The 72089-nt window shown below is 39.8% G+C and overlaps 1 protein-coding gene across 1 annotated transcript; it reads right to left on the bottom strand.

Moving 5' to 3' along the window:
- Window positions 1-26598: 26598 nt before the first annotated feature.
- LOC122664671 (transmembrane protein 33 homolog) lies at window positions 26599-60974 on the bottom strand. Its single transcript, XM_043860605.1, has 9 exons — window positions 60654-60974; window positions 59125-59239; window positions 58858-58958; window positions 50160-50285; window positions 49939-50059; window positions 49726-49810; window positions 27723-27836; window positions 27570-27609; window positions 26599-27040 (listed from the first exon to the last, which is right to left on the bottom strand). Exons 1-9 carry the CDS (start codon window positions 60825-60827, stop codon window positions 26888-26890), a joined length of 1029 nt encoding a protein of 342 aa, XP_043716540.1. The 5' UTR covers window positions 60828-60974; the 3' UTR covers window positions 26599-26887.
- Window positions 60975-72089: the final 11115 nt, after the last annotated feature.

Genomic DNA, 72089 nt, shown 5'->3' with positions numbered 1-72089 from the left:
CCAGTAAACCCTAAAACCCTAAAAAATTCATAAAACCCAATAAACCATTAAACCTAAAACCCAATAAACCATTAACCCTAAATCCCAATAAATCCTAAAACCCTAAGACACATTAAACCATAAAGCCAATAAAGCCAATAAACCCATGAAACCTAATAAACCAAAAAACACTAAACCCAATAAACCCTAAAACCCATTAAACCACAAACCTTAAATCCCAATAAAACATAGATACTGAAACCCAATAAATCATAAACCCTGGTACACATTGATGAGTCATAGAAATATCCCCCAATCAAATGGCGACACGTGGACTATGCCGAACCCAAGGATCGAGCCGGCTCTCTTATGCTCACTCAATTTTTTATAGGCTCATCATTGGACGAATCGAATGACGGAGATTTTCACACGCAACACATATTGACCCAATAAACCCAATAAACCCATAAAACCCAATAAATCCAATAAACCCATGAAACCTAATAAACCATAAAACATTAAACCACATAAACCCAATAAATCCTAAAACCCTAAAACACATTCAACCATAAACCCTTAAACCCAAAAATCATAGACACTACAACCCAATAAACCATAAACCCTCAAACCCAATAAACCCAATAAACCCAATAAAATCAATAAACCTAATAAATTCTAAAACCCTAAAACACATTAAACCATAAACCCTTAAACCCAATAAACCATAGACATTGAAACCCAATAAAACATAAATCCTGAAACACATATTGATCCAATAAACCCAGAAACACAAATTGATCCAATAAACCCAATAAACCATAAACCCTAAAACCCAAAATACCCTAAAACACATTAAACCATGAACCCTGAAACCCAATAAATCATAATCCCTGAAACCCGATAAACCCAATAAACCCAATAAACCCTAAAACATATTAAACCAATAACCCTGAAAACACATATTGACCCAATAAACCCAGAAAACCGTTAAACCCAATAAGCCATTAACCCTAAAATCCAATAAATGTATTTTCACAATATTGGTACACAAGGCTATACATTATTTTCTCGTACAAAATAACTTCTTAATCAATTTCATTATTAATGATGTGAGGGTGATAGACTTGATTGTTGACGAGTCAATCGGATTATTACAGACAAATAAATCCGGATGTTGTAATTCAATTTTTGAATCGATCAAAAGTAATTCATATTAACTTGGTGTAGACAACTGCTTTTAAATAATAGACTGTTGATCATCATTTATTCATCAATATTGTAGATCTGTTCCTCCAGCTATCTAGTCCTGGTCCCCCCTGACCCCCCCTTTATAAAGCTAAGTTATAATGCATCTTTCAAGGATGGTCAAGGGGAAATCGGGTGTATTTTAAGCAACAGTACATGTGAGCCTTGCCTAGCCTTCTTAGCTCTAGTTGCTATCTCCTCCGCCCTCCAAGGGGAAGCTCTCACTATAAGGATGGGCTTGCTGCATGGTATATCCGAGGGTATGGAATTCTTACTAGTTGAATCGGATTGCAAAGAATTGGTGGGATATTTACAGCAGGGTATCCCTCCTCCTATAGAGATCTTCTCCATAGTTAAGGACATCATTTCCTACTTATCTTCTTATTTTAGGTCATGTTCCTTCTCTTTCATCTTCAGGGAGACTAACAGCGTGGGTGACTCCCTGGCCAGGAAGGCCCTGTCTTGTTCGTGTGAGACAATGTGGCCTCTTTCCACTCCATGGCTTTCGGAGGCTTGTAATTCGGATGCTATGTGCTCTACACGTTTAAATAAATAGTTTTGCTCTTTACCAAAAATATATATATATTGTAGATCTGTTCATAAAACCCTGTAATTCTCAAAATGCAGACCCGAATCCAACATCATTCCATTGCCAAATGGACAGCATTTCAGTACATAAAAGACAATATTGCAAACCTGTACATAAGACAACCGTACTCTTAAACGAATCCAAACATAACTACATCAAATCCAACATCATGTATTGATATTAAATTATACATCATTAAATATCAATATATCATTTGATGAAACACCCAACCTAGACATCAAATTGTTCCAATTCAAATCCATCAAATATGGTACAAGTTACTGTTCCAGATACATTAAATAAAATAATATACAACATTTTGTGTTACCACCCCATTAAAATGTCAATACATGAGTCAACAGATATATCATCAACATCTCTCAATCTTCTCTACTACCCCTTCAACATGACTCAATTCTTTTTCTTCAGCTCAACCGCACTGAAGGCATCTAACACTTTTTTTAACATTCTTGTTTGATTTTTTGAGCCATTAATCGCTGCTCTAAAATGTCTTTTCATAAACTCATTTGAAGCCGAAGGACCTTCAGACGTGGATGTCTCCGCGCAATCAACTGAACTACACTTACGTTGGGTAGAAGGAACTTCATACTTGGAGGTTTCATCTTTTATCCAAGCGAACATTCCACGCCCATTATCTGCAACCTGTAGTTTAATTCAAATAATGTTAGAAAAAACACAAAACAACTTAAAATCAACTTTATTTGTTATAAAAGACATACAAATGTATAAGTTGGTATAGTATTCATACCGATTTTGATTTGAGGTAACACCAGAACACTCGACCTTTGCTTCTTTCAATTTTTGAAGTTCTAACCTTACATTGTCCATTTCCACATTCACATAATCTAAATTGATCTACCCGCAATAAGAATTGGCATCCTTGTGTACATTTGTAAAATTCTCTACCCCTATTTTTTTCTGACTTACAAACTTCAATCTTACAACTCTTACCGCATAATTCACAAATAGCAACATTATTCATAGTATTAGTAGAAGCCATCTGGTGAATTTATTAAAACAAAAAAGATGAATTATTTCAAGCAAAATCAATGAGATTCAATATTTAATTTTAATCAAAACAAGCTGTTCCAGATATAAATACCTCTTTACCTATTTTGTGCTTTCTTTAATATATTCCCAGAACACATACAAAATAGATGAAGGATCAAATTCCTTGCTGATCATAAATTGATACATTACATATGCACAATTTCAGGTCTACATAAAATTCGTCACTCTATGTAAAGGTGACACATAACAACTATTATACTGAAAAATGAAATTCATCACTCTATGTAAAGGAGACACAGAGCAATTGGATTATACTGAAAAATTAGCATTTATTCCATCAACAGAACTTTGTATCCGCAAATATACGACCTACGAAATGTCAGCATAGCTCAAGCCATATGGAGAAATTTTCTAAATGCAACTTCTTAAGCATTACCAAACAAAAAATTTTAAGTAGAAGCAGAATAGAAATAAGATGCATTGATTCCATGATTAGAATTTGTAAGCCATAATTAAAATTTTTAAGCCATAAACTTCCCCTAAAACTTTCAGCTTCTCAATACCAATAATATTACACAACAAATAAATGCATGGTGCAAATCTGGGCTGGATGAGGCCTTAATGGGTGGAATTATCCATGGGAACTGATGAGGGAGAAACTGATGTTGTTTGAACCTCCAGGGTGTTTGGGGGCATGGCTAATGGAATTTGAAGGAACTGTGTAAGGGAGGTGCATTACCTCTTCATGATCACCCAGGGATGACGGTGTGAAGCAAAGTTTTGTATGGTTCTGTCTATGTTAAAGCATATAATTGCGCTAAGGTGGAGAAGTCTCATAACCATAGAACAGGTGAGCAGTTATGTTCTACAATCAAAACATAAATTTCAACTAATAAGATTGAGTTATGTGTAGATGAATACAAGGCTAATTCAAGTTTTTTTGTTACAATTGTTTCTTCTTACTGATATATATCTGAAAATTAATTATCTTGGGTTTGGGTTGTAGTGGGATTAGCAGCTAAAGTTGTACATGGCATTATAAGAGCTCCAACTGAACCAACAATTCAATTCCTAACTACTTGCCAAGTGAAACAGATTTGTCAACAGTTCTGCTCCAACTGAACCAACAGTTCAATCTCAAGTTGAACAGTTCTGATAATGGATCTATTATCTACTACATGCCATGGTTTCAATCTGTTTACGTTCATTACAACCCACATTTCCCTGGACCTAAAATTGGCATTGATTGAACAGTATTTTGTTCAACAACCATACTTTCCCATTCCCCATCTTTCCACAACCCATTATTGCACCTGCATATTTCCCCACTCCACTTTCTTATGGATCAGAAATTGTGCCCTCATACCTCTGGGATCCTTCAATTGTAGTTGAGGATGGGGCTAATGGCAATAGCTATGGTGGAGTTCTACCAATACATGACTTTTATTTGTCTGCCCAGAGACAACTCCTGACCATCACCCGATGTCTACTTCTACGTATTGGTGGAGTTCTACCAATACATAATTTGAAAGCTCTGACTGCTTCTAAGTATAGTAATCGATCAGAAATGAAGCATCAAAGTCTCTGTGACTGAATCATGCCCCTTCCTGGTACCAAATGCAGTGTTTAAAGGGAGATTTATGTAATCCAAAGTCTATAGGTGCTGGGGGGGACAACACAATAATGAAGAAAGGATATCAAAATACAATAATGCAAACCATTCGAGAGTAGCTGCAACCTAATAGTAACATAAATTATCATCACATCCAAACTTTAAGAAACGACGGATGTGGTTTTCCAAACAAGAGAGAAGACTCAAGATCCAACATTACTACATTCATACTCCTCAATGCTATCAACACACAAGAATAGACCTTTATCATTTGTAGATTGTATTTAATAAAATTAAACTGTTTAAGACTTCAACACCCTTCTTACATTCTTGACACCAAAAACTAAAGAACCAGAAAACCTACCCTTTCCAGACCAAAAACAACTTCAGTTATATGAACAATGATTTCAATAGAGGAAGAAAGATTGACAGGAGTGGGATAGAAGTCTAACCTTCAGATACCGAGATTTTACCGGTGATCAACTGAATAAGGATCGTCGGATGATGGATCGCCGGGAAACCTACCCTTTTCAGACCAAAAACACAGATCACGACCTTCGTTCCTCCAAATATTTTTTTTTTCCTTTTCAATATTAAGATAAAAATTCATCAGTCGATCAACTCCTAAACATATCAAACTCTTCAACTTCAGATTTATAATGCATAAAATGAGAAAATGAGAGAAAGAAACAGAGAACTAACGCTCGAAACCTTAGTTATATGAACAATGATTTCAATAGAGGAAGAAAGATCGACAGGAGTGGGATAGACGTCTAACCTTCACAATATACCGAGATTTTGCCGGTGATCAACTAAATAAGGATCGCCGGAAGATGGATTGCCGAAAAACCTACTCTTTCCAGACCAAAAACACAGATCGCGACCTTCGTTCCTCCAAAATTCTTTTTTTTTTTTTTTTTCTTTTTCAATATAATTCCCTCCGGTGTTTCCGGTAAAGGGTAATTTTTTTTTTAATTGTAACTGGTTAAGGTAACTGTAAAATGCCGGTTCCCCTGTCAGTCGTTTGAACGGTTACGATTCACAGGGTAAATCTCAACGGCTGAGATTCACCCTTCGCGTTTAGTGGTGCGCTTAAGGTACTTTATCGGTCGAGCTGCAACTTTTTTCCCATTTGGTAAAATATTGCAATTTAGATCAAGTTTTTCTTAAGCCACGGTGAATGGATGGATTTCAAATGCACGTGTGAGGGTATCAGGAAAGTATGTTGCGGAACATACTAAAATCCTATAAAGGTTTCAGGAAAGTATGTTGGGTAACATACTAAAATCCTATAGAGGTTTGTCAACCCTAGAATGGTGTGGTACGGACCTTCGTGTAGTGAAAAAAAACTTTCTTCTTTTAATTTTACTAAAGCTTCAAAATTGGCAAAACTAAAAGAAAATATTACATTTTTTAATTAGGGTAAAAATCACCTTCACTCGTGATAAACATAGAACTTCAAAAAATAATAATAATAATAATAAAAATGTGTGCTAGGATTACAAAACAAGAAAGAAAACAAAAGAAAAATGACAGTTTTTTCCTCCACACATAGAGGATGGTTCACCCACCATTATAGGATTCATAAACCCCTCCCAGGGTTTTAGTTATTTTTCAAAATACCCTCCTAATACCCATTCCCGCCCTCTCCCGCCCCTCCATGAATGGGATCCCCTTCACTATGAGTGGAGGAAAACTCGGTGCAAAGAAAAATAAGTAGCTTTAAGAGAGGGATTTTTAGACAGGCATGATATGAAGAGGGTTTTCTAGGCGGGTCTCAGTTCTACAACATTGCACTTCAGATGGAGATGTAATTTTATGGACATGTAGATCCAAAATCTCCTACACTCATGTCAAGTTTCATTTCAATCAGAGTTAATCAAATAGTAAAATCAAAGTATTGAAAAAAAATTAAAGACCACGGAGAGAGACCATGCAAAAAATAGATGGTTTACAATAATCAGGCATACATGGAAATATATGGGGGTATTTGATTGAAGGGAAAAAGAACTTTGTCTGGGAGTGTGGCCTACGCCAGCACTCCCATGAGTCTATCTCTCTCCTCTCCATATGAAAAGACACATCTGCCCTTTTGTTTTGAGGAGGAGAGAGATAGACACATCAGAGTGATGGCATAGGGTAGGCCACACTCCTGGACAGAAAACTGTTTCCCTTGATTGATTATGAGTTTGAAGTTTAACACATGATCAATCCAAACTCTTCCTTGAGTATCTAACGGTTCGAATTGCTCCACATGGTAGAATTTGATGGCTCACTTAGGAAGCCTCTCCTTTCAGATCTTCTTGTTAATCTAGAGCTATTGACTTAATTAAATTCCCAATTTCCATCTTATTGACAATGTCTTAAAAGCATTTCTACATAAGGGTCCTTGTCAACCTCATGATTTAAATTTGTTATAGAAGAAAATTTGATACATTCTTATATAATTACAAATTATTAGATTAAATCAAAAAGAAAAAGCAAAGTAACTTTTGAGTGACCCACCCATATTGTGTGACATACACAAATGATGTTGGTATTTTAACGTTGAATAGAATGGACATGGTTTGGACTTTGGATTATCACATGTCAAATTTCATAGCCTAATTGAATTATATACGTTTGGGGGTCTAATGATCTACAAGATTTTGGCTTTGATTGGATCATTACATGGCAATATTCGGGCCACCCAAGGAAGCCTTCCTATGTGGGTCACCTGGGAAACATAGTTTAGTATGGTAATTCTAATTATATTTGGGTAAAGGGTCTCTGAGCCTACAGCATAGGTGAATCACCCGATTCGAATCAGAATCGGCATTATTCCCCATTTCCATTTCCCAATAATTCACCATCTCATGATTTGGATCAATTTATACCATCTAAGGACACAATTTGAATCCACGATTTGACCAATTGTAAATACCTCATTTTGTCACTCCAAAAGGTGCTCATGATCATGACTAATACTTATTTAAAGACAAAGGGAAAGTTCTATTCTAAGGTTTTTGAAGATTCTTTACAATCTCAAAGACATTGGAGATCGTTCAAGTAAAATGACTAAAATACCATATAGGATGCAAGGGTGGAAACACACATTGAAGGATGAAATCCATCTCAAAGAAATCTAATTCCATAAGTATATATGGACTAAATAGTTTTTTGACTTTGCAAGGAAACATGTGTATTCCCTAGTGTCTAATACTCTCCTATCTTGAACTTGCTGAACTAATTTCCAACCGCTCAACTGTAAATTTCTTGCACCAGAACAAGCACTGGTTTAAGACGTTACGCCCCTAAGCCCTTTTTTTTTTATCATAAACAGGACTACTATCCCCCCCCCCCTTATGTATGATGTACAGACATTCTGTTCTCTTTAATGTATAGTTTTCGTTTTCTCATCAAAAAAAAAAATACCATTTTTTTATAAACAAGGTTAAAATATAATTTATTAATCTTAGAATCCACCCAAACTTCCAAGTAAATGATTTTTTATGCTTATTTCATCATATTTAAATTTGGTTTGGAAATGAGCTTATTTGTATTTTAATTTGAAAAAGATTCCATTTTAACCATGTGGGATCCGTATTGAAAATAATTTCCGTTGACCAAAACAGTTCTCAAATAATATGATTAGGCATAAAATAATAATAATATGATATGATATAACAGTAAACAGATTCTGGGGTCAAACCTATCCTTATCAGATCCTAGAACACTTGACTGTGTTATAGGATTCAGGGGTCATACCATTGTATATTTGGTTCACCTCTTCTGTTACGAACCCAGACCAAGTGGCATGGGTTTTTGGTACAGAAAACCCTTAAAGTCATTTTTATTCCCATATAGATATAATTGGTGTTGTTTGGTCACAACCTATTTCAGGCAGTCCCATACGCATTGGATTGGCTTGTCTCATCCCAATCTGAGTGGGTCATTTTGCTGTATAATAGCTTTAAGGTTACACATGTTGAGAATCCACCCTTTGATCAGCTAGTGAATCTATGGCTTGTTTCATAGGGAAAGGGAACAGGAGTGTCCACTGTAGGGGGCATGGGTTGTGTCTGCTATGACTTGAGATACTTTTTTTGGTGGAGGGGGTTGGTTTGGGTAGAATTGAATTGGGTTTGTGAGTCTTCTCACTATTAATAACTTGTTTGTGAGTTATTGGATTTGTTAGGGATTTACTTATGTCATATGTTCAAAGGTCAATATACATCTCACCTATTAAATGACCCTGGTGTCACATTTTAACTTGCATCCACATCAGTATAATGGGCAAACTTGCACAATACTTGCAACAGTTAACATGAAAGCTGAGATGGAATTTCTGATCCTGTGTAATCAGTGTTACAATGACAATGTTCTTGCTTTAATTGAGAATAATAAGTATTGATAGTTGTAATTTGAATAGGATTAATCTTAGGTTTTATATTTGGAATAGGACTAGTCTTAGGTTAATTTCCTAGTTAAGTACCTTATGTTATTTTAGGATAGATCTATCCCTTTCTTAGTACATCTATATTTCATGTAAGGTCTCTTGACCAGTATATATTGATGGTTCTAAAACATGCACAATCAATGAAATCATCATATAGTTTAACATGGTATCAGAACCAAAATCGCTCCACCAAACTTCTTTGATCCATCAATATTTTCTATTTTTCTTCTTCAATGTGGCATTACCCGCTGCTACATCTTGTTCCCCCCTCTGCCTGCTGTTGTTCCTTGATCCTACGCCATGGCCACCTCCCCACTGGCGTCTCCCACTTCCCCAACTACACCGCCCACCCCTCCTCTCGGATCCATCCACACCACCACCTCTTTCTGTCCCTCCTCCCATCACCATTCTACCGCCTCTTTCCTCAAATTCCTCGTCAGCACCATCCCTACCATCTCTCAACCATGCCCACCATTATCTTTCCCTCAAACTTAACCATAAAAACTATCTTTTTTGGCGCGCTCAACTAATTCCCCCTGTCAAAGTGCCCCGTGGATCCACTTGCAGCCAGTCACTGGCGTCAACAGGATGCTATGCTTATAAGCCAGCTGATTCCATCTCTTATTGAGGAAACTATTCCTCTCATCATCGAGAAACAAACCAGCAATGCTATTTGGGACACTTTGGTTGCTGCCTATGAGTCCCCCGTCCATCACTAAGATTCTATCATGGCATCTTTCTCTTCAGGAATTGGTTCACAAGACAGATGACTACATCACGCAGTTTTTACAATAGGCAAAATCCATAATTAACCGCTCAACACTAAGAATTTCAATCTCCACATCTTTCGTGCTTTGCATTCTGATCTCCGAGACATTATTCCTACTCTTGTCACTCTCTCTGAACTAGACTCCATGGTTTACTTCTCAACCACAAGTTCCTCAAGCAGTCTTCTCTTCAGAAGCTGACTATACTGATGCATCATCTCCAAGCGATTCTCCTTCTGTTCATATGGCTCAATCTGGTCACTCACCTAGTTCTTCCACACAGCCCAACAATCAACCTGCCCCCCTCTGGCCGTACTCCGTCTCGTGGTGGCCGCGGAGACCGAGGTCGTGGTGGTCTGCTCAAGGCTCGTTCATGGTGTTCTATCTGTCAACACAACAATTAAAGCAATTCTACATGTTACTATCGTTAGCAGCCTCCCTCCCCTATACACCACCATACCCGCCCCCATCCCCCTACCTTCATTTATACCCGTCACCACCTCCCTCTTACCCGCCATCCGTACACCACACATGCCCCGCCCTCTCCCATTTCCCCACCCCTCCATCTTTTACCTCCTCTGCCTGGTGCCCTAATACAGGTGCCTTTCACCATGTTATCCTGAACCTTCAGGGGTTTTCTAAGTATGACAATTATCGCGGCACGGACAAGTTACATGTTAGTAATGGTAAGGGTTCTCTATTTCTCATATTAGTTCCACTATCCTAACCCCCCCCCCTCCCCTCTTCATACTTTTCAATTAACTAATATCTTGTATGTTCCTTCTCCCACAAAAGCTTTCTTATCGGTTCAAAAGTTTGCTCCTTTTTTTCTTAAGGTCAGCAAGTATATAAATAAAATGAAAATGAGTTACAAATTTAATGTCCAGTCCAGGCATACCCAAACGAATACAAAAAACAAAAAAAAATTGCTCTTAATAATAAATTTTTTTCGAATTCCACCCCTCTTATTTTGTTGTTAAGGATCAATGTACCAAGAATATCCTCCTTTCCTGTCCAAGTAACAATGGTCTCCACTATTTTTTCTCTGTCAGTCACTTCTCCATCTACTCAGCATGTTGAATGTACTTCTCTTGATGGATGGCATCATCGATATGGTCACCCGCATGAATAGGTACTCTGTCATATCATTCATTTGAATAATTTTCTGTATCACTCTACTTGACTGAGTCATATGTGTTCTACTTGTCAACTTAGCAAGGCTAGTAGGTTATGTTTATGGAAAACTCATACCCGCAGTTTGTTTCCTTTAGATTTGATTTTTAGTGATGTTTGGGGTCTTGCCCCCTCTTTTTCTGTTGATGGAGATAAGTATTTTATTATTTTCTTGGACAATTACAGTAAGCTTATTTGGTACTTTCCCATTGTTAATCGTTCTGATGTTTTCTCTACCTTTCAAAATTTTAAATTGTTGGTTAAACGTTAATTTTCTCGTCAAATTAAAGCTATTCAAATTGACTGAGTTGGGGAGTATTATACTTTACTCACTTTTTTTTCCCAAATTTGGTATTACACATCATCTCTCAAGTCCTCAAACCCCATGAGCAACAGGGGGCTATTGAACATCGTCATCGTCACATTGTGAAAATTGGGTTTTCTCTGTTAGCTTATGGGTTGGTGCCAAAAAATATTGCCACTTTGCCTTTGAGATAGCTATTTATTTGGTTAACCGGATGTCATCACGAACGATTAATAATCATAGTCCTTTTTAATTAGTTAATCACCACCCGCCGGATTATTTTTTTTTAAAAGTTTTTTGTTGTTTTTGTTTTCCTCTTCTTCCGTCCATATCATGCACACAAGATGGATTTCCCGCACCTCTCCTTATGTTTTCTTAGGATATAGTTCCTCCCATGTCGGTTATTGTTGCTTGGACTTGACGACGAAGCACATTTATATCGCCCACCATGCCCATTTTGATGAATCTTCCTTTCCTTTCTCTATACCATCATTTCTTGGTTCTCCCCCTTTCTCCCCACCACCTTCTATTCCCTGGGCTGCAGCCCACTCGTCTATCAATTAGCCCTCACAGCCATCTACTGGTCCTCCCCAACCCCTTACTCCCTTCCCTATCCCCATTACCAATGTCTCCCACTTGTTGTCTCTCTCTTCTCCCTCTCTCCCCTCCTAACCCCCTCCTTCCTCCCTACAGTACATGATCCCTATCTAATATATATATATATTTATAATACTACTCATCCCCTACCTTACACCTTTTCCCCCTAATCGGTGTACCGTCAACCTTCCCCCTCTTCTCCGCCCCTCTTCCCTACCCCCTATAAGCCTCCCCCCTTGGCCCTCTAACCTTGAAAACCCCTTCCCCAGGCCCACACTACCCAACCGATCTCATCCCCCACCCCTCACAGAACCCACCTATTCTTCATAGGTTGCTAAGGACCCTACTTGGAGGTCCACAATGATAGATGAATTTAGTGCCTTTATAAAGAATGGCACATGGAGTCCTCTTCTCATCACCCCACTATGAACTTGGTCAGCTCTAAGTGGGTTTGTCGAGTCAAATGTGAGAGACGGGTCTTTGAAATGGTTCAAGACTTATCTAGTGGCCAAGGTTTTCATTAGCAGCATGGTATCGATTATTCTAGCACTTTCATCCTTGAGGTAAAACCTACCATCATCAGGATGACCCTTTCTCTTGTGGTATCATAGGGCTAGCCTATTCGCCAATTGGATGTCCATAATGCATTCTTACCTGAGCATTTATAGGAGGAGGTCTATATGGTACAACCACAAGGGTTTGAGGATCCTAATTTGCATAATCATGTCTACCATTTGCATTGCTCATTTTATAGTTTGAAGCAAGCCCCATGGGTCTAGTATCATAGGTTATCACGATTTTTCCTTTCTATTGGGTTTCATGGTTCTCAGACGGATCCCTCTTTATTTATTTACAGCCAAGGTACCACAACAACTTATGTTCTTATATATGTGGATGACATTTTGGTTACAAACAGTCAACTTGGCCATATAGATCTATACTTTTTCGTTTGACCTTTGTATTCTCCATTAAAAATCTTGGGTCTCTCAGTTTTTTCCTCGGTGTTGAGGCTCTTCCTCATCGACAAGGGTTGTTACTTTGCCAGTCACGCTACATTCATGATCTCTTGCAATGAGTGGCAATGATTGATTGTAAACTTGTACTTACTCCAATTGCTACTACTATTAAAGCATCTACTTCAGGGGGTGCACCCTTTTCTGATACCAACAAGTTAAGATCCATTGGTGGTGCTCTTCAATATATAATCTTAACTAGGCCTAATGTGGCTTTTTTGGTGAAACGCGTATATCAATTTATGCATGTTCCTACCAAAGATCATTGGATTTTAGTTAAACGTATTTTGTGATACATGCAGCATACTAAGACTCATGGCTTGCTTCTTCAATGGTCCCCTGGTCTTAGTTTATATGTGTTCTCTGACGCTGATTAGGCTAGAAGTACTGATGAGCGCAAAGCTACTAGTGGTTATGTTTTATTTCTTGGTCCCAATCTTATTTTATGGTCATCACGCAAGCAAAAGACTGTTGCGCGCTCCTCTACTGAATCTGAATATAAGGCTATGGCGATACTTCTACAGAACTTACCTAGCTTCAGTCTTTATTTGGTGAACTTGATCTTTGATTTCCTCATCCACCTACTCTTTGATGTGATAGCATTGGTGTTACATATCTTTTGGCTAATCTTTTTTTTTTTTTTTTTTCACGCGAGCACCAAGCATGTGGAATCGATTTCCACTTTATTCATGATAAGATTGCTAAGCGTGAGTTGATTGTTCAGTTTATTTCTACCAAAGATCAAATTGATATCATGACTAAAGATCTCTCCACCGCAAGTTTTGAGTTTGTATGGGATAAGCTGAAGATTCGTTCTTCCTCACCTTCAACTTGAGGAGGTGTATTGACAGTTGTAATTTGAATAGGAATAATCTTGTGTTTTGTATTTTGAATAGGACTAGTCTTGGGTTAGTTTCCTAGTTACCTTATGTTATCTTAGGAAAGATCTTTCCCTTTCCTAGTACATCTATATGTCATGTAAGGTCTCTTAACCATGTAAGTATATAGTCATAGTTCTAAACCATGCACAATCAATGAAATCATAACATAGTTTAGCAATAAGAATTTCTTAACCAATCAAGCCTTTCAACTAAAGATTATACAAATGATTAAAGGTACTCAACAAAATGGTTATGATAATCCTTATTACTCCATGATAAGTGCAGAGATGTTTGCAAGCATGAAGCCATCTGCTACAGATACTAATTCAACAACCAAAAGTTGACATGGGACCGTTCCTTCATATGGTCTTATAAAGAAGAAGAAAAGAGGTAATGAAAATCACACTGATTTCAAGGTCAATAACCTTCTCTCTTAAGAGGAAGCGCATATATGAAACCCTCATTGCAACCCATTTGTTACTTATTCTTTAAGCCTCACAGCTTTGATTTGATATATATCTACTGTAAAGCATGTAGAAGTAAACCAGTTGGGTTGGCTCCTTCTCTAATGTAGCTGGTCGGTACTGCATCAAAAATTCTGTTTTAGAGAAGATCGCTTAGTGTTACTAAATTTAAGAATTTTATATGTAATAGTTTAGAACTTTTTTAGAGAAAATTTCCTACATCTACGAGATACGAAAAAGAATTACAAAACAAGTAGGTTTACAAGACAAAGTAAAACCTATTTGTTTTGTAATTAATATTCTTCTCTCCTAGATCTAGGTAAATTGTAGGAAACAACCTCTTCATGCAACGGAGGTAAGGCGATGTACATTACGATCCTCCCCAGACCCCACAATGGAAAGAACCTCTTGCACTGAGTACGCCCTTTTGTAGATTTAGGCCTTTTGGGGGGGGGACGAGGGGATGGATTAGATAAGTACTTAATTAGTTTTAAAAACTTTGGTTGTGAAGAAATGAAAAGAAAAAAAAATAAGACAAAAACCATGATGACACAATGATTGATTTATGTGTCTATCTCTCTCCTCAAATAAAAAATACTAAATTTTTTCTTTCTTTTCTATCCATTTCTTGCCAACCAAACATAGCCTAATAGTAGTATAAAAAATAATAAAAATTTAAACCAAATACCTGTGGATTAAAAAATTAAGAAAATGTTTCATAACACCACAAAGTCTATTTGCCTAATGTCAATATGCAAACTTATTTAATGCTTAACAAGTATACCACCAACCTTATCTTAGACTGCACTCTTAATTCTTAAAAATAAACTCCTTTAGGTTTTCTACAACAACTAGGACTATGCCGATGTTATTTTAATGTCTTTCTAACCACTTCTTTCTTTTTTTTATTTAAACTAACAACACCCCAATATAGGTTTAACAAAAGCACTTTAAACGGTACCCTCAGGTATAACCTGATGCGAATGGTGAATGCAATTTAGTATATAAAGTTAAATATAATTTGATAAAAATAGTAGAAGTTTGATTTTACTACTAAAGGTTGCAAAACAAATTTTTCTATAACAAGTAAATCAGAAATCCGTGAATATCCCTCCCCTTGATGTGGATAAATTCTACGACAAGCAGTACCATCACAAGAAGAGAGGAACCAGGCTTGTAGTACCTTGAATGAACCTATTCTAGTTCAACTGAACCAGGATCAATTGATTCAAGTCAGATCAATCAAGTTTGGGTATTTTTCTGTTTCACCCAAAACCAGTCCTAATTAATCTAGTCCAAGTCTTCGTCAAAGAAGAGTCAAAAGTAATAATGTATGTGTGCAAAATTTGAGAAGCATTATCTAGTTAATTACAACTAAAGATATTATTTAAGTCGATAAGTTAGTCCATTGATGTTTGTGTAAGTCCTTAAAAATGTGTCAATTCATTAAATGGTCAAAGAGTTTAGGAAAAAGTATCAATTAGAATCTAAAAGCCTCCTAACCACTTTATAAAAGGACTGCTTGTAAACATTTTGAAGTTAAAAAGGTGATTGAAATTTCTGATTTTATGAAACTAGTTGTGAGATAAAGTTGAGCCTAGTCAGAAGCTAGGTTGCTTAGTGAGATGCCTTATTTTGATTGGTAAGATGCTAACTTGGGCCTTGGTGAGAATCCTCGGTCATATCCCTCTTATCTCTTTCTTTTTAGCTTCTTCTTTGTTCACCAATTTTCTGAGTTTATTCACTTATTTGTTTCTTAAGATATGCTGGTAGTTTTTCTTTTGTTTGATGGATTATTGAAGGTGTTTGGTTGTTTATCATACCAAAATTGCTCTGGTTCGAAATCCATGTTTAGAATTTTAAAAAGTGCTCAATTCTGGTTGTGTTCTCATCTCCATTTGATCTTATCTTTTGAAGTTCAGATTCTATTGCCAAGATTGAACCACAATCCCATTACTTTGGTATCAGAGCCATGGCCAATGACAATTCTAATACTCCAAACCAGACCCTAGACTCCATGGACCAAGTAATTGGCATGTTGAAGCAGTTGATTAATTGTATGACCATGATGGAACAACATTTTGATTTCATATCTCCACGAAATGATAGACAACCAATTCTATCAAAAAACAATAGCATCCATCAATTCATGAATTGACCAGCATTTAGAAACACTCATTCGCAACCCACTTTTGAGAAGCATACGCAATCCATATTTTGATCAGAGACACACCATAGTGATGCCAAGATAATACTCACAAAGTGAAGATGGAGTTGAAGGAGTACAAGGGCAAACATGACCCCAGGTATTCTATGATTGGATGTGTTATTTAGATGATTGATTTGATTGATTTGAGCTTTCTGAATTTAGGTAGTTGAACTTGGCCCGCTTCAAGCTTGTGGGAACAATACAAGAGTGGTGATGCAACTGTGAGACGAAGCTAGAACAACGAAGGAGAGAATCCACCATGTGAGAGGAGATGCATGAAGAGGTAAAGGATTAATATCTTTCTTAGACCTTCTAAAGGCTCATACAATCTACATCAAGGCTCACTTTTGATGGAAGAATACATGGACCAATTCGGCACTTTTGTTTCTCACACCGGCTTAGACAAAGAGGAAGACCAATTTGTTTTCCATTTTAAATTAGGGCTGACACCTAAACTACGAGACAAAATTGGGGTGACAAGTATACAAGCCATATAAGACTATTTTGAGAAATCCCTACAAATTGAACACCTATTAAAAACTTATATCCAGAATTTAATCCTCAATTAGAGAGGGCAAACAAAGCATTCTATCCACTAGACCTATAGGTTCTATAGGTCGAGTTCTACTTTCAACCATAGAGAAGGGGAAACCTCTTATAACTAATGGAGGACATACTAAAAGTTACAACTATAATTGTGAGGATCCGCCACGAGATCGAGGGGCTTTCGCATCCCGTCTCCCTGAGGTGTCTGGATGGGGTCATTTGTTCCTCGTGGAAACGGTCCTCCCTTCAAGAATCAAAAAAGAAGAGTCACGCAATTATTGGGATCATACAACTGTAAGTACCGTGGTCCTAGGGACGAGGTTTCCTCAGTCTTATGGCGACGAGGATTGGCTTCGATGAATAACGGCATATCGTTCTGACATATCATCATGGGGATTGGGATCATATTTCAGAAAAAATGGAGTCGCCACCTAGGATTAGGGCCTAGGACCCAATGGGTGTAGCCCCATCCGGGATTAGCGGAAAGGGCTACGTGATTCCGTATGGTCTGGTTAGAGATTCAGGATAAGTAGTCAGGTTACGAGAGTGGGAAGGTGTTAGGCCACCTCGCCCGGATAAACCGGTCTTTCTACTAGATGTTTATTTTTGAATATTCTCCCTTAATGATATATCCCATACCAACATGCAAGGCTAAGTTATGATGCACTAATCATGACAAATAAAGCAAAATCATTTACTATGTGCACTAAAGCGAGTTACTTTAATTGTCTACATTATGCCAAAATTAATAAAAATGAAAGAGACAGATATCTGTCGAGAAATACAAGAAATAAATAAAAATGTACCAAATACGAAATATGTGATGTCCCACGGCTCAGGTGGAGACGGATGATCGGTTTGCCTCTCTCTTGTCGGACAGAGTAAAGATTATATGAGATGGATTTCGTTACTCAGACTTCGGGCAGAGCAACGGCTATATAAGGGATTCTCGTTATCTATATACAGACAAAATAACGGCTATAAAAGGAGGCTTTTGTTATCCGTGTGCGAACAGAATAACATCTTGACTAGGAGGTGAGTGCTCTTCACTCAAGCGGGTGATCGATGGATCTACCCACAACTCGGAATACTACTCAAAACCTACTCACAAAGGCTTGAAAGAGGGCAAACATCGGACCAGGAGGGTCTCCCTAGGCCTGGAATCCATGAAATGAGGGGGGGGACCCTCCTGTTTATAGGGTTGGATAGGTCCTCCATGGCACCACGGAGGACAACCACGGCACCGTGGGGGACTTTTCCACTACGTCATGGATGATGTCATCCTGCTGACGTCAAAAACCTCTACGACGGCGTGGCTCCGTACACCATTGTCGTAGGGGACCTCCACGGTGCCATGGGACACTATCCACGGACACTATCCACGGTGTTGTGGACAGTGTAGTCCCCCCTCATTTCACCTTTTGGGCCCAAATGGGCCATTTTTGGGGTTCAGGGTGTATCTGGGCCCATGGGTTTGGTTTTTTTGGGTTTTTTTTTCCCTTTTGACTCTTCAAAAAATTTTCTGTCGGGGGGCTACCTGCCCCTAGACCCAATTGCCCGCTAACCGACTAGCGGGACCATCGTGGTTGGGGAATGTGAGCAGTACCTCCTTCAGCATTTGGTAAAAGGGTCTTATAAGTCATTTTAGGGATGTTAGGGTGATTTGGCTTAGATGTAGGGACAAGAGTCCTTCTTGAGAGAGATATCGATGTCTGTCCGTGTCCTGTTGTCATCATCGTCGGGGGGATGACAAAATTCAATGTCTACAACAACATATGAAATAGAGTCGCCACCTAGGATTAGGGCCTAAGACCCGATTAGTGTAACCCTATAGAATGCTACATGATTTTGTATGGTCTGCTTAGAGATTGTAGATAAGTGATCAAGTTACGAGAGTGGAAAGGTGGTAGGCACCCACCTCGTCCGGTTAAACTGGTCTTCATACTAGATGTTTGATTTTGAACATTCTCCCATAATAACATGCCCTATACCAACATGCATGGCTAAATCATGATGCATAAACTATTCAAAAGAAACTAAACTATATTATGCTAAGTATTATGTACACTACACGGGAACACTTAAGAGTTTACATTGTGCCAAAATTAAAGGTTAATGTTAGGAATGTATATCTGCACGATAAACTAATGCTATTATAAAGAATGCAAGATGGAAGATGTCCTCCGGCTCAAGTGGAGAAAAATGATCAACTTATCCCCTGTCGGACAGAGTAACGGCTTGCAAAGGTTGATTTTTTATGCTCGAACTTCAAAAAGAGTAACAGCATCGTGAAAGACTCATGATCCAAATGCTCGGTCTTCGGATAGAACCATCGCACTACATGGGCTTCATAGGGTTCAAGATGAAAATGTATGATAATAGGCTTAAGTAGTGGATCCTGACGATTCGGGCTATGGATAGGGTAGTGGGGCCAAAGGTTTCAAAGCTGGGAGTGGGATGGATCCTGGGACAAGAGAAACTAGGCTCCAGATGTGAAAATAAGTGAAATTAAGCTCTGAGGCATGCCTTTAAAGAAAAATCTGGGTTAGTGCAAATGAGGGAGGGGACTGCAGCGCCTCTGTGTCACGAAAGAGGGGCACTCTCTTCCACAGCGCCGCAAAAGCCTGGCCATAGGCTCCCGCAGTTGCTCTCAAGGTTGGGTAATTATTTGTTCTTCAGAGAGATTTTACGGTCTCGCATAGTTTAAAGACCCATACATCATGATTTAGTCATGTATGGGTAATTTACACACGCTCTTAAGTTTGGGTAATTTACACTTAAGAGTTTACATTGTGCCGAAATATATGGCTAAATCGTTTTATTCTTTGGAAAGGATTCACGGTCTCGCCACAAAAGCCTGGCCATATTTGAGCTTTGCCTAAATCTCAGTTCAAAGACAGTGCCCCCCCCCCCTCCTTACACCCATACTTAGCCTATATTCCTACCACTAGCTTACCACTCCCTTCACCTCTTGAGTACCACAATCCTATTTGAGACTTCAAGATCAAGACTTGGATACACCAATCCGATAATCTCGGCTTGACAACGAAGTGTTCGCTTACAAAGAGACAAGAGAAGCCCCTTACAATCAACGATACTTGCTCAACATATGCATGTCCTGAGTTACAAAGGAGAAACCTCCACACCTTTGTTTTGATATTTTTTCTATCAGGTAAGTCCTTTTTCATTCTTACGCATTCCTTGATTTACATGGTTTTCACCTTTTTATTCCGTTTTGCATCTCCGGAGGAGAGTAATCCCATCTTCCTAGATGGTGATGACACATACTCTCGTGTTCTTTGTATGACCTTTATGTTGATTCTTACCTCCATTGCATGCATGTTTCCATGATCCCCATCCCCTTTAGTCTAAGACTCCGACATGCATACATTTGTATTAATCTCTTATCATGCACATGTTTCCTTACCTTGTTTTCAAATTATATGCCGCCCCATGCATGTACATTGACTTATCATCCCCATTTTCATACCCTTATCTTATCCATATTTAGATTAGAGTCAATCATGCTTAGATCCCATAGGTCTTTAAGTCCTTTATTTTATTTCTATATATTAACCCTTACCTTGCAGCCGAACCTTTGAGTATGTGTTTCTCTACTTCCCTTGTACTTTATTTTCTTGTAATTTCGCTTATATTTTATATTCCCCCAAAGCATGTTCTGCCACCATTTATGCCTAGCAATAGAAAGACTGGCAAGTCCGGACAGATTGGGTGCCTAATACATTTTCCAGACCGTAACTTGACCCGTACCCAGACCAATGGACCAATTGTCCCCAATGGGCATCGTATGAGAGTCATTACATTTACATCTTGGGTCGTAGACCATCCTCTAGGTGGCAAATCCTCTACATACAATTCACCCCCTCTCTCCTCTCTCTTTTCCCCAAAGAGGGATGAGGTGGAGGACACGTGGCGATCCCCCCACCATGTCATTGTCCTCACATCGAGAAATACAGATTTTTTATTCCTCAATTTGATGATATGTTGGACATGTTGAAGAGAGCGACAATATTTTCCAAACTAGATCTCAAAAGTGGCTACCACCAAATTCAAATTTTCCTAAAGACAAATGAAGACTGTTTTCAAAATAAATGATGGATTGTATGAGTGGACGATCATGCCATTTGACCTTTTTAATGCCTTTAGCACCTTCATGAGAGTTAAGACGCAGGTATTGCGTTCCTTTATCACAAGTTTCGTGTTGTCTGTTTTGATGACATTTTGATTTATAGCAAGAAAAAAGAGGACAATCTTGATCACTTGAGGTGTGTGATGCGTGCAAGTACTATGAGCTGAACAGCTCTACATCAACCTCAAAGAGTATTCTTTCATATTGCCCAAGGTTGTCTTCCTTGATTTTATCATATCATCAAAGGACGTCGAAGTTGATATGGAGAAGGTCCAAAGTATCTTTGATTGGCTTATACCAAATATGCTAACCAAAGTTCTGAGTTTTTACTACCTCGTATCTTTCTACCAACGATTCATTAGAGGAGTTTGCTTTATCATGGCGCCCATCACTAAGTATGAAGCAGAACAAGGGCAAGTTTAAGTGAACTCTATCTACTACCAAGCCTTAAAACTCATTAAGTGAAAGATGATAGAGGCTCCAATAGTGCACCTTCCCGATTTTGATCAAATATTTAAGGTTGCCACAGATGCTTCTCACATTATCATTGGTGTGTACTTATGTAAGGAGTCCACCCCATCACTGTCTATATAAAAAATTTGAACAATGCTAAGTGGTACTCTACCAATGACCTTGAGCTATATGTTGTAGTACCGATCTTAAAAGTCTTCTCCGATCATAAGATACTCAAACACTTGCACTCTCAAAGGACAATGAATAATCTACACACCAAGTGGGTGGCGTACCTCCAAGAGTTTATATTTACTTTGAAAAAATCCGAAAAGGAGAACATAGTGGCTAATGCGTTGAACATAAAAGTACTGACTTTAAATACCTTTTTCAGCACCTTCTCAGCCCAAGGCATGGGTATAGATCATGTCAAAGAGGAGTACCTTTCAAATTCAGATTTTGCTACTATTTTTCAGACCTTATAGCAAGGGGGTACAAATGTGCAAAATATTCATTGCATGAAGGATAACTCTTCTTGGGAACATATTTATGCATTCCCAATACATCCTTATAGCATTACCTTATTTGGGAGCCACATAGAGGTAGACTCAAAGGACACTTTGGCAAAGATAAAACCCTTTCTCATGTAGTTGATCTCTATTTTGGCTACATCTTCAAAGGGATGTTCAACACATAATAAAAAGCGAAGCAGAACATAGGATTATACTCCCCGCTAGCCGTTCCTCATGCTCCGTGTGATAAAGGGTGCACCTAGTGCACAAGGCTCCCACCATTGCGGGGTCTGGGGAGGGTCATAATGTACTCAACCTTATCCCCGCTTCACAGAGAAACTGTTTCCCAACACGAACCTACGACAACTTGGTCGCAATGGAGTAACCTCACCGTTGTATCGAGGTCCTCATGACTGTATGATGAGTTATACTATATCAAAGTAAGATTTAATGAACTGAAAGCAACCATAGGATAAAACCTCAGTGTTCCTAGTTTAGGTAAAAATAAGGCAAAAAATAGAAGATGTAATAACTCACAAACAAACCAACCAATAAGGCTAAAAATCTGGTGGAAGGATGGCTTAAATTTGTTGAACTTATGATTATATTATCATTAAAACCACTGGTTAGATGGTGGTATGAAGGTGGACAAAAAATATAACTTGAGAAAAACAAAAAATAGTAACTCTTTAAAACATGAATAACTTCCAGTTTCCAGATCTGATGAACATGCACTATTGGACAAGTGAAGCCCATAGTTGTCATTTCATCACATACGCGATAAGGATGTTTTAAGGACCTAGACGTTCACCGCCTTATTGTATCAAACGCCTTGATTTTTTTGTTATTATATAAGATTAAATGTCTTTTCTAATATTTTGATTAAATTTGTGTAGACTGTTTATATACAGTTTGATACATAGGATCATAGTTTCGTATTAAAAAATAATAATAATAAGGGAGAAGAAGATTTTATCGTGGGATGAAGGAACTAAAGTCAAAACCCTTCTTTACTATTGTTTCCTTGGTTAGTTGGTTATTTATCCAAATTATTTGGTTTTAATTAATATAATAATGAAACTTATAAACAAAGGGCTATGGAAGGAAAAGAGAAAATAAAGTATATCTGGTGGGTGATATTTATCCGAGAGAGTTATTTGAGGTGGTATGGTCATGTTCAACGGAGGCCTAGGTACACCCCAATAAGGAGGAGTGATATGATCCCGATTGTAGGAGTTGAAAGAGCTAGGGGCAAGCCTGAAATGACCATATATAGGAGAAATTGTGAGGAAAGACATGCATAGTCTAAGTCTTGTACCAAGTATGACCTCGGATAGAGTCTATTGGAGGGCAAAGATCCATATAGCAGACCCCATTTAGCTAAGATTCTCCTGACTTACTGGATTGTACCTCTATCCTCGTACTTTCATCTGTCTTTCTTTCTTCCTTTTTCTTTTAGTTTCCATCTTTCATTTGTCATCTCCTCATTACCTTCCCCCCTTTTTTGTTAAATAGTCTTCTTTTTTCTTGTTTGTTTTGGATCCATGTTGTTGTTATTATATATATATATATATATATTATAGACTTACAGTACATCAAAGGGAACTTTAGGGTGAACAGTTATGTCCATGAACCATGCCACATGGTTTATGTTTCTTTAGATTTGAGAAGTGGGAATGAAACTGTATCCATATTTTAAAATCGTTCATGCACGCTTAGGTTGCCTAGGCGCCGCCTAGCGGTCACCTTATCACCTAGACACTTAGGAAGTTGGGTTCTTGTGCTTGGATTGTACTTTAGAGGGAATATGGAACAGGCTTGAAATAATGGTTGCTGGAAGAGGCCAAGTTTCGGAGGTCTTTTTTGAATAAATTGGGACTAGGGGGTTTGTTGATCATGGAGCTAGACGTGATTAGATGTTGCTTAACAAGGATATTCTCCTTCTGGACAGATGACTGGTTCCATTTTTTTGGGAAGTGGAGATGCTTGATTTATTGATTGGTTGGGTCTGATCATGATCTTGAGGTAGAAGAAATCCTAAACAAAATGGACGGATTGCTGAGGAAGAAGAGGTGCAGTTATTAGTGCCAGATGACTAATACAAAGCATGAGGAAACTTTCAGCACTAAAGCAATGAAAGCACTTGGTACTGTTTGTCCATATGATATATAGATAAAAGAACCCTGAAAGGCAGCATCTCCCTTGCGCCCAGACTCGAGGGTACAAATTACTATCCTACCCCCATGAAAGGCGTAAATCCCATCCCTATTGATGCTTCCACAGACACTCCCATTGGCCCCTCTATTGGCACAGGGATCACGTTGCCTTTCAAGGAACCCTCTCCCTATATATTTGTAGGGAAAAAGAACTATGTTTGGGAGTGTGACTCCTATGGCCAAACATAGGATGGAGCAAAATGACCACTTTGCCCTCTATGAGTCAGAAATCTACTTTCGTGCGCGCTTCCATTCGCCCCCATACTGGCACATAGGAGCATGACCCCTACACACATGTGGGGGCCAGAGAAGTACACACAAAAGCATCAACAAGATGGGCATTTCTGCCTTTCATGGGGTAGGGTGGTCATTCCCCCCCCCCCCACTTTGTGCTTTGGTGTAGGAGCCACGCTCCCCCCACTGAGTTATTTTTTCCCATGGGAGAGGGTTCTCTGAGCAAGCGTCACAAAGAAATCCACCTATGAGGTGTAGTAAAATGCTATCGTACAGTGGAGGGTAGAAGGACATTTTATGTGAGGCAGAGAGAAAGACACAGAGATGCTAGTGTACTCTATGTCAGCGACTCGGAAAACCTTTTTCTATAAATCTAAGGTAACTATTCTCAGGCGCTAGATGAAGTTTGTCCATTGGGAACAGGTATGTAGGAATCGATATCGGATATAGTTTCGGTCCTAGCTGATACCAATCTGGATTGGACAGATCTACCCGTTTTTTTTTTTTTTTCAAAAATTATTTTTTTAAGTTTATTACCCTTGGTCTGTACCGATCCACAGAGATAAGATCAGCCAAGAATTGGTGTTGGCCTTTGCCAATACTGATACGAATCAGCCGATCTGGTACTGATTCCTCAAACCACTGTGAGAAGAATGTAGATTCAAGAATTACCATTGACAGAGACAGATCGAGCATGGTACTTTATTTAGTGGATGTGGTAAACTTGGTCTCATGATCAAAACAGAAATCTAAGCAGACAGTGATGTTTAATGTAGTTTTCTATGAATTATTTTTTCCTTTTTGACTTTAAATTTGTAGATCTCCAAAAGAAGATTTAACTGACACTGTATGATATGAGCAAGATTTCCATTTTCTCTCGATAGCTAGCTAGGATTTTCAAAAAATTTGATCATACAACTTGAAATTTGTTGTTCTAGGTGATTCGTAGAGACATGCTGACCAATAATCTTTGCACATAACTTTGTTTTAAGATATTCTAGAAATGAATCCAATCCAACTTTAGACCAAAGACTATAAAAATCAATTAATGACAACAAAGATATTGAAATTAAATTCTTGAAAAGTATTTGCTGCAACTACTTGCTTAATTACACATATCAAGACCAAAAATCTAAGGTCGATAGCAGAACCAGAGGTCGTTCTACTTCACAATTTTCTTTCAAGATCCAAAACCATTTAGGAGTATGAATTGGAACGCAATTGGATGTATTCCCCAGAACTGAATATCATAAACCATAACATACTGCAACACGGAAGTTAAAACGCATTACTGTTGTTAAAGCTATGGAAACTGTGTATGTTCTGCATACCCTGAATTTGAGCTAGGAATGCCTTTTACTGTATTCTTCTTAAGCCCATACTCACCACAACCCCCCTCCCCATTTGGGTTACAGGTCTAACAAAACGACCATTTCCCATGTAAGGAAATGATGACAATTCACAAAGTATATACAACTGCAAAAGAAACCGTATTAAAGGGTCTCATGGGCGTTCAAGCCCTCTTTAAAATCCATGAAACAAGGTGAAACAAGGTCCCGTTGTCCAGGATTTTCATGGAGTTGGGACCAAGGAACTGACAGAACGTTTTAGTTTTGAGTTAAACTATCAAAAAGACACCAAATCAGGTACTACAATAAGAAGGAAAACATTGGATTACAGAAACTTAAAGGCAAACCGTTTGGAATTTGATTGAGTGAAATGAATACCAATTACCAACCAAAACAGACAACTGATCATCTGGACCACGACTGCTACTGTTCACGACGACAAAACCATGCAATCATGCTGGTGGGGGTAATGAAGGATCAGCTACTCGTGCCTTACCATTACTGTTTCCTCCGCATGCAACAACCTTAGTTCCTACTTCAACATCGCGACCCACGCACCATCTACACCTCCTCAACCACCCCAAACAGCTTTTGTGCCTGATATTTTCAAGTGGATGAACTTCCCCTCTCAGGTAAACCCGACCCAATATGCAAGATATAACTGCCAAAATTGTAATAACACATATCACAGAAAAAAATGGCCCAACAGATCCCGAATTATGCCAAGTACTGTTTGATACTGCCTCTGGATACATCAATGGTTGCTGCTCCCCTTGCTGATCAGGCATCGATGGAGTTTCCATGGTCATCTTAGAAGCAATTATAGCCCCAATCAAGGGGTTCATATATGCACACATTCATCAATATATCCATAAAACTAAACTTAAGTGGTACACTTCTTTAAGCAAATCATGTGGGTACGAGTGGGAGACAACAGAGAAAAAGAGGCAAAAGCAACTATCAACTTTAAGAAAAGTGTTCAGCTGACTTTTTAATTAAGATAGTTGCATGATCTATCAAAACTTTTAATAAAAAAGATTCCATCAATTAAAGTGAATCTCATATTCCCATGTGGCCTGTTTGATCATTTTCTTCATCATTCCTCATCTCACTTCCCTGTTGTGTTTTTACCTGAGCCACCATCTCTTGGCAAAAGAGAGTGGTGTATTCAAGAATGGAGCATACTGGTTGACAAGTGGATGCACAGTCCTGCCAATCTTAGCCCACACGCTCTGCTGGTAGCTAGCAGTCACAGGAGCCTTATACTTGAGCTTCAAGAGCTGCCAGAGAGAGGTCCAAGAGGCAAAATAATGAGGAACCATTAAGCAATAAATTGGAATTTTAATCGATGCTTGAAACATGGATTGAAAAGTCTAGATGTGAACTGTAGTGGAAAAGAATCTCTCAAGTCTGTGCTGTAGGCAGAGAGAATACTTCAAAGTAAAGCTAAACTAACCTAACCTCTACAACTGCCATGTAGAACACAAAAACAGTCTGCTCTGAGTGACCTAAATCAGAAGGCCACACATGCAAGGTCCCATGGCTCCCAAAGCAGCATTTATTAGATGTAAAAGTAATCAGATAAATCCTGTTTCATCAGCTCTTTGGAAATTATTTTTTACCTCTATTGCACGGAGCCCTCATTGTTGACCAATGACCTATAAAGTTGGATGTCTAGCCACATTCTCATGTGAACCATATGGCAGTTAAAAAGTAACAACCATGTAAATTTCTTTAACTGGTTGAAACCTAACATGTACAGGAGATGCTACAAGCGGAAAATAATTACTGGGAAGGAACAAAACAAACCTGCCAGTACATAAATGTTTGTACTATGTTACGTTGCCACCTGCATCCACCAAATTAACTTTATTGTCAATGTTCAAAGTTTGAACAGAAAAACATTTGAAGCAAGGGGGGTGGGGGGAGGGGGAGGGAAAAGACTAGGATTGAACAACTGACGAGAACAGTGAAACGATTAGGAGGAAACCCAGTGCAATCTCAGCATGTGCAGTCAGTATGTTGAGGGTAGTTGTGTTCGTCTCAACCCATAAACAAGGATCCTCCATATACTTCCTGTTCATAAGAGAGGATTAGACAAGTTAGCAGAGAACTTCTGTGAGTAACAAAAAGAAGATGATCACAGGCAGAAGATCCTAGCCTAATATTTAACTGAAGCAGAAAAAAGACCTGCTTGACAAATGTGTAGTCTATGATCAAAAGCAATAATACAAGGGAGTGGATAACTTAATCCGTGACAAAAACATAGGGTAATAAATTAGATATCTGAACCGGGGAGGCTGGAATGGATGCTGTATCAGCCACTGACTATATAAAATTCTCTTTAAACCATCTCTTCTCCATAAACAAGAAATTCAAAACAACATTATGACCCTCTGCAGACCCTGCAGTGGCGGGAGCCTCATGCACTGGGTACGCCTTTTTTAGCAAGAGAGTGTGAGATGCAAAAGCCCCATGGAGCCTGTTCTTGGAGTGAGACCCATGATCCATGGAGATCTTTATTTCTTTATTTATTTTTGGCTCTGGCTTTCTTTATGCAATATTTGTATAACTCCAGTCAGATATGAGTGACAAACTGATTATTCCTGTAACTTCTCTGTAGTCTGTATATCTTAGAAAAGAAGAAAACAAGAGGAAGGGGGGAAAAAGAAGAAAATCACTGCTCCAGGCCAGAGAAAAAGTGATTGGCATAAGAGATCTTAATTGATCTGAGCAGAATTAACTATAAAACCAACCCCATGAGAAATAACACAGAACAATTAACTCAAGAAAAAGAGAAACAAAAATTAAATAATAATTTATCCCAAAATCCATTTCAGCAACTAAGGAACTAAACAGTTTATCAACAAATTTTAAGGTGGTAAACAAGTAAACTTTTACAACAATAAAGTTAACTCTTCAAAGGTGATGTTTGTTTTATGTTACCTTCAGTTAGGGTAACCTAGTTAACTCTTAGTCATTAAACTTCATCTGTGAATTTTGGAGTAATAAAAGTGACGGAGAAAGATGGGAGATTTCTTGTTCCTTATTTTAGCTCACAATTTAGTGACTTACACATCTGCAAGGTGGCATTGCATCACATCAGCAATTACATTGCACACGGCCACATCAAAATAACACTTAGTCCTTTCTCTTCCATCCATTTTCTTGTTAAAATGGAAGCAAATCGATGGCTAACTGTTTAACAAGTGATGTTCCAGTCCAGGTTTCATAGCAAAACCCAAATACTCTTTACCAACAAAGGTAGCTGGCATCTTGAAAATCCATTGGCATGAAATTCATAGAACAAAGAATCATATCTGAAAAACAGCCTGAATTTGTTCTACTACTCACTTGGAAGAGAGGTCAGAGGTTTGAGCATTGTTGCAAAGAAAATAAAGAATGACAAGGAGAAAATTTTAAAGGATTTCCTAAAGCCCAAAACCTACAGTTCATATGCTGATGTGGCAAAAAGAACTCCTTGAGACACTATGAGAGATGAAACTTCCAGACTTCTACTCTCCAGTAAATAAAGGTCCTGGGTGAGATACAACCATGAGAGGAGGGAGATAGAGATTGGACACGAATATAGGTCTTTCTGCTTCTGGGCAACATTATACAGCCCCAGATGGATAGAGGGAAGAATCAGCTCCCACACTAGAAATGCTCTAAGAATCAGATGTTTTTCTACACACAATTTGTTAAGAAGGTTTTCTTCTCAAGTGCACGGAGAATGGATAGAAGACCAAATGTGAAACACTTGCCAACAAACAACAGAGCCTAATCTAACAAAAGAATCTATTATGATGCCTATCCAATAAGAAAGAAAAGGGTAATCTATTTTCAATTCCATATAACCAACCACCATAAAAACTATGCCTGTAATAGAAAAGTCTAACCTAGACTGATCCATAGGTTGTGATCGCATCATTGGTGCAAAATCCATAGAAAAGAAAAGTATTAACAAAGAAAGGGTAATAAACTGGAAAGTGAACTAAAAGAAATTAGCTCCTTTGGAATTATGGAAGTAAAAAAGATATCATAGGATGCCTGAAAATTTCATAGAAGTTTAAAACCTGTTTGTGCTCTACTCTCTTCACTGGTCAACCAATTGGAAGCAGTTCTGAGGCTTATACTCCCCCACCCTGACAGGTATGCAGTTCCTCATTGCTATCTAGCATCTGGCCCCAGTGATGCATGTTTGTACTTGAGACGTCATTGTTTTATACTTTTTACTAAATAACAATGTTCTCAGACCTGAACTGGATGGACTGGACTGGCCAGTTGAACCTGGTTGACTTGTCATCTGCCAAAGGAAATGGGTTGAAATGAACCTCTGGCCTACCTAAAAAATTTGTTGTTTTTAAAAACATTCATTTAATTGGGACAGTTCAGCCATCAAAGCAGCAGAGTACATTGAGCAATTGGATGAATTTCTGGGTCTGAATTTTCCAGTGAGAAACCCTAATGCCTGTCACTTTGCACTCTCCCCCTTTCTCTTTCTATCTATCTCTTCTGTTCTTCAAATCTTAAGAAATGGGAGACAGAGAAACTTCCTAGTTTGAGAGAGACACATGTCACTCTTCTTTAGATCCTAAGATCAAAACACAGACGTCGGTAGGACAGTGAGATCTGACTTTCCAGGGACAACTGAGAAATGAGAACAGCAGAATTGAAAAGACACAGGATCGCCTCTCCATTCATTTTGCCAACAAAAGTTTCAGCAACAGGGATTCCCCACTTTTCTCTTATATCTGGTCCTCGTAGCATCAACCTTGATGAACCGCTTCAACATCTTGTTCTTCACATCAGAACTGTTGAATCTCCTTCAAATAATTCTGCTGCAACTGGTTTGCTGCCTCTTGGTCAGGAACAGATAAGAGTCCCAAATGATGAGTAAACCTGACGGTGATGGCGGAGGGAGTTTAACCGCCATGTAAGGCATAGATCATAGTTGTCAAGGCGCCTAGGTGAGCCAAAGCAGTGGCAGGGTGCCTAGGCATCACCTAGTCGAGCAAAGCATTTGTATGTAAAAGGGGGGTAAGTGGCTTATATATAATATAGAATCTTAATTTCCTCAGTTATAAATATAAAGAGGGGTCATGAATAAAGTAAAAATATAACTTTAAGTTAATTGTAAATATTGATATACAAAGGGCATATTTATAAATAAGATAGTTTACTAAATAAAATCTCAATTATTAGATTCCAGAGAAGAACTCTTGAGTAGGACTCTCGAGTTGCAGCAAGACGCTCAAGCATAGTTGTCAAGGCATCGTCTAGGTGCTGCTTAGGCAACAAGGCACTCTTGGGTGGCCTAGGAGATTGGTTGCCTTGCTTGTTTAGAGCACCTAGATCCAAAATACAGTAAATAGAAGGGATGAAAAGGTGGATATGAGGGAGAAAAGGGTGAAAACAGGGTAAATGATGGGAAAGTGGGGAAATAGGGCAGCAGTAGGTTAAGGAGGAAGCAAGAAGGAGAAGAAGCAGAAGCACTGCCACTGACAATGTCACTGCAATAGCAGCAGCGGTGCCGGTGTAAGAAGAAGAGGGGGAACGGGAAGATGATGCAGACCCGCCCAGCATCATGAAGAAGAACCAGCCCAAGGCCACCAACATGGCCGGCCAAGCTGTTCAAGGCCCAAGGAACTCCAAAACTGGCCAGGTTTGTGGAGACTCTTCACATACTTAGAGGATGATGACATGGCAAGCATTCTCCAAGAAAATCCCCGGGCTAAGAAATTTCTCTCTAGAGTCTCCTTGGAACAAGTGTCAATACCTTGGGGCAAGTTTCTATGTATTGGAATTATTAAGATATTTATTTTTTTCTTTTCTATTTTCTTTATGCACAATCTCAGCCCTAGGATTGTAGGGGGGATGGTTCAGATCATTTTAATGTTTGCAAGGATTGTAAACCTATAAAAAGGGAGTGAATTCTCATTGTAAGTGGCAGGTTTAATGAATGAAAATTGCTTTGTGTATTTCTTATAACCATGATGTGTTCTCTCCTTAGAACCTAGAAACCCTTGAAAATGTTTCTCTCCTTCCTAAAAGAGTAGGAGTTTTGTTCTTCACCTATATCCTGGAAGAGTTATAGGCCACCCTTAGAGTTGATTTGCATCCTAGAAGAGAAGTCACTCTACCCTTTGCTCCATCTAAATTACTTTCTTGTCCTTGAACTTGTCATCACTTCTAGCACAATTTCATATATCCTCCACTGGGACCTTGAGAAAATTTTCTTTGCCAAAGTGGTATCCCCATGAATCCTCTTTAATTTTTCACTGAAATCCGATCATTCTGATCTGTATTAAGGAAGTTATAGTCGTTTTTCTGAATAAGTGCAAGTCTGCCAATTTCTGCACAGCTTTTGATTGCTTTTGAGCTTGTGTAAACTCACTCTCCCAATCCGTTATTGAAAAGCCTAAGCTAGGCTTATATCAATTGGTATCAAAACGAAGGTTGTGGCAGGGCCAAAATTGGGGTAGAGCCAGGACATGTTAACCCGATGTACCTCAGTTGCACCTACGTGGAAGGGGAGATTATTGGGGTTCCACGAGGAAGGCAAAAATAATAATCCCACATCGGATGTGAGTAGCCTGATGTGGAGACTTATAGGTATTTGGGCACCCATTCCTTAACAGTTAGTTTTAAGATAAGTTCTACCCAAGTCCCTAACAAATGGTATCAAGGGCAAGGTTGTGGTAGGGCCAGGGTCTGGCGAGGCCAAAATTGGGGCAAAGGCAGGGCCTGGCAAATTGTTGTATCTCAGTTGCTCCTGCGTGGAGGGGGAGATTGTTACGGTTCCACGCAGAAGGAAGAAATAATAATCCTACATCGGATGTGAGTAGCCCGATGTAGAGACTTATAGGTACTTGGGCACCCTCTCCTTAGCGGCTAGCTTTTGAGGATGAGTTTTACCCAAGTCCTTAACAAGAATGATGTAAGCCTAGCCTAAGATCTTCAACAACGGATCAAGAGAATGACTTTACAGTTTACACAAGCTCAAAAGCCATCACACCTTGTGTAGAAATTGGCAGACTTATGCGACTTCAGAAAAAACAACTGTAACTTCCTTAAAACAGATTGAAATGATCGGATTCCAGTGGCAAATTAGAGAGGATTCACTGGGCAACCACTTTGGTAATGAAAGTTTACTCAGAGGCCCAGTGGAGGATATACAAAATTTTGCTAGAAGTGACGGCAATTGCAAGGACAAAAAAGTAACTTGGATGGGGCAAAGGGTAGAGTAACTTAATTCTCTCTAGTATGCAAATCAACTCCAAGGGTGGCCTACAACTCTTCCAGAATGTAGGTGAAGAACAAAACTCCTACTCTTCTAGGAAAGAGAAAATATTTTTAAGGGTTTCTAGGCTGAACTCTTCTCGGTTCAAAGGGCAGAACTCATCATGGTTCTAAGAAATGCTTAAAGCAATTTTCATTCATCAAATTTACCACTTACAATGAGAAATCACTCCCTATTTATAGGCCTTAGAATCCTTAAAACATCAAAATAATCTCAAGCATCCCCTATAATTCTAGGGTTGAGATTGCGCATAGAGGAAATAAAAAGGAAAAACATAAATAGCTTAATAATTCCAATACATAGAAACTTGCCCCAAGGTATTGATACTTGTTCCTAGGCATTGATATTTGATCCAAGGAGAAGACTCTAGGAAGAAATTTCTTAGCCAATGGAATTTCTTGGAGAATGCTTGCCACATCATCATCCATTAAGGATGTGAAGAGTCTCCACAAACCTGGACGGTTTTGGAGTTCCTCAGGTATTGAACAGCTTGGCTGGCCATGTTGGTGGCTCTGGGCTGGTTCTTCTTCATGATGTTGGTCAGGCTTGTACCATACTCCCAAAAAGAATTCATCCTTGAATTCTCTTCCAACTCAAAAAGTGTTGTCTTGCCACTGGGATCAAATACAAACCAAATAAAATGTTGAAGTGTAACGCTTGTAGCAAGTAGGAAATCCAGCTCCAATGTTCTTGACTCGTTAAACAACTTGAGTGCCAAAACAAAGAAATAATATCTTCTTGTTGCAAGACCTCCTAGTATGTTTATGTAAGGAAATGAATTCAAACTCGAACCACTAAGAATACAAGTGAGGTTTTGCCGAGATGATGAAGAAGTATCCGTCAAATACGGATCTACATATGTACCAAAAGTACTGCATTCATTGGATGTGTATGTGATGCTCCATACACTGTTACAAATACAAAAATTGGTGCCTTTACGCAACATCTTCTTCTTCATGTAAGCTGTAAAAAGAGAGGGAAAGATGGGGTAAGGGAGCATGCAAGCTTGGTGCATAAATAAGGTGAGCTTGCCAATAAGGATCCATATAAGGGTCTTTCCGCACTCCGTTTATGCTAGAGAAGGAGATCAAACTTAAGTGAAAACAATTTGAATCCAAGTCTGCAAAAAGAGAGTAGTGAGGGCAAAAAATTGAATTTATAAGTAAGAAAATTCATTAAATAAAATCTCAAATTCTCAATGACTCGATTTAGAAAAGAACTGTCAAGACTTACGAGTTGCGGTGATGAGCGAAACGATGCTCAAGTTGCAAAGAACAACTCTTGACTTTTTTGATGAGTTACGATACTCAACCCTTGAAGAAGTTTCTCTCTTTCCTAGAAGAGTAGGGGTTTTTGTTCTTCACCTACATCCTAGAAGAGTTGTGGGCCTCCCTTGGAGTTTTTACATCCTAGAAGAGAAGTCACTCTACTCTTCGCTCCATCCAAGTTATTTTCTTGTCCTTGCACTTACCGTCACCTCTAGCACAATTTCGTATATCTACCACTAAGACTCTGAGAAAACTTTCTTTACCAAAGTGGTACCCGTGAATCCTCTTTAATTTGCCACTAGAATCTGATCATTCCGATATCTATTAAGGAAGTTACAATCGTTTTTCTAAAGTCACGCATGTCTGCCATTTCTACACAGCTTATGATTGCTTTTGAGCTTGTGTAAATTCACTCTCCCGATCCGTTGTTGAAGAACTTAGACTAGGCTTACATCATTTGGGCATATTTTTACATTACTCATAAACCCCTCTTTATATTTATAACTAAAAAAATTAAGTCTTCTATATTATATATAAGCCCCTTGCCTCCCTATTTACATACAAACGCTTTGCTCGCCCAGGCACCCTACCACCGCTTTGGCTTGCCTAGGCGCCATGCATAGTTGTCAAGGCGACAAAGCGACCCAAGGCATTGGAGGGGTGTCTAAGCGTCACACCCCTATTCCAGACAAGGAATATAATATCATATAAAGGGTGACTAGGACGACGCTGTCATCCTACTAAACCGCCCCGATCATCGACAAAGTTGTCCTAACGCATACCATATCCAATATTAACACAATATAATATTAGAATGCGTAAAAGAGGAATATTATATTCCAAGGATCGTAGTATCATGAAGCGTATAAATCGAATAGTTACAAGATGTTCAAAGCTAGATGATAAATACAGAATTAGTTACATTTCCAAAGACCATCTAATAACTATCAAAAATGGTATTACAAGAAGTATTTCACCATAGGCCTTAGCCTCAAAAGTAATCAAAAAGGGATCGAGTCCCGAATATCCTCACGGCCCGTAGGCACAATCATCGCAAGGACACCCGTCGCCATGTTCCTCAAACACGGCCTCTGGTTCCTCCTCACCGATCTCATCGTATCCCGAGGCTGAACTCCAAGTCCCGCGAGATATCCGCACCGCATCATAATCCAAAAAGTGTGCGCACGAGGGGGTTAGCTCCACCGAGCCGATGAGGGGATGGGAATGCACAAACACGCACCACATAGTCCAACGATGTATGCACATGTTAAGTCCATTTTTCCACCTAACAAACAACTAAGTCAATGGCGTATGCTCTCGCGACAACTCGGGAGACACGTGGTCACTTAACTTATCGCCACAACGAAACCTCAATTGTCACGTGGGACCTACGCCGATCGAAGCCTCCAAGACCACTCAAATGCGGACCCTCGATAACCAATACTACCACGATCGGCCTCTCCCACCTCCACGTAATCCGGTGACCGATTACCCAACACCTAAACCCCGTTGGTAAGGGTCGTAGCATAAGGGTGTGAAATCCTAGCCACAATATACTACAAGTCCTATCGTCCCGAGAGGTAATCCGGCGCATCAACTTTTCATCCGGTTTAGTGCCCTTACCAAGACGGCACGGCGCATAGCTTCAACATGACATTCAACAAAATTTCTTCATAAATGTATATAGTGTTCGGGGTTCCGCACGGTACCCACCGCACCGAGACCCATCAAGGTATCACATTACCAATCAACATTATAACAATTGTATGTAAGAGTACGCATTATACGCAAACATGCTTATTAATTATAATGATTACATAATATATAATGCACATAATAACAAGCCCAAACGACCAAACCCACTCACAACGTATACGCCAAACACCACGATTATCGTTGTCGCCTCGATCAAGCAATAAGCCACAAAAGCGAATATATTAACCTATACAAAGAGTGGAATAAGGTTAAACGAGCGAAAGGAAAGGATCCCCAAAAGGTCTCCCATAAACACTTAAGTATAAGGTTCCAAAACAAAGTGGTTGCAGGAGTGGTTTCGTACGCCCAAATTCGCAACCACATGTAAATCCTAGGAAACCGGGGTTCGGGACAGCTTTAGTCAAGGTCGGATGCGTGATGTGGTTTCGAAAATCGAAACCGAGTGTAAATCCGACCTTCACAGGGCTCAGGACAATTTTGGTCAAGGTCGGATGCGATGTGGTTTCGTAAAATCAAAACCGAAGCGTAATCCGACCTTCAGAATCCTTCTCGAAGGTAATTTCAGGTGGTTTTCGCGTGTCCGAACCCACACGTAAACCCTCACACCTTCGGTCCAAAACCCGAAGGATTCTCCTCCAAGGACCCCATTTCAAGTGGTTTTAAAGCACAAGGACTTCTAGAAACTCCATCCTAAGCTCATTAGGGTCCAACCTTAAATCTCTCAAATGGCAATGAGAACCTCACATTAGGGCTCATAATGGAGCGAAATAACTCCACCATAGCTCGGCTTTAAAGCTCCATCGACTCCCTAGGTTCCAAGAGAGATCTAGGTCAATCTCTCCCATTACCCAACCCCTTTTAAAATCCAAAATGTAAGAAGGAAGAAGGTTCAATAGCTTACCTACCCCAAGATGAGAGCTCCACGATTTATGGCCCAAGAGATGGGGTCTCCACCTTCCTCCAAGCCTCTCTCTCCTTCCTCTTTCTCTTTCTCTCCTCTTTCTCTCCTCTTTCTCTCCTCCACGATTTAGGGTAGAAGAGGATGATGAAGGAGAAGCGATGTTCTCTCTCCCCTCATGGACTCATTTATAATAAATGGGTATTCGGGTACCTCTGATAATGGTCAGTGAGGCCTAATGGGTCAACCCATTAGCCCTATGTGGGTAAGTGGATGGAATAACCCATCATTGGGTCAATAGTTAAATGGGCCTGCCCACAACCTTAATTAGGGAAAAGCCCATTCTGTAGATGGGTTCATATGAGATGGGTATAAGTCCCCAATGTACTTCCTAAAGGTACGCGGACCCAAACTTAATTTATTCCCTTCTCTCATGAAATAACTCGAGCGGTTCAAGCCCGACCCGCACTTCGAGGTTACCAAGGAAGAATAATTAATAAGTCTTGAGACTAGAACTTACTTTTCCCCTGGCACGGTTTATTACCCACGACTCAATTTTCACACTGCAATGCTAAGCTCATCACCGAACGAATTATCCAATCGAGGTGACGGTCCAGATGCTCTTCCCGAACTCCTCGCTTCCCGGGCGGTACTTGAGGGTAATCGACTTAAGTCGCCGCAACGAACTTTCCCACCTGGCGGTCGAGGAATCTTTCCTCCACAGCAAACCCGTCTTGTGGTCAACGATTTTGTAGCTAGGTTCACCATCATGGAGAACAGTCACCAAAGATACATGGCAAATGGGTATCTACACGTCACGAGAAGAAATGATATTTAATTATATCCCGGGTACGGTATAACATCCCCCCCTTATAAGAAATTTCGTCCTCGAAATTTGATGTACCTGTAGATAGGCAAGAAAAGGGTATTTCGCCCGCATCTCTACCTCCCCCTCCCAAGAAGCTTCCTTCCTGATGGTTGCACCATTTTATCTTCACATAATGAATGGGCCGGTTGCGAAGATGAACAACCTCGCTGTCCAAAATCTTTTCACACTCTTTTATAGGACATGTCGGCCGCAAGTTCTCGTGTGTTCATGCCACAATACATGGTTTCGATCACGGACATACTTCCTCAACACGGACACGTGGAAGACGCCGCGCACACCTTCTAAAGATGGAGGGAGCGCCAACCGATATGCCACCGGTCCAACTGCGGCAGGATCTCAAAAGGCCCTATAAATCTCGACTCGCCTTCTTTCATTAAAACGCATCACCCTTTTGGAGGGGATACCTTAAGGAACACTTTATCGCCGAGCAGCGAACTCAAGGTCCTTCCGCCTCAAGTCCGCATAACCCTTCGCTCGATCGAGCCGCTGATCCGCCACGAATCAAGTCCACCTTCTCGCATGTTGCCTCGAATCAACTCGGGTCCAAGAATACGCCGCTCACCTACTTCGCCCCAATATAACGGTCTCCGACACTTCTTCCCATAATCGAGCTCTCAAACGGTGCCATGCCTATAGTAGCCTGGTAATCGTTATTGTAAGCAAACTCAATAAGTGAGAGATGCTCGTCCCACTGCCTTCAGATATCAATGGCACAAGCTCTGAGCATATCTTCCAATGTCTGAATAGTCCTCTCCGATTGTCCGTCGGTTTGAGGTGGAAGGCTGTACTAAAACTCAACAATGTACCCATTGCCTTCTCGAAAACCCCCTTAACTTGGATGTAAATCGGGATCCCGATCGGAGATGATGCCGACAGAACTCCGTGTAGACGAACTACATTATCAATGTACAAGCGAGCCACTTGTCCATCGAATAGGTAATCTTCACGGGGATGAAGTGAGCCGCTTTGTCAATCTGTCAACGACAACCCATATGGTATCGACACCTCTAGGCGTGCGGGGCAACCCGGTGACAAAATCCACGGTAACATGCTCCCACTTCCACTCTGAACAGCAATGACTTTGTAGAGGCCATGAGGTCGCTGTCTTGTCCGCCTTCACCGGCCGACAAGTAAGACATTTTGCCACATACTCGCCACATCCTCTTCATTCCACTCCACCAAGAATATTCCTTCGCATCTCTATACATCTTCGTACTACCGGATGAATAGAATAGGGAGAGTCGCGGGCCTCACCTAACACTTCCTTCCTCAACCGAGGTTACTAGAACACATAGCCGTTGTCTCGAACATGAGAACACCACTGCTAAAGTAAAATCCGGCCTCGCGCAGTGTCCCCCGATAGCCTCAATAACCTTTTAATCTCCTCATCAAGCCTGGGCTGATTGAATTCGCCTACCAGGTGTGGATTGATCGATAAAGCCGATAGAGATAAGGTAACACCATCAACCAAGAATTCCAGGTCCATCCTTCTAGCTTCTCGATGAGTTTCTCACCGGCCGCTAGTGATGCCATGTGATAAGGACCGATTTCCGGCTTAGCGCATCCGCTACTACATTTGCTCTCGCACGGTGGTAATGGATAGTACAATCATAATCTTTCAACAACTCCAACCACCGTCGCCGCCTCATATTGAGCTCCTTTGGTAAAGAAGTATTTCGAGGCTCTTGTGATCACCGTATATTTCGCTCTTCTCACCATATAAATAATGTCTCCGCATCTTCGAGCGAAAACCACAGTGCAAGCTCCAAATCATGGGTCGGGTAATTCTTCTCATAGTCCTTCAATCGCCGAGAAGCATAGGCTACTACCTTCCCATCTCGCATTAGAACACAACCCAAGCCCAATTTAGATGCATCATCAGACTACCATCCCTCCAAGACCATTAGGAATGGTAAGGCATCGAGCGGAAACCAGCCTCCGCTGAGCTCTTGGAAGCTCTTTTCACAGCCTATCGCACCACTCAACTTCACTCCCTTTCGGGTCGGCCGTGTCATAGGAGCGAGAGCCTTGAGAAGTTCTCAATAAATCTCCTGAATAGCCACTAGTCCCAGGAAACTACGAATGTCCGCCACATTCTCGGGTATCGCCTACCAACTACTCGACTTCACTTGCAGTGGTCAACCTCTATACCCTTACCGCAAACAAGGTGTCCCAAAATGCCACCGTTGTAGCCAAAACTCACACTTATCAATTTGGCATAATCGCTTCTCCTTAGGCGTTGCAATACTAGGCGAAGATGGTCCGCATGCTCCTCTCGCTTTGGAATGTACCAAGATGTCATCAATGAAGACAATGACATACTTGTCTGAACATCGTGGAACACCCGGTTCATCAACTCCATAAAGGCGTCGGGCATTGGTCACCAAGGACATGACCAAGAACTCATAATGACCATAGCGAGATCCAATGTCTGTCTCACGATATCACTATTTCTCGATCTTCAATCGATGGTACCCTCGACGAGATCAATTTTCGAGAACACCTTAGCACTCGTAGTTGATCGAATAGGTCATCGATCCTAGGCAAAGGATACCGCTTCGATTGTCAATTTGTTGAGCTCACGGTAGTCAATGCACGACGCATACTACCGCCCTTCTTTTTCACAAACAACAGCGCTCCCAAGGAGATACACCGGGTCTAATGAAACCCTTCTTCAACAGTCATTCAACCGCTTCGTAGCTCCTTTAGCTCGGCTGGGGCCATCCTGTAAGGTGCCTTGATACTCGGGCTGCACCAGAATCAGATCTATCATGAACTCGTCTCGCGATCCGGTGGCAACCGCGTTAGATCCTCGGAAAGACATCCGGAAAGTCTCTCACCACGCACAACTCTTCCAAAGGCTCCTTTGGCTTCGCTGTCTATCACAGATGCTAGATAACACCGACATCCCTCTCGCCAACAACTGTCACTTGAGGGCGAGATGATAACCTTCTTGGGTCTCTCCCGCCTAGTACCCATAAACACAAACTCTTCACCTTCAAATTGGTTTGAATAGAACCTTCCTCTTCGAATGCAGTTAGATCTTTGTGAGTTGATAGTCAATCCATTCCCAAAATCACATCAAAGTCTTTCATATCCAGCAGATTTAAGCTTGCTTCGAGTCCGTGACCACCCACACATACCGGGCAAGGATCATAAACCGAGTCAAGTTCAACCTTGCTACCCGCTGGTGTACTCGACTATCAATTCTCGGGCCATTAGCTTTGGTTCAATGGACATCTTCTTAGCAAAACTAGGGGACACAAAAGAGTGTGATGCCCCAATCAAATAAAGCATAAGCAGCCGAGAGCAAACAAGAACGACACCGACAAGCAACAGACAACCAATCATAAAACAAAAGCTATAATATGCACATCTTAAGAGTAGAGTGCATTACCCGTAATAACACTGGGATCGGCCTGGGCCTCTTCATTTGTCGCGTAATACACCCGACCTCGAGATCTACGGGCCGGAGCAGAAGAAGAGAACGCACAACTCGCTGCTCAGGGTGCCTTTGTGTAGCCGCACTGGAGGACCTATCATCCGAGGATGAGGACAGCCTCGAACCATATGCCCGGACTCGCAATGTGTAACATATAAAAGTCTCGGGAACCATAGTGAGGAGTTGATGTAGGCCTCGGGCGCTGCACCGCATCTCGACCTCCGGATCGGACCAGGAAAAGTAGTAGTGTAGGATCCTCTCTTTTGGAATTTTGTGGATCCCCTAGGTTCATGAGAGTCATGGGTCTTTTACCACTCGAATGGCCCTGTAATTTTCTCTCTCTCTGGTCCTCAATCACCTTAGCGGCCCGGACTGCCTCAAGATAAGTAGGGTACTGTGTAGACCACGTAAGTACTAATGCTAGGTCTAAGCCCTTCTCAAACTTCCTAGCCTTCACATTCTCGGCCTTCATGTGTACCTGGGCGAAGTAAAACAGCTCTCAAAAGCTTACGGGTACTCAAGGACCGATTTGGATCCTCGAAAGAAGCTCATAAACTCGCACTCCTTCCTATCACAGGTTTTGAGGGAAGAAATTTTTGAAGAAGACTTCTCAATTGAGCCCAAGTTGCCTCAGGTGAGTCGCCCAAAAATGGTCTTTAGAGGAGAGCCACCACGCATCGAATCACCCCCGAGCCGGTAGGTAGCACACCGGATCTTGTCCGTGTCATTGAGACCGTATCACTTCAAAGATTCTCTCAAGATCCCTTATAAATGTTGCCGGAAAAAGGAATCATGGGCCATCTTATAGAAGGTCGAGGGCGATGTTTCGAAATCTTCCGACTTTAAGCAAGATCTACCTGGCCGAGCCACCGCTGATCAAGGAGTCACCAAGTGGGAGGTAGAGTAGGCCGCACCTCTGTGTCAAAGGAATTCCGGCAGATCTCGAGCCGCAGGAACACTAGGTACAATGCAGAACCCACAGGCAGCGGGGAGGATTGACTTGCACAGAGGAGGCACCGGCTGCCTTTCCCTAACAAAGGCTTGGAACATAGCAGCCATGTTTTGGTGATAAATTGGCGCCGCTCTTGTTGCGCTCCCTATGCTCGTCCAATGGATTGCAACCTATTGCTCAACAACGCGGCGACATCCGCATTATTACTAATTGGCGCGTGCTACCGTAGAACCGCATTCAAGCCTCACCGGCCTCTTCCTAGCAGCAGAGAACGGTTGGCATTCGACCGTGTATTAACCACGGTTCACACCTGGTTGCGCCAACACCCACGCTATAGGCACAATAGCAATATTAAGCAAACCAATCAAAAATCGATTTGCAAAGGTAAACACAAAGTTACACGAGGGGTAAGGGTAGCAATAATGAGGGTAATAAGCATTAGAAACAAGTTGGTTAAGCAAAACAGGTCAAAAACCCTTTTCGGCCGGTCGGATTTACGTGCGGTTTCACTAGGCTGCATCCGAGCGTAAAACCGAGATTCACAAGACCAAAGTCTGGTCTCGGAAACCGCGGATTCACAATGGTTTCATAATTTTGCATCCGAGTGTAAAACCGCATGGCCCAAAAACAGAATTTCTAACTCAAAACTCATTTTCAAAACCCATATTCCTATTTCTAAACACACCCTACGCTCTGAGAACCCAAAACCGCACTCGCTCTTGCTCCCTTTCCCTTCTAGGTGATTTTCGCACTCCAACCCACTCTTCAATGTATCCGATCGAGTTCGTGTATGACCTCTTCCTCTCTATCGATCTATCTCTTTCTCCCTTCGACTTCTCTTATGGAGAAACCCCAAAACCCATTTCGGGTTTACAAGGTTTGGGTTTTTTTGTTTTCTCCTAGCTAAATAGATGGATTATTGTCCATTCTCCATTCGTTTCCCATCATATGCAACCTAGTTGAGGTATTTCCCCCAATTTTGCACCTTCACCATGGGTTTGGGTTGGATTTTGGAGAAATCCCAAAACCCTAACCGAAAATTCTATTTCCTTTTTGCCCAAATCAAATTCGGTTTTGCTGGGTAGGCTTGGTGTATCTAATTTGGGGTTGTCTCAAGCCATTACTTATTTACTTCTTGCAATTGGAACTTCAAGAATCACATCTGAAATTTCCTTTTAGAGATTCAAGCATGATTTACCACAAATTAGCTCCATATATTGCTTGAACTAGGTATTTGGTATAAACTTCATGTTCTAGGTATAATATGGCCATGTATTTATATTGTTACTATGCCATTCAACTTCCAAACACAATCTGAAAATTTACTCTTTGGATCTCTTAGTATATTTCTTATCAAATCAGTCCAACTTTGTTTGAACTAATTGCTTGCATAATATAATGCTCTCCAAGCATAATGTGGCCATGTACATTTATTCTCTATGATTGCATCTACATAGTGGCCATGCATTCCCCTTTTTCCTAACTCCTTAGACCATTCACAACCAAATTTTCTAGTAAATTTCCTGCTGTAATTTGGTTAATCTGTTGTAGGAATCGAGGTCTAGGTTCTAATTCCTTATCTCCTTTCACGTATATCCGCTTAGACCTTAATATCCAAGCATGGACTTAATATGTTTCGTATTCTTGGCCTTCCTTGGTCGCAGTTAGGGAAGTAAATGGCTCTAGAACAAGGCGTGCACGGGCCGAACAAGCTGCCCCACCGCTTGGATGCACTATGGTTCCAAGACCTAGAGAAACAGGAGATGTACCAAGACCACTTTCGCTTAAGAATATCTTGAGGGGAGAGATGTGGCATCGAAGACCTCAAGGCCTACAAAGTAGGGCCGAGATTTGAAGCAATCGGGGTGGTCCAACCTCCTCAACCTTCCGAGCCATTCTATCCCAAGCTCATTCGTCACTTCTACGCCAACCTCGCACACCGAGAACCTAGGCACGCGAGATTACCGGATCATCTCTTATGTCAAGGGAGTCACCATATCCTTCACAGGAAGTAGGCAAGGCATCCTCAATGTAGCTATCCGGGAGAGAAGACCTCATCGCGCTCCACGGAAGAATCCCTACTCCTTTCTCAGAGAGAGGCATACAGGGAATTATACAGGGAGCTTACACGTGGGGCATTCGAGAAGAAAGGCCCGAGACTTCTTTTGCTAATTCTCCCGTGATATTGAGCGATCGCAAAGACAACATCGTGCCTATAGCAGGTCACCGCACCATGCCTTCCATCTTCGTAGGCTATGTGGCCTATCACCTCTACAAAGGCATTCCCATCTCGCCGCCCTACATTATCATGCGGACCATGGATCATGCGGCGAAAATCCCAGGAAGAACTTAGATTTACCCTATGGGAGGTTGCTCACCACTATTTTCCAGCATTTTGGAGTTGACTTGAGTGAGGAGGATCAAGACTTAACCGAAGATCCACCTCTAGATCGTAATGCAAAGGGCGAGGATGCGAATTACGATGGATGCATATAGCGATGGGGAGCCATTGGTCCCGGCAGAGGGCCACGGGCCCGAGCCTCGTGCATGGAGCCTCCTCCTCCGCCGGCCGTGCATGCGGCCTCTTCATCCGGCACGCTCCTAGTGGGTCTCGACATCGACGAGGATTCTTGCAGCCTCGGGGCCGATGAGCACCGCATGGCTCGTGGCTCAAGGAGTGAACACTGGGCTCGATGCATCGAGGACGCACGCATGGAGAGCTTCGAGCGGCCGGAGGACTTGCACTCCTACCTCCACGATGAGGGGAAGAGGATGAGCCCAAGAGCCGATGATGAGATGGAGCGTGACCTCCGGCCATTCCCACCATGCTCTCTGGACTCTTAGTTGTTTGTCTTTCCATGTAGTAATTTTTTTTTTTTTTTTCTTCTTTGTTGTAAGAAATTGAAGTTTACGCTCACCTGAATTTTTGTAATCACTCCTTTGCTTATGGAAATGTATTAACAACTGAAATTAAGGAATATATATATAAATATATACACTGTCTTTCCTTCCATCGTTGTTATTATTTGCTATTGTCTTCGGCTTTCTCCCTAACATTCGCACACATTCCAATTATGCATTGTTAATAGCTTTTACTTTAGCAACCTATCAGTGTAGAGTAAATCACAATTCCGCTAGATCGGCCGCGCAGAGCATCTCGCCTCGATACCACGCCGTCACACCCCTATTCCGCAGAAGGAATATAATATCATATAAAGGGTGACTAGGGCGACGCGTGTCATCCTACTAAACCGCCCGGATCACCGATACGTGTCCCAACGCATCCATATCCAATATTAACACAATATAATATTAGAATGCGAAAAGAGGAATATTATATTCCAAGGATCATAGATTGCGGAAGCGTATAAATCGAATAGTTACAAGATGTTCAAAGCTAGATGATAAATACAGAATTAGTTATATTTCCAAAGACCATCTAATAACTATCAAAAATGGTATTACAAGAAGTATTTCACCATAGGCCTTAGCCTCAAAAGTAATCAAAAGGGATCGAGTCCCAATATCCTCACGCCCGTAGGGCACAATCATCGCAAGGACACCCGCCGCCATTTCCTCAAACACGGCCTCCGGTTCCTCCTCACCGATCTCATCGTATCCCGAGGGTGAACTCCAAGTCCCGCGAGATATCCGTCACCGCATCATAATCTAAAAGGGCCAAGACAGGGGTTAGCTCCACCGAGCCATGAGAGGATGGGAATGCACAAACACGCACCACATAGTCCAATGATGCATGCACATGTTAAGTCCATTTTTCCACCTAACAAACAACTAAGTCAATGGCATATGCCATCGCGACAACTCGGAGACACTCGTGGGTCGTGCCCAAATTCTCGCAACCACATGTAAATCCTAGGAAACCGGGGTTCGGGACAGCTTTAGTCAAGGTCGGATGCGGATGTGGTTTCGTAAAACTCAAACCGAGTGTAAATCCGACCTTCACAGGGGCTCGTGACAATTTTGGTCAAGGTCGGATGCGCATGTGGTTTCGTAAAACCAAACCGAGCGTAAATCCGACCTTCACGAAATCCTTCTCGAAGGTAATTTCGGGTGGTTTCTTGCAGTCCGAACCCACATGTAAACCCTCACACCTTCAGTCCAAAACCCGAAGGATTCTCCTCCAAGGACCCCATTTCAAGTGGTTTTAAAGCACAAGGACTTCTAGGAAACTCCATCCTAAGCTCATTAGGGTCCAACCTTAAATCTCTCAAATGGCAATGAGAACCTCACATTAGGGCTCATAATGGAGTGAAATAACTCCACCATAGTGCTTCTTTAAAGCTCCATCGACTCCCCAGGTTCCAAGAGAGATCTAGGTCAATCTCTCCCATTACCCAACCCTTTTTAAAATCCAAAATAGAAGAAGGAAGAAGGTTCAATAGCTTACCTACCCCCAAGATGAGAGCTCCACGATTTACGGCCCAAGAGATGGGGTCTCCACCTTCCTCCAAGCCTCTCTCTCCTTCCTCTTTCTCTTTCTCTCCTCTTTCTCTCCTCTTTTCTCTCCTCCACGATTTAGGATAGAAGAGGATGATGAAGGAGAAGTGATGTTCTCTCTCTCCTCACGGACTCATTTATAATAAATGGGTATTTGGGGTACCTCTGCATTAATGGGTCACGAGGCCTAATGGGTCAACCCATTAGCCCTATGTGGGTAAGTGGATGGAATAACCCATCATTGGGTCAATAGGTTAAATGGGCCTGCCCACAACCTTAATTAGGAAAAGCCCATTCTTAGATGGGTTCATATGAGATGGGTATAAGTCCCCAATGTACTTCCTAAAGGTACGCGGACCCAAACTTAATTTATTCCCTTCTCTCATTAAATAACTCGAGCGGTTCAAGCCCGGACCAGCACTCGAGGTTACCAAGGAAGAATAATTAATAAGTCTTGAGACTAGAACTTACTTTTCCCCCGTCATGGTTTATTACCCACGACTCAACAGCTCGCCACTGCAATGCTAAGCTCATCACCGAACGAATTATCCAACCGAGGGACGTCCGGATGCTCTCTCCCGAACTCCTCGCTTCCCGGCCGGTACTTGAGGGTAATCGACTAAGTCGCCCAACGAACTTTCCCACGGCGGTCGAGGAATCTTTCCTCCACGCAAACCCGTCTGGGTCAACGATTTTGAGCTAGGTTTGACCATCATGGAGAACAGTCACGCATACATGGCGCCGTATCTACACGCCACGAGAAGAAATGATATTTAATTATATCCCGGGGTACGGGTATAACACTAAGCGCTTAGGCGACCAAGGCGCCCCCAAGTGTTATTTTATATTCCCCCCCCCCCTTTTCTAACATTATTTAGTATGCTACAATATATACCTTAAATCATTAAAAATCAACATTAAGCCAGATTAAGTCACATCAAGTCGTCAAAAATCAATATTAAGCCACATCAAGTCATTAAAAATCAACATAGGACTAAAAGACAACAGAATAGGACTAGAAGACAACAGAACTGAAGAGGCAAGCTATAGGAAGTTTGAAACAATCAAACATACATTTGGTTTATACTAGTCTCACATTTGGTATATACTGTTCTTTAAAAATATGACCTTATCTATAAGTAATTAAATTGTTCTCGATTTAGAGAAATATTCTTGTTCTCTAAGAAGTTTGACTAGTCAGATGATTTTATTTTTACATGAGACTTTTAGTATTAGGTAGAGCACAAAACCAGCTTTCCAACAAATCCAAAATTGCTTAAATCGGATTTATGTTGAAGAAGTTATGTTTCGGTCAAACCTTATTTGGTATGCGCGAATGCTGTCAAAATCGCTCTGAATGAAAATATTTTTTTAGATATCAAAACAAACGAATATTTTATCGCACTTTTGGTTTTTAGAAATGTTTTACCATATTAAGATTTATAGAATTTTTAGATTTGAGAAAAACCTCAGCATTAGAAAGTTAAAAATTTTACCTACCGTAGAAAATCCAACTTTTGTTCTTGAACTGGGGAGTTGACTTTTTGTCCTTTTGGAATTTGATTTTTTAACTATTTTTATTGGATTCAAATAGGGGGTATTTGCTTATTCTTAAGTAAATGTTTTTACATTTACTTAAATGATTTTTTGCATAAATAAGGACCAATACTGGGTTCGATACCAATAAAAACCAGTGCAAGGCGCCTTGCAATAAGGTGGAGGTCGCCTAGGCCCCAACAAAACCGCCTAGACACCTAGGTGACGCCTTAACAACTATGGCGCCATGACAACTATGCGCTCAAGTTACAGAGAAAAACTCCTGACTGCTTCCGATGGCAGCACTGGAAGTCTTTCTTCTGGTGGTGGTGGCTCTTCCTCTTCCTCAGCTGTGACTGCCACTGCTACTGCTTCTTCTCCTTCTTCCTCCTTCCCTTCCCCCTTCTCCTTCTTCTTCTTCTTCTTTTATGGTAATGATGGTGGCAGTGGTGGTGTTGACTCTTACAGTCTTACTCTTCTTCGGCGTCGACTGCTGCTGCTGCTGCTATGGTGGTGATGGTGGCAGTGGCAGTGCTTCTGCTTCTTCTCCTTCTCCTCACCTCTCCACCTCCTGCTTACACTGCTGCTGCCCTATTTTCCTCATTTTCCCATCATTTCCCCTGTTTTTCACCCTTTTCTCCCCCACATCCACCCTTTCATCCCTTCTACTTACCATATATTGGATCTAGACGCCCTAAACAAGCAAAGGGACCGATCGTCTAGGCCACCCAAAAGTGCCTTGTTGCCTAGGCAATGAATTGATAACTATGGCAGAGATAATTCACACATGAAGCAATTAAGTTAACTACCTGGTGAAGAGATACCATCTCTGCAAACCTCGAAGTCTCAGCACAACCATTTGTTTCCAACCTTGTATAATGAATTCTTATGAGACAAGAGAGCGAATTGGCAAAACCACAGTGACACTATGATGGCGCTTCTATAACAATATCAACAAAATCTATCAACTACCCACCCCCCTCCACACCCCCAAAAAAAAACAGAATAGAGGGCCAAGAGCAAACAAAGAATTTATTCTTCATTAACACCCCCCCCCCAAAAAAAAAGAGGGGCAAAAGCAAACAAAGAATTTATTCTTCATTTCTAATTGTCTCACAAATATATTTTTTTACTTTTTGTTTTTTAAACTTCCATACTTCTAACAGGTTGATTCACCAGACCTGGACACAGATGAAAAGGGACACAAATTTTACATATATACAAATACCTGCAAGCATAAAAGACCTAGAAAATAAGGATTGATGAATCATTAAGAACAGTTACTCTCTCTCTCATTTTTTTTAGAGAGAGCAGATATAACCATAACGATAAAAAAGAAATTCGGGAGATGATAAAAGATACATAGACATCTAAAGGGATTTCTATTATATTCCTCTGTATTTTATAGAGGGGGAAAGAAAAGATCAACTGCTACAGGTCGACACTGAACATAAAAGCAATCAAATTCACTTGACTAAAGGTATAGCTTTTCATAATGTCTACCTGTACAATGAGGAACGACCAAAATTACGTCTTAGAAACTTTGCAACATGCTCAAGCGCTTGACAAAGCACAGGTATCAAAGCAACTGCCATGAAGCTTGAAATCAGTGTACACTAGATATGATAGAGGCAATAATCAAAAATTAAATTAATTTAAGAACAACAATACTAAAATAAACCACTATTAACTGGTTTCGGGCCAACAGATGCTTACATTTGAGGTGAAGTTGGGAGGTCACAAACATAAGACAGTAAAGAAAGTACATAAAATCCTTGGTTGCAACTACTGACTGAAACCATACTTGGAGAACTTGAAGATTCCATGCCCGAGGCTTCTGAAATAAAATAATTGGTTCATGTAAAACATCAAATCAATTAACAAAGAAAATGCAGTACATCCCAAGAGGATGAAACGGATCTTAATGGTAAAATTACCCCATATAATGAGTACAAAGAATACAGAGATGAACATGCAGTTCCCATAAAGGACAAGCGATATGCCCTGTTTGAAAGATTTCTAGGCGCAAGAGGAAAGATGGCAAGCAAAGCAACAATAAATACCTGCAAGAAAGCAAGCAGATACAACTGTTTTAGGGAATGCAAAAGCTAATATGTGCAAAGCTGCAAAAATATAAAGACTAAGATTTCTGCACATGATTTGCTTTACAAATACAAGGACGCTACAGAGGGGCAGTAGAAGTTTAAAGCAATACAGAGAAGGTTCACGAGAAAATGAAAGAAGTGCAGAAATCAATTTTCATTGTATGCTATCCTAGTTCTTATAACTAACAGAGTTTTCTTTACTATCCGCATCTTTATCTCATTAATAGCCTTTTATTCCATACAATCTGCTTCAAAATAAATATTCTATTCATTGCAGTAGACTGTCACTAATTGTAAAACAAAGAGGGATCATAAGAAAACAAAAATCAGTGTAGATATGAATTTTCATTGTATGCTACCTAGTTCTCTTTATTAACCAACATAGTTTTGTTCACTAGCCAAATCTTTATTTCATTAATAATGTTTTATTTCACTCCACCTGCTTCAAAACAAATCTACCATATCCATTGAACTCGAATGTCATTAAATTGTACACACCTTCAGCACTACAGCAGGTATCATTCCCAGTCACCATAATATCATCTACATAGACAATGAGGGCTGTGTTTCTATCTTTACCTAGCCGAGTAAACAGTGTGCGGTCAGCTTGGCTCTGAGAATACCCATTTTTCAAGATGGTTTGTCTAAACCTCTCAAACCAAGTCTTCTGGGACTGTTTGAGACCATATAGTGCCTTCTTGAGGAGCCACACTTTCCCTTCAGCGAGACTTGAAGCCTGGTGGAGTTTGCATGTATACTTCCTCTTCTAAGTCACCATGGAGGAAAGCATTCTTCACAACAGCTGATACAATGGTCATTCCCTATTAGCTACCAAAGATAAGAGGACTCTTATCGAATTGTGTTTAGCCACAGGAGCAAATGTTTCCTGATAGTCAATCTCATACACCTGACTGTATCCCTTGGCCACCAACTTGGCCTTATATCTCTCAATTGCACCATATGATCGGTACTTGACTGTGTAAACCCATTTGCATCCAACTGGAACCTCTCCGCCTAGGAAGATCAACCAATTTCCAAATGCAGTTCTTTTCAAGAGCCATCATTTCCTCAGACATGGCTTGCTTCCACTTTGGGTCAGACATAGCCTTAGTGACATTTTGGGAAAAAAAATAGAAGAGAGAGCAACACCTATAGGAGAAAGTGCATCATAGGAAACAAACTAGGCTACAGGATTAGTGCAAGCTCTCTTTCCTTTTCTAACAACAATAGGAAGGTCTAAATCAAAAGGAAGAAGAGGGATGTCACCTAACTGAGGAGGATGTATCTCAGGATCTAGATCCAAGGAGGACTCTTGGCAGATCTTCTTTTGCTTGTTCGTCTTTCTCTTGTACACAAGGTGGTAATCCTTCTCATTAACAGAACCACCACCTGAATTATCATCAATATCAGCAACAGCCTCTTCTTTGTGTTTCCCAATATCAAACTGAAATGGACGAATAGGCAACGGGGGAAGAAAAGGGATGACATCAGTAGCCTCTTCACTCCTACTATTCTCCCCCTGAAGAGGATGCTGAGGAAGAGTAAAGAAGGGAACAGACTCAAAGAAGGTGACATTTTTGGAAAGAAGTCGGCGGCGGGAAGAGGGATGGTGGCACTTATAGCCTTTGAAAGAGGATGAATACCCTATAACGATGCATTTAAGGGCCTTGGGATCAAGCTTAGTCCTAGCAGATTTATTGACATGGACGTAGCAGACACACCCAAACAACTTGGAGGAAAAGAGAAAGCAGAAGTCTGGGGAGACAATATTTCCAGAGGGGATTTGGAGCCAAGAAGTTGGTAGCTCCCTTCTTCACCAGTAGCACCTTCTATCCATTATAAAATAACCCATAATCTTGAAACAATAAAACTCAGCAAATAAAACCCATCAAATAGGTTCAATACAGTAGTATATCACAAAATAGTCATTATTCCAACAACTGACAGCATTATAGAGCATCACAGTCTGGAGTTGCAGAGAAAGAGGGCTAGATATCACCAGCGGAGCCTATATAGGCTTGAAAGTAGACTCCAAGGCAACTCCATAGGATCTGATTTCATCTCCAACTGACCTCGGATGAAGGAGAAACAAGAAGAACTTCCCAGGACTGGTGGAGTTACTGTAGCAGCAGCACAAAAAGTGAGTTGCAGACCTTGGGCTTTCCTCCATTGCAGCCAATGTTTTGGGGCTTGACAGGGGACCCTAGGGCGACTCCAATGGGCCAGATCCAAGCTTCAACAAACACAAGATGGGGAGAACATGGGCTGTTTCAGAAAAGGATTTTTAGAAATCAGGGTACTGTTCATGGAACAGTAATTTCTCGGGTTACTGTTCATAGAACAGTATTCTGGGTTGTCTTCCTTTAATTTGACCTTCAAACAGTCAAATCTGCACGTGAAGACCTATCTTGGTGCTTCCATAGGCTTCATCAAGAGATATGGCATGATTTCTTCAAAGTTTTCACATAGCAGCCCCTTCCTTGGAACCCCTTTGTAACCTAGGGTTCTAAAGAGATGGAAAGGAGGAGGAGAGCTTGTAGGGCGACTCTCAAACAAGAAACGGAGGGCGCTCTAATACCAAGTTGGAAGTTAAAGAATGTAGGAGAACAAGGAGAAAGATGAAAGTAGAAGATTGGAGCAGAAGAAGAAGAAAGAGGAGAAGAGAGATGATGGTGCAATGTTGTATGTTGGAGTGTTCACCACACCTATATTACTTTATTAATAATAAGAAAGGAGTTACAAACACCTGCCCAGGGAGGTAAAAGGTAAAAAAGAAAAATTACAATATAAGGCAACTAGACAACAATCTAGTTCCTAAAGTACCCTTATAACCTTATTACACAAACTCTAACACCAAGCCCCTTTTCTGCCCATCAATTTAAATTGTGTTCAGGCCCAAACTTAGGCAGTTAGGCCCATATTCTGGTTATAACTTGAGCCCATTACACAGCCATCAATCTGCCCATCACTAAGGCCCATAATCTATCCCCTAATGTGGCCTTCAGTCTACTACATTGGTGGAGATTCTTGACATATTTTGCGGGCCCCATGTTTCTGCCTTGCATGCATGGAACTAAATCCCAGGTTTCCGAGAGGAGTTGGCCAGGTACTTGAAAAAATGCATGGCTTCGATTGGTTTCGACCGAGATGTTGGTAATTTCGAAAGTTTCGACACTTAGGCCCATCAAATGTTGGTAATTTCGCAAGTTTCGACACTTAGGCCCATCGAGACTTGGGGAAACTTGGCTCGAAACCAATACAAATACATATGTATGCCAGAAACCAGGACAAGCACTTATTGATACCTAATATCATTTAAGTAAATGAAATATATTTACTTAAGATATTATTCATAAATGCATGGTACTTGAAAAAATGCATGGTTTCGATTGGTTTTGACTGAGATATTGGTAATTTCGCAAGTTTCGACACTTAGGCCCATCGAAACTTTGGGAAACCTGGCTCGAAATCAGTACAGATACATGTATGCCAAAAACCAAGACAGGCACTTATTGATACCTAATATCATTTAAGTAAATGAAATATATTTACTGAAGATATTATTCATAAATAAGTAAATGCTCCCCTATTTGAATCCAATAAAAATAGTTAAAAACTCAAATTCCTAAAGGATAAAAAGTCAACCCCCCCCCAGTTCAAGAACAAAAACTGGATTTTCGACGGTAGGTGAAATTTTCAAATTTTTAATGTTGGGGTTTTTCTCAAATCTATAAATTCTATACATCTTAATATGGTATAATATTGCTAAAAACCAAAAGTGCGGTAAAATATTAATTTGTTTTGATATCTAAAAAATTATTTCCATTCAGAGCCATTTTGGCAGCATTCGCACACACCAAATTAATGTTGACCGGAACATAACTCCTTCAATATAAATCAGAAATCTTGGATTTGTTGGAAAACTTCATGGAAACAATTTTTTAGACATCAAAACAAATGAATATTTTACCGCACTTTTGGTTTTTAGCAATGTTATACCATATTAAGATTTATGGAATTTATAGATTTGAAAAAAACCCCAGCATTTGAAAGTTGAAAATTTCATCTACCATCGGAAATCTAGTTTTTGTTCTTGAACTGGGGGGTTGATTTTTTATCCTTTTGGAATTTGATTTTTTAACTATTTTTATTGGATTCAAATAAGGGGTATTTGCTTATTTATGAATAATATCTTAAGTAAATGAAATACAAAATTCATTTACTTACATGATATTTGGCATAAGTGTCAGTCTTGAGTTGACAACTATGATTCTCAGTACACTGTGCATACACTAGTAAACTTGGGTAAAAAACCACAAGTACCATTTTGAGTGTTTTTTTTTTTTTTTTTGTGAAAATAGTTCATGAATTGTGTTTAAAATAACAAAAATAGGCTATATACAAAAAATCCGACCTAAAAAACCATTTCTGGGCCTCGAAACAACTGTCTCGAGTTGGCTGGGAATAAGTACCAGGTTTCGGTAGATTTTGACCATATCTCGGTTTCAGCCTGGTCAAAACCCGAGATCTTGAACCTTGCTTGCATGGAGGATATATACGAAGTAGCTAATATGGTTATAGTTTCTATTTTGATGCTATTTTCTTTCCTTTTTAGTTATAGCAACTAGATCTCTAGGAAGTTACTATTTTGTTGTAAGCTAATTAGTAGCTAAGCCTTTCCTTTTCTTGTACCACAAGCTTTAGTAGCTAAGCCTTTCCTTTTCTTGTACAACAAGCTTTTAATTTTATGGGAGAATGTTCTCTGGGCCGCAGCGCAGGCTGCACCCAGGCACACGAGCCTGCCACTCAGGGGGGCAGGGTGGTCATTGCGCCCACCCCCATGTGCTGGGAGCAGCCTTCGCTGTGGCACAGAGAACAGCGCCCCTAATTTTATATATACAAGAGAAGGGGAACCATCCCCTCCTTTTCTTGTACCACAAGCTTTTAATTCTACAAATAGGGGAACCATCTCCAAAATTATGGGTAATGGATTCTCTTGTGTTCTATATTGATGCCTGCTACTATGGTGAATTCTAGGTTTGGTAGTGGTGAAGCTCCCATAGGCTTTGGTGGCAAAGCTAAAAACATACCCCCTTTTCCTTCCTTCTTTCCTTCCTCTTCCTCTTCCTCTTCCTCTATTCTTCTATTTTCCTGCATACCCCTTGCTGTCATGGGAGGTGTTACAGCAACTTTACTTTGGAGCTATTGTTAGGTTTGTTTATTTCTAGTGCTACTGTTGTTAACTCCACCATATTGCTCCCAGTTCTGTTTTGTTTTATTGCAGAGAACTACAGCCTGCGGCACCAGTGAGTTTGAAACATGCAAGGATCAAACGTAAGAGAGAAGACAATAGGAGAGAAAGAGAGGAGGAAGAGGAGAAGGTGAGTGCAATCGTGTGGGAGGAGAAGTGGTCTCACCCCCTATATTGATTTACTTCTTAAGATAGAAGAAATTACAAATATCTCCCTAGGGAGGTAATAGGTAAAAAATAAAATAAAAGCACAAGGTGACTAACAAGATAATAACCTATGTCCAAAGTACCCTTATAACATAGACTCTTAACACAGTGCTTTCTCCCAATTATGGTCCCTGTTTTGATCGGCTGTTCTAGCCAATCCTACCCTTGGATTGGGCCCATGTTTTGAAGAGATATGCCCTCTCCCTCTAAACTGCCTTCGACCAGAATTGGAGGTCCATCTGACCTCTGGTCTGAGAGTTATTGCTGATTCTATTAAGTTGCTAAATTATGTTTCCTTAGCTAATAAATTTAAAATTTATCAGATCTGACTGATCCAACAGTTGGATCAATTTGACTTTTGGAGTACAAATTCTGCAGGTCCTAAATACTGTTCGATCTAATATTCAGTCCCATCAAAATGTTTGATGTTAAGCTTTTGATTCACCTCAATTCAGGCCTGTCTCTACTTCTTATTCTGTCTTGTGGCTGTTATTGTTCTTTAAATCTTATTTGGTTTAATAGAACTCATCAAATCTTCTCAGACTCCAAAGGTGATTAAAATCAAGAAACGTATAATAACTTAAATTTGGTTTCTATTCAACAAATGTCATAGTACTATGATCTCTCACTTCCTCGTTAGTTTCCAAAACTCTATAAATGACAAATATTATAGACTTGATATATGTACTTCATGAAAGTTGTCAAGGCGTCGCCTCGGCGCCTAGGTGTCCAGGCGTCTTCTTGGGACCAAGGTGACAGCATGCATTGTTTGCTGCAAGAAAGGCAACTGCCCTGGACACCTAGGCATCACCTTGTAGCCATGTGACAGCACGCCTTATGTTATATCAGTTTTTTTTATACTACACGAGTTTACATTGATTTATTCCCATTGCTTTGTTTGTTGATGAATATGCTTATATTATATCCTATGCTTTGTTGATTATATGTTGGTTTTCCCGTATTGGGTCAATACTAACATAATTATATCACATTGCATTAATATGGCTTCTATGTTGCATATAAGCATAATTATATAAAATTATCATTGCTATATTACATATACTGCACTCCTAAGCACCTAGGCAACCCTCCAACACCTTTGGTCGCCTAGTCGCTTGGACAACTATGTACTTTACCTTCAATACATCATACTTTTTAAACCCCATAAATTACATATCATTCTTGATAGTTGCTAGAGCTGTAAATGGACCGAATACGGGCTGGATATAGCTATATCAATATTCAGTCTGTCATTACGTGGATATTTAATTGGATATTAAGGATATAGCTATATCCATATTTGGTCCAGATTAAATATCCAACTGATATGAAAAGCCGTATCCATATTCATATCCATTAATTAAAATATCCAAATACGGATCCAGTAATCGGATATTCGATTAATATGGACTATGTTTTAATCCTACTTTACAACCTAATTTTACACTTGCTTTTACTTCTTTACCCTTCATTTTAAAATCATTCTACACAAATACTCCTCTTTGATGTTAAATGCCAGTTATAAACCTTATATTACATATAATATATAGCATATATATTGATAATAAATGTGTAAATATAGTAAGTTAAACAGATTGGATATCAATTGAATTGAATATGGCTTTAATATCTGACCAATTATTAATTGTATATGCTATAAACGGATTAGATCTTAATCCAATATTATATCAGTTTATCTGTCTCCGGAATAACAGACCTGATCTGGATAAGGAACTGGATATATCCAGTTCATTTACAGCCCTAATAATTGCTTTCCTAATAATAACCAGTTCATTTAATCACCAGTCTTATAAATTTACCCTTTCAACTAATCACTCAAATACAACTATACAACAACAAACACAGCCTTATCCCAACTTAATGGGATCAGCTACATGGATCCAAACAAAACAAAGAAGGGAAAAGCGACGTCTAAACAAAGAAAGTGGGATGCAGAGATGGGGGATGAGATGAAAAATGCAAAAATGGAAAATGACAAATGAAAAATGGAAAATAAAAAGAAAAATGGAAGATGTAAAAGGAACGAAACACAGCCCTGTACGTCGGGAGAATCTCAACTAAATAGGGTCTACTAAATGGATCCTTGCCCTCCAATAGGCTCTATCCGAGGTCATACTTGGTACAAGACCTAGGCTATGCAAGTCCTTCCTCGCAACTTCACCTATGATCATTTTAGGCCTTCTCCTAGATCTTTTAACCCCTTCAATCGAGATCATATCACTCTTCCTTACTGGGGCATCCCTAGGCCTCCATTGAACATGACCATACGACCTCAAACGACTCTCTCGAAGCTTGTCATTGATCAGGGCATCTCCTAGGTCAGCTCTAATCCGATTATTTCTTATTTTATCCTTCCTAGTTTTTCCACACATCTATCTTAACATCCTCATTTCTGCTACACATATCTTCTCAATATGGCACTTATTAACTGCCTAACATTCTCCCCCATACATCATAGTCGGTCGTACAACAGCCCTATAGAACTTTTCTTTAAGCTTTAAAAGAATATGACGATCACACAACACTCCGGACGCACCTCTCCACTTCAACTATCCCACTTTACTTCTCTGTGAAATATCATCCTCTATGTTACCATCCTTATTTATGATTGACCCCAAATATCTAAAATAGTCATTTTGTGGAATCTCTCTTTCCCCAATTCGCACCATGTCAGTGTCCATAATAGTCTAACTAAAATTACATGTCATCACCTCCATCCTCGTTCTACTAACCTTAAGACCTCTTGTTTCCAAAGTTGATCTCCAAAGCTCTAACTTAGCGTCAAATACAACTATATGATATGATATAATCCAAGCAACTCTATAAGTTGATGCTTGTTTATAGCATTTATTTCTAAAGAGCATCAAAGATAATGAATTTTTGGCAACACTTCTGAAAGGGAATGGATATATACACTCAGTGAGGTACATGCCTCACATGCTTAAATTATAGAAGATACGCAAATAATGGAAAAAAAAATCTGTATTTCACATAAGGAGCTCATTAAGGCATTGATGCATTTCTATACGTGCATGCACTTGTCTCCCATACCCAAGCATTGATGGAAAATTGTATGGTCGGTCGGTCCCAGCGGAAAGAACCTGGATTTGTGCTCGGCGTTGTTGATGCCCCTGATGTTCTAGTAGTTGAACCTACCACACAAATTTGGGTTACAATAAGGAAACAACAAAATTCTGGCAACTAAAGAACATAAAATAAAATCATGAGCTATGTATCCATTTATCTTCGTCTGTCTGTGAATAAGACAGTTCTTATTTAATGTTCAGAGTCTTCAGAAGCTAGATAAAATTCATTTACCTGAGTTCCGGGGTCGTGCCTGTTCAGTTGCAGGTGATGCTGAGGATGGTGCAGATGGTCTTGCAGTTTGAGAAGAGTTGCTAGAAGGCATTGGCTCAACAAGAAGATCAGGATCCTGCCCATTCAAAATGATATTCAACTAGTATCAACTAGTATGAGAAGAAGATGAAGAATTATCTAAGCATCAAACATGGGGACATCATGTTTACATGTCCCAAACATGAATTACGGTAGATGCTAAAACCCTAAATCTCGTATTTACATAAAATCCATAGTTGTAAGGGGAAAAGAGGAGCAATGAAATCAAAGAATAATGGACCCTAAGCTATTTGGTAGTCTATGGGTTTGAGCAGATTTTACAGAACTTGTTTCACTTTTGTTCTGCTTGCAGGGTTGTATTTTTTGTTCTCCACTTTTAATTAATCCCGTAATTAATTAAATGATAAAAATGAAAGAGAGTTTGTGATACTTTTGCCTAGTAGACTAGCACAAGAGGAATGTTAACCAAGATTATTTGGTCAAGCACAAATGACCAATAATGCGCCAATGTAGAGTGATACAGTGCAAGTTGAAGACTCTAGGAAGGACAACGTAAAGGCTGAAAAGAGTGTAGATTGAGGTACTGACAAAAGACTAACGAGGATGTGGATAGAGTGGGACAGTAACAGGTTAACATGAATCTATTAGCAGACCCCAAGTAGAGATGCATTGATATTGTTTTGTTATTTAATTGTCAAAAGGCACCAAGAGACCAGACCTCTGAAGTACTCCCTAATTGGCCTATATCTGAAAAAAAAAACATGACAAAATACCAACACAATCAAAATCGTTTCATAACTAAATGCACTTTGTTTAGACAAGCGAATGGTTTTCTCCTGCTCTTTCGAGACTTATCAAGGAAACCCAAGCAAGTTTAGACAAAGTTGATTTTCCCAAGTAAGCTACCTTGACACCATAGAGCTAGAAGAGATAAGAAAGGCTTTTGCTACAAAGGGTTTTGGACTTTGGAGAAATAAGGGAAGCCCTAAGCCGAAGAAAGAAGAATTGAAGGAAATCGACCGTAATAAAAATGCTTAGAAGTCAACATGTGAGGAGAAAAGTTACAAATATCTCATGCATTCTACTTTTAAAAAGAAAAATTCCCAACAAGCTACCAGTCTATGGAAGATCAAATTTGAAATGCAAATGGAGAAACCCATAAGTCTGACAAAATTCGTGTTCTTTAGCAAAATTCCATGAATAACATAACATCCAGAGTCGCAGAAACAACAAGGGGCAACAAATTCAACTGAGCAAGAGGAAACAGAACAATTAAGAGGAATAAATAGAAAAGGTCATACTAAGCAGATAAGAATCAAAAGAATTCAAATTCTCTGAATTCCAACCAAAAGCCATATAACAAAAGACATAAACTCAGATAAATTTCATTTTCTTCATTTCTAATTCAATAAAAATCGTTGAAAAAGCAAAGCAAAGCAAAACTCTTAAAAAAAAAGGGAGGCACGTGGTGGTTCAGTGTTAAAACTAACAATGTAACGCTGGTAGAACTTGCGCTTGAAGTATTCTACGACTTCTGGACGAGAAGCCATATGAGGAGGGATGAGGATATTGGACCAGTAATCCGCCCATCGTGAGTCGTTATCATAGTCGTATGAGGAGGCGGCGATCTTCTTTAACCGCTGTGGATCTTGATCCTCCCCCATTACTACTACTGATTACTCTTCCCTCCTCTTTGAGGTTGCTTCGATTGGAGATTGAAACTCGAAAGCTTCTCTTTCTTCTTTCGCACTACTTACCTGTTCCCATGGGTATCAATTTCAGATGAAGAAAAGGAAAGGCCATTGGAGGAAAGTCTTCCCTTCTGCTCATAGAGGTTTTTCCTGCTACCCCAGATGGTCATGGGATCGAATCTCTGATTCAGCGGGGAAAGACTACTTTTTTTTTCTTTTTCTTTTTTTTTTCTTTTTTTCTTTTATGAAAAAGAAAATATATTTAAATTAACGAGAGAACAAATACATAGATTTGGTCAGGCCAACTGACCTGGCAAGGTTGTTAGCTAACATGCGACAAAAAGAGTTAGTTGAAGTAGTATATTTTATGTCTGGGCCTAAATTATATATATACAAAAGATCTTTAAGTAATGATCACGGCCAAGGATTGGTTGATGGAGATAGAAAAAGATCAACTATCTCTTGAGAGGAGCACCAAACCTCTTTAATCTACAACCCCAAACTCCTTGCCATTACAAGCCCATTTTTAATACTAATTACTTCTTATTTATATTCACAATTGTATGTAGTGTACCTTGCCACAAAAAAGGTGAGAATCCCATTAAGTAGAATAATACTCGACCATCCTGCTGAAGTTACTTCATAATTCTGGTATCCTGCACAGATTAAGACAGGGTAACTAATATAAGGGATGGATAAAGAATTTAAATCTACCATATCTATCCTATCAAAATTTACATCATGGGATGGAAGGGGGGGGGGGGGGGGAATGTTCATAAGAGACGGCCACAAATCCGTTTGTTTAAGAATCCAATTTGGGTTAGGATTTTCTCGTCCTATTACCACATTGTTTTGCATATTCCAAATAAAATAGCACATGATAATAAACACCCTGATGAACCAATGTAAAGAATTCTTATCTAGAGACCGATTTAACAAAGTTGAAATGCAGAAATTTTCCAAAGATGAGTTCGTAATACATTCAGTCCTTAGCCCCAATGGCCCAGCCACCTAGATGCGTTTGGTCCAATCACATGAAATGAATAAGTGCCAGTAAGATTCAACACCACATCACAAAAAGCACATGTTGTATCGATCTGAATCCATTTCGAAATAACCGCCTTAATTGGGAGACCTGCATTTAAAAGTCAACAGAAAAATATTTGAAATTTATGGTGGATTTTTAATTTCCAAAAAAATTTTCACCAAATGGATCTAACAGGAGTATTAGAGGAATCAGGTGAACTCAAAGATTTAGCAGCTAGTTTAGTACTAAATAAGCCATTCTTGGTAAGAGTGCACCACCATCTATCCTCTTCAGAAGATAATCTGATCCCGTAAATATGAGAAGACAGATGCACAGGAATTGAAGAATCTATATAATCAGAATTCCATCTAGAGTCTACTACAAAATTAGCAACCTTAGCATTTCTCAGGTCAAGGTTCTGCAAAGAAGGAAGGAGATTACCTCTTAATGATGGGATCCAGGGATCAGTCCAAAAATAGGTAGTATCACCATTCCCAATTTTCTTAATTGATATTTCTTGGAGAGCTGGAATAACATGACTAATGCTATTTCAGGTCCAAGAACCTCTCTTCCTCCTAATTTTGGGATCAAAAAAGGAGGATTTGGAGAAGTATTTGGCTTTAAGGGTTCGTACCCAAAGGGAAGAAGGCTCAGCCAAAAGTCCCCAGTCTAGCTTCATGAGCAGAGCCCTGTTGTGAATTACTGCCTTCTGAAATCCCAATCCTCCTTGAGTGATGGGGGTGCACAATTTTTCCCAAGAAATTAGGGTAGGTTTTTTCCTATTCCCAAGATTTCTCAACCAAAAATTACGGCATAAGGAATCAATGGATTGACAGATTTTAAGATGGAAAAGAAAGCAATTCATCAAATAAGCTAGAGTCGAGGCCAGAATAGACTGGACCAATATCCTTCGACCTGCATAAGATAAGAAATTTGATTTTCGGATACACAGTTTCTTTTGCATTTTCTCAATAATTCTATGCAAAGCACTGATTTTAGATCTACCATGAAAAAGATTAGTACCCAGATACATAGCATTGTTGGACATTTCCAAAATACCAAGAAGAGAGCAAAGGGCCAATTTTTCCACACATGGCACATTCCTACTGAAGTGAATTCCACTCTTTGAGAAATTTATTTCCTGGCCTGAGAAGTCCAAGACAACGTCAAGGATGGCTTTGACAGTTAGAAGATCGTTGTGAGAGGCCCGACAAAAGACAAACAAGTTATCAGCAAATAAAAGATGGGAAATCTCAGGTGCCGATCTAGCGACCTTGATACCCTTGAAAAGATTTAATTCCCCATATGTCAAAAAGAGTCCAGACAAAACTTCCATAGCTATGATGAAGAGGTACAGACTCAGACGGCATCCCTGTCGGATGCCTCTGGATCCCTTAAAAAATTCAAATGGACTACCATCTAGCTTGATAGAAAAAGAGGATGTGGACATGAAGGTCGAGATTAAATTACACCAATGTTGCCCAAAGCTAAGAAATTTAAACAAAGAAGTGACAAGATCCCATTTGATCCTATCATAAGCCTTGGACATGTCAATTTTGATAGCGACATACCCCGTCTTACCTTTTGTGTGTTTCATGAAGTGAAAAATTTCCTGTGCCATCACAATATTATTAGTTATTTGTCTTCCAGGAACGAAAGCCGCTTGAAATGGAGATATGATCTTATTCAGGAAGCCTTTCAATCTGTTAACAATTAATTTGGATAAAATCTTGTAGGAAACATTGCAAGACTGATGGGTCTAAAGTCTCCAACCCGTGCCCCTGAGTCCGTTTTTGAAATGAGGCAAATGAGAGTATGATTAACTCTAGGTGGTAAGTAAGTTTCAGTAAAGAATCTTGTAGAAAAAGAAAGGAGATCAGGACTTACCAAATCCCAAAATTTTTGATGAAAACATGCTTGAAAACCGTCAATACTTGGGGCTTTAAGAGGTCCAAGTGAGAAGACAACTTTCCTGATTTCCTGTATAGATAGTGGAGAACATAGAGATTCCACATCTCTAGGTGAGGTAACCTGCGAGAGCCAACACTCCACGAAGCCTGCATCCAAAGGATTAGAAGTTGTACAGACATCTTTTAGGTGATCCGCAAAGAGTTGTGCCATTTGTTTCGGGTCATCCAGTCTATGACCATTCTCATCCCAAATGTACTCAATTCTTCTTTCCCTCATAGTAGCCTTTGCTACCGAATGTTAAAATTTAGAGTTGTGGTCCCCATTTTTTATGTACATATGTCTTGATTTTTTAAGCCAAAAGACCTCTTTAGCATCAAAGATCCATTTAAGTTGATTATGGATTTTTCCCAACTCAACATCATTCGGTGTCTTCAAATCTGAAAGGGATAGAGATGTATCCATCAATTGATTTTTGAGGACATCAACATGCCCGAAGACCTGACTGTTTCAGCTTCTTAATTTGTTTGAGAGAGCACTAAGCTTAACCTCCAATGATTCTCCTTTTAGATAGTTCTAGGAATCCGAGCAAAAATTTAGAAATTCTGGGTGGTGGATCCAAGCTTCTTGGAAATGAAAAACTTTCTTGTAGCTAGGCCGAGAACCAGTAGTTGACAGTAAAATAGGGTTATGGTCTGACCCTACAGGTGATAATTTTGAAATGGAGGCAAGGGGGAAGCAGTCGAGCCATGCTGGTGAAGCCAGGACTCTATCAAGACATTCTTTAATGAGTCTTGGAGGTTTCTGTTTGTTAGACCAAGTGAATCTAGACCCTCGAAAACAAACATCCTCAAGAGCATGAATAATAATAAGTTCTTTTAGCTTCACAGTAGTGGTGGAAGGTTGAAATGGATTTCCCCCCATCTTCTCAAAGGGGTCAAGGATATCATTAAAATCCCCCATAATACAAAACATACAATTCAGGGAGGACATAAAATTAGAAAGATCCACCCAACATTGACTACGGGCACAAGGTTGAGGTGGGGCATAAATACATATTAACCAGAAAATCAACCCCCCACGACCTTCAATTTTTATGTCAATAAAGTTGACAGCAATGAAAGAGTCAATGATCAAAACATCTTGTTTAGATAAAACCCACAAACCTCCCTTGCCCGCCCCCCTAGCACCATAACTATTAATGTAATTGATAGATTTGTAATCAGTCAGCTTAACACATGCATGATCCACACACTTAGTTTCACACAGAAAAACTATATCAGGCTTAAATTTGTTTAAATGAAAGGATAAACATTTGCGAGTGAAGTTGTTATTAAAACCTCTAACATTCCAAGATAAGATCAGCATTGTATCAAAATAAACTAAAACACCTACAGATTTAGTAGCCTCTGCGAGGATGAAAAGCACGACATAATGCCCGATTGTTTAGATCCAGGAGACAAACAACCAGACTAAGAAGAATAATGAAAAACACAGAGAAGTAATCAAAAAACTGTTGGTAAGAGGTGAAAGAGAATACCGGGTTTTGTGTGTAGACGTTCATGCTATGCCAGGTACTGACTCTCGCGAGATGCCATCATTGGAGGTAACACCAGAACCACCATTGTAGTGATCATCTTCAAACTCATTGATAAAGTCCCTGACTAATGATAAAAAAAAGTAGGAGGATTGTGTGACGCAGCAAGAGAAAACTCAAATAAGGATTTGAAGGAGGAAATCTCAGATTCAATGGAAGAGATGGGGGGAAAGGTGGAAAAAGTTTTCTCTTTTTAGGATTAGGGTAAGCAGGCATTTTCCTCATCAAAACCTTCGATTCAGCAAATTTCGTCCCAATGTTCCGAATAGGATTTGAGGTAACCCCAAAAGAAGGGTCGAAGTCTAGATGGTTCAAATCCGTAGGGGCATCCACAGGTTTTAAACCCACAGACCTCGAAACATTCACTTCAGCAGCAAATAAGTCAGAAAAATCTAAGCGCGATGTTGCATCCGACAAAACAGATGAGATGAATAATTCCTCAGAAGGGGAGTCCGAAGGCAGCACAGTTTCTGGTAAAGGTCCCCCAAAGGTGGTATCCACAAAATTACCAATACTCCCAATAGAGAAATCAGCAATATCAAGATCTAGGTCCAGAGCTGTTCCCAAGTCAACATGATCTATCACAGAATTGAAATCTGTATTCGGTTGGGGACCCGATGACCCCAGCAAAGGAGTACCAGCATCATTCTCAGCACTATCAATACACACAAAATCAACAGGATCAGAAGGCAATGCTGGGGAAGGAGCTCTTTCCTCTCCACCCCTGTTCGGATCCTTTAGAACTTCCACACCCGAATAATTAACATGAAGGGGTGGGGTTATAGCCTGCTCAAAGAAACTGACCAAAATAGCCTTGTTAGGTATCCCATTTCTAGAGTTGGAAAAACAATTAATTTCATCATGGCAAATTCTCCCACAAATACGATAAATTTTAAACACCTCGTATTTCAGGTACACAGGTAAAGAATCCCCGTTGTTATTTCGTATGTTGGAATGAGTGCAGACAAATCTCCTCCATTTAAAAAGTATTTTAACCTGGGCTACATTAGATGGTAAGCCTAGTTTAGATGTGTTTAAAAATAAATCTTGTACCTTACCGATACAGGAGACAGCTTGTTTGATTGTTTCAAAAGAAAAAACTTCCAAGGGAATAGGGCTAACCTGGACCCACAGAGGTACGACATCACGTTCAAATGCGAACAGTTCATCTTCTAGAGGATGGGTAACAAGGTTAATTAAGGTTTTTCCACATCACCAGGGACCAAGGGCCAGTAACCTGTCATGAGCGGCACGGGAGTCAAATTCCACCACAAATTTACCATGTTCCAGCCAAGTAATGCCTGATACTCCAATTGGTTCCCAAATGCTCATAAATTGATTGAGGAAACTATCTTTAGAAGGCTTGGGAAGGCCCGCAGAAAATCCAAAGAGCATAGGTTTATCTCTGTAACAAAACTGCAGGGAAGTACTATTGGAAGCTAGTGATCCTATAGCAGCCGACCCCGAACCATCACCATGAATTTCCTTTACAGCGACTGCTGGGTGGAAGCGTGGTAGCGGTTCATGCCAGCCAAACCTAGAACCAGAAGAGGGGTCACGTCTCCCATGATAAGGACGGCCACATTCTCCACCGGGAGGTCCTGATGAGGGGAAACGTCTGGACATGGGGAGAAAGTAAACCAGAACAAACAACCACAGGGAATTAAGGGAGATAGGCCTTATATGCAAAACCCCAAGCAAGGATTATGCAATGACCAATTAAGAGAGAAAAATAGTTCAACGAAGAAATAATATCAACAAAAGAACAGTAGCAAAGTGTATGGCCTAGTTAAGGAGGAGGAACCATACATCAAGCCAAAACCCAGAAGCAATATAACAAAGAAGAACGCAAAGCACAGCCTAAGAAAAAAAGAGAGAAGGCAAAAGAGGAGCAAACAGAAAGAAGAACCAATCCATAGCAGAGGGCAAGTTCCTCATCAAAGAATTGAAGATGATAACTTTACCTCCTAGGCATCAATGCTTAAGACTGTACCTACATGGGGTGATGCCACACACTCACCCGGTAGGTGAGCCCGAGTAAATAGGAAATTAGAGGGAAGAAGAAAGAAGAAAGAGAGAAGGGAAAGAGAGTCAATACAGGTGGATCATACAGTAGCTAAAGACCCCCTATGGGCAGACCACAAAGCCATAATTACCAAACCTGTCCCAACAATCCCTTGACTTAGCAAAGAGGTTCATCCAAAGTCAGACGCGCCACCACGTAGCAGCCCTCAAACCTCTTGTCGCACGTATGCCCCACATGCAGTGCAAGCATGAATGGCTATTTCTGTTTAAACCTTGGATATCTCTTACTCCATAGACATGATACAGGTCTTGGTGGTCCTTCCTTGTCTTGAAACAAAAAGGCTTCTTTAAAATGATGCTCCCTCCCTCACCTTATTACTTGCTCTGAGTAGTTGTTCTTTCCAGGTTAGAAACACTTCAATTTCCACTACTCTTTTTTTCTAATGAAACTGAGGAAAGAGAGTTGAGGGTTTTGGGGGTAAGGGTGTCAATTGATCTAGTTCAGTTACATTTACTCGTAAAAGTCCTCAACCTACTACAGGAACTGTTCATGACATTTCAAAAAAGAAAGAAGTTTTTAAGAAACTTCGCATTAATCAAACGAAATGTAATTAGTAAAACATAAAATAAATAAATAAAAAAGAAGGGTCACCCGTAATTAGATCTAGTTTTGGGACTTGGATCCTCTCCAGTAGTTGCGGGAGCTGGACCGTCCAGCCCGCTAAAGGACAGCAAAAATAGGGGTGGGGTGGTTATTTCACAGGTGGGTCCCCTGTCGTTTAGCGGGGCTGGACGGTCCAGCTCCTGCCACGACTGGACAGGATCCTTTTCCCTAATTTTGTTTACCTTTTTCTCCATTATTCCTTCTTTTTTTTATCTATTCATTGCTATTTATTATTGCTATGTTATGATCTCATATTCTTTACCCAAAAAAATATGATCTCTCATATTTATATTCTTCTATATTCTATTTTTATATTCTTATATTTTTTTATCAAAGAAGGTGGACAAATATTCTTATATAGATATAACGAATTCTAATTCCATATTTTATGTGGATTCGCGGTAATAATTATGACTCATCCCTTTAACCAATTTAGCTTTTAATATAGGATCATTCAAGTCAAGTTTCTTTATTATTGGAATAGGTGAATTCTTATGGATCCATCCTCCAAAGGAATCGTACATGATAATTTTTCATCATCTGACTTGAACAGGAATCAAATAGAAATTTATAGAGCAAATTACATGCACCCCTTGATGTTTGAAACAATAACAAAACACCCTTTCTAGTTTCACCTTTTATGTGCACCCTCTAGTTCACCTTTTATGTGCACCCTCTTGGATGATTGGGAGGCTTACAAATAAGCCCTTACCGTTAAGTTTAAATCGTTAATGATAGTTAAACATTTGAAAATAATTATATTACCCTTCTATTTTTGTCATGGACAATTTTACCTTTATAGAGCATAACCATAACCATATGTTAGAACACCACCACCACTGTCAACGCTGCCCCTGCCTTCACCGACGGCCACTAGAGTTTTGCTTCTGAGTTTAGTTCCAACCGACGTGTGTGAAACGACGGTCCGTAGAGAAATAGAAGTTTTTGGGGAGGTGAGGTCGGTGCAGATGGGATTGTTATTGTTCAGTTCTATGATTTGAGGCATGCGCAAGCAGCGTTGGTGGAGATACAAGAGCAACACATGCATCAACAGAGCAGGTTTAGGGAACATTACATCGCTCTCCAGAAGCTCCAAATAAATTTATTTGGGGTTTCTCTTCTTTTTTTTTTTTTATTTCTTCCTTTTTGTCCTTATTTCTAAAAGGATTTGTTTATGGATCGATATGGGTCTTGAGGGTTTAGTGTAAACTAAGTTTCAGATTCTTTTTACTTGTTTCTTTATTTCTCATGGTGGACTCTAAAATTATCTAAAGCTTGAGCAGAAGAACTGAATAGTCTGTCTCATTCATGCATTATAGCCTTTCCTCTCCCACTGTACTGGGTTTTTTTCCCCTTATTTTCCAATCGATTGTTATTCGACCAAGTTCTCTAATTCAGGGCCTGTGAAGGAACTGAGAGAAACGCCATTGAAGAGGCACCAGCGGTTCATGCAGTTCTTTGATATCAGAGATGCTGCTAAGGCTCTTTCGGAAATGAATAGCAAGGAAATTGATGGAAAGCAGGTAATAATTGAGTTCAGTCACTCAGGCGGCCATGGTTGAAGGTATTTCCACTATTTCAACTTCACTGGTTAGACCATTTCTCCTAATTTCAAGCCCACTAATACCGTAATTACATTTACAGAGGAAACAACCAGTATATGAATTCTTCGCCGGAGGGTGGCGGGACTAACCTCCGTAGGCAAAACCCTAAATCAATTAGGGATTTTTTGTTTTGGAGAAGAAGGTAAATAAGTGTAAAACTGAACTTAAATTAAGTTACTGAAGTATAAAAGTAAAACAGTCTTTTTATTTTCAAAACTAAGGGACTGATACGTAAAAGGTGAAACTAAGAGGGTGTTCTGTTATTGTTTTAAACACCAGGTGGGGTGCATGTAATTTGCTCAAATTTATATATGTATGGCTTATCCATATCCACACATATTATATGACTCTATGGAAGAAAAGATTGACATTGGTCTGGTTCCTTAACAATTCCAGACCTAAGGGGTCAGGATCAAAGTGGACCAAACAGTTAATTGGCTCCAAATCTGAGATCCAGAACCATTAACTAATTGGTGGGTCGGTTTCAGTTCCTAATTGGGTCCAAGCAGTCCAAAATTTTAAATAAAAAATCCCTAAACACATGCTACACATATTCAATAATATTGTAATAAGTCATTAATTTTTTTTAGTGAACAATAAGACACTAATTTCAATCACACGAGTTATACAACCTACCATGATTTTATTTTTGAAATCATAAAACTAGTCCATAGTACCTTGTTTTATACTCAATTAATAAGTAGAAACACCACCACCCTCATAAACTATGATTATTTTAAGACAGGTTTTCAAGTTAGAATTCTCAAATGGACTTTTAAATTAACAACCGAATCTTTGGTAAAATAGTATATGAAAATAGAGTTACCAGTCAAATTTGAAAAACTTAAAAAATAAAGGACTTGATATTAGCTCTCATAACCTTTGAGTCTTAAGAATTATATAAAATATAAGGTTAGGATGTGGATTTATTTTGGTTCCAATCGTTCCTAGTTGGTCTATCAATCCTAAAACTGTTGGGAGACCAATAACGTAATCGATAGATTCAGAACCGGACCAATAACTTATTGGATGGGTCGATTCCAGTTTTTGCGGTCAGATTTTGGTCTGGTTTCCAGTATCGATGCCCAATTGGCATCCTTACTTTGGGGTCATTGACTTAATGGTCATATACACTTGGTCAAATTGAGAAACTAGACTGGCTGGTGTGTTTGTGCCTCGTAATCAGTTACACTTGGTCCAAACAATATCTTGGCTCTAGGGCTCACAATACCTGCCACATGTTTCGTATGACAAAAGAGAGCATTCAGATTTCAAAAACCATGAGAAAAGAGGGTTAGAAATTATAAAAAAAAATGCACCGTCTACTCGTTTCTATGAACACCATAGCTTTTACTTGTCTATTGAATGGTAGAAAATCGTGGTTTTTTTTTATTTTATGAAATAAAATTACCAACCAAGGAAGGAGGAACTAGTGGCCATTTCAATGTATAGCTATAATTAATTGATTTTCATTTATTTCGACATAAAATAGGTGAAAAATGATTTGAAAATTTTAATTATGCAGTTTGTTTTATTCGAAGCAGTAAGTTAATACCCTTTCCTTCCATACGGTCATCTTTTCATTAGTTTCTTTGAAATCCACATTTGGAATTCTTTTTTCAATCTTTACACTATAGTTTCATGTTTATTATGTCCTCTTGTTTTGGTTTTTTGGACAAGAAAAGGTGGAGAAACGCCTCCACCAAACGATTTATAAAATCTAAAGAAAGAAGTTATACTATTGAGGATAGTAGGCTGAACGATGAAAAGGGGGGCCTCACCCCCACCAAACCTTAGAAAACCGTAACAAAGAAGCCCCTTTAGGTAACAAATGGGCTTCACAATTCAAAGACTAGGAAAAAAAACTGACATAAAAGGCTCAAAATTATTACAAGATAACATAATGTCATCAACTAAAACACTTGAAGCTCAATCAAGAGGGCTAGCAGTCTCATTATAACAACACGCCTGCCACCACAAGAGTTGTTAGATTTCCAAGAACCATCAGAATTAATTACAAAACAATTTGTAGGGATAGAAGAGTGAATAGAAGATGAAAGGATAAGATCAGTTTAATAAATAGACCAATCCCTACAATTACTCATCCTCCCTTCCACAATCGTATATTGAAAACCCTAAATGACATCCAACAAAGACAAATTAATATGACTAAAAACACACTTGTTTCAAGCTTTCCATATATGCCAAATCAAGGTCACCCATTGTAGCATATCATCTTCTGGGTTTGGGAAGTGGATAGAAACATTCAAGAACTGTTGAACATAATCCATCATAGAACTCTCTTGTAAAAAACTAGGATTTACACTAAAAGGAGAAGCTCTCCAACAATCATAGGCAAAATCACAGTGAAAAAATAGAGCATGGGTCACAGTCGCATCAACCCTAAGGC

The sequence above is a fragment of the Telopea speciosissima genome, chromosome 6 (assembly GCF_018873765.1).
Source record: "Telopea speciosissima isolate NSW1024214 ecotype Mountain lineage chromosome 6, Tspe_v1, whole genome shotgun sequence".
NCBI classification, from domain to species: Eukaryota; Viridiplantae; Streptophyta; class Magnoliopsida; order Proteales; family Proteaceae; genus Telopea; species Telopea speciosissima.
The sequence above is the reverse complement of the archived record's forward strand: the minus strand, read 5'-3'. Positions and strand labels throughout refer to the sequence as shown.

Coding starts and splice junctions, on each gene's coding strand:
- LOC122664671 (XM_043860605.1), bottom strand. CDS start 60,827: ATGGGGGAGGATCAAGATCCACAGCGGTTAAAGAAGATCGCCGCCTCC. Junction 59,240..60,653: donor AGTTCTACCAGCGTTACATT/GTTAGTTTTAAC, acceptor TTGAATGGGCAG/GATCCTGATCTTCTTGTTGA. Junction 50,060..50,159: donor CTTTGTACTCATTATATGGG/GTAATTTTACCA, acceptor ATTTTATTTCAG/AAGCCTCGGGCATGGAATCT.